This window comes from Anomaloglossus baeobatrachus, chromosome 12 (assembly GCF_048569485.1).
Source record: "Anomaloglossus baeobatrachus isolate aAnoBae1 chromosome 12, aAnoBae1.hap1, whole genome shotgun sequence".
Lineage (NCBI taxonomy): Eukaryota > Metazoa > Chordata > Amphibia > Anura > Aromobatidae > Anomaloglossus > Anomaloglossus baeobatrachus.
The window spans coordinates 3,218,096-3,287,870 of NC_134364.1; the positions used below are offsets into that span (position 1 = coordinate 3,218,096).

Genomic DNA, 69,775 nt, shown 5'->3' on the forward strand with positions numbered 1-69,775 from the left:
AGAGAAGCACGAGACGAGGAAAAGAAAAGAGAAGCATGAGACGAGGAAAAGAAAAGAGAAGCATGAGACGAGGAAAAGAAAAGAGAAGCATGAGACAAGGAAAAGAGAAGCATGAGACAAGGAAAAGAGAAGCATGAGACAAGGAAAAGAGAAGCACGAGACAAGGAAAAGAGAAGCATGAGACAAGGAAAAGAGAAGCATGAGACGAGGAAAAGAGAAGCATGAGACGAGGAAAAGAGAAGCATGAGACGAGGAAAAGAGAAGCATGAGACGAGGAAAAGAGAAGCATGAGACGAGGAAAAGAAAACAAAAGCATGAGACGAGGACGAGGAAAAGAAAAGAGAAGCATGAGACGAGGAAAAGAAAAGAGAAGCATGAGACGAGGAAAAGAAAAGAGAAGCATGAGACGAGGAAGAGGAAAAGAAAAGAGAAGCATGAGACGAGGAAAAGAAAAGAAGCATGAAACGAGGAAAAGAAAACAGAAGCATGAGACGAGGACGAGGAAAAGAAAAGAGAAGCATGAGACGAGGAAAAGAAAAGAGAAGCATGAGACGAGGAAGAGGAAAAGAAAAGAGAAGCATGAGACGAGGAAAAGAAAAGAAGCATGAGACTAGGAAAAGAAAAGAAGCATGAGACGAGGACGAGGAAAAGAAGCATGAGACGAGGAAAAGAAAAGAGAAGCACGAGACGAGGAAAAGAAAAGAGAAGCATGAGACGACAAAAAGAAAAGAGAAGCATGAGACGAGGAAAAGAAAAGAAGCACGAGACGAGGAATGGAAAAGAAAAGAGAAGCACGAGACGAGGAAAAAAGAAAAGAGAAGCACAAGACGAGGAAAAGAAAAGAGAAGCACGAGACGAGGAAAAGAAAAGAGAAGCACGAGACGAGGAAAAGAAAAGAGAAGCACGAGACGAGAAAAAGAAAAGAGAAGCACGAGACGAGGAAAAGAAAAGAGAAGCATGAGACGAGGAAAAGAAAAGAGAAGCATGAGACGAGGACGAGGAAAAGAAAAGAGAAGCATGAGACGAGGAAAAGAAAAGAGAAGCATGAGACGAGGAAGAGGAAAAGAAAAGAGAAGCATGAGACGAGGAAAAGAAAAGAAGCATGAGACGAGGAAAAGAAAAGAAGCATGAGACGAGGACGAGGAAAAGAAGCATGAGACGAGGAAAAGAAAAGAGAAGCACGAGACGAGGAAAAGAAAAGAGAAGCATGAAACGACAAAAAGAAAAGAGAAGCATGAGACGAGGAAAAGAAAAGAAGCACGAGACGAGGAATGGAAAAGAAAAGAGAAGCACAAGACGAGGAAAAGAAAAGAGAAGCACGAGACGAGGAAAAGAAAAGAGAAGCACGAGACGAGGAAAAGAAAAGAGAAGCACGAGACGAGGAAAAGAAAAGAGAAGCACGAGACGAGGAAAAGAAAAGAGAAGCACGAGATGAGGAAAAGAGAAGCACGAGACGAGGAAAAGAAAAGAGAAGCATAAGACGAGGAAAAGAAAAGCATGAGACGAGGAAAAGAAAAGAGAAGCACGAGACGAGGAAAAGAAAAGAGAAGCACGAGACGAGGAAAAGAAAAGAGAAGCACGAGACGAGGAAAAGAAAAGAGAAGCACGAGACGAGGAAAAGAAAAGAGAAGCACGAGATGAGGAAAAGAGAAGCATGAGACGAGGAAAAGAAAAGAGAAGCACGAGACGAGGAAAAGAAAAGAGAAGCACGAGACGAGGAAAAGAAAAGAGAAGCACGAGACGAGGAAAAGAAAAGAGAAGCACGAGACGAGGAAAAGAAAAGAGAAGCACGAGACGAGGAAAAGAAAAGAAGCATGAGACGAGGAAAAGAAAAGAGAAGCACGAGACGAGGAAAAGAAAAGAGAAGCATGAGACGAGGACGAGGAAAAGAAAAGAGAAGCATGAGACGAGGAAAAGAAAAGAGAAGCATGAGACGAGGAAGAGGAAAAGAAAAGAGAAGCATGAGACGAGGAAAAGAAAAGAAGCATGAGACGAGGAAAAGAAAAGAAGCATGAGACGAGGGAAAAGAAAAGAGAAGCACGAGACGAGGAAAAGAAAAGAGAAGCATGAAACGAAAAAAAGAAAAGAGAAGCATGAGACGAGGAAAAGAAAAGAAGCACGAGACGAGGAATGGAAAAGAAAAGAGAAGCACAAGACGAGGAAAAGAAAAGAGAAGCACGAGACGAGGAAAAGAAAAGAGAAGCACGAGACGAGGAAAAGAAAAGAGAAGCACGAGACGAGGAAAAGAAAAGAGAAGCACGAGACGAGGAAAAGAAAAGAGAAGCACGAGATGAGGAAAAGAGAAGCACGAGACGAGGAAAAGAAAAGAGAAGCACGAGATGAGGAAAAGAAAAGAGAAGCATAAGACGAGGAAAAGAAAAGCATGAGACGAGGAAAAGAAAAGCATGAGACGAGGAAAAGAAAAGCATGAGACGAGGAAAAGAAAAGCATGAGACGAGGAAAAGAAAAGCATGAGACGAGGAAAAGAGAAGCATGAGACGAGGAAAAGAGAAGCATGAGACGAGGAAGAGGACAGGTGAGGAATGGACAGAAAAGAAAAAGTAGGAGGAGTGGCAGAGGAAAATAAAAGAGGAGAAGCATAAGATGAGAAAAAGAAAAGCATGAGATGATGAGGAGGACAAGAAAAAGATATAGATATGTCGACGCAGAGGACAAACAGATGAGGAAGAGAAAAGCATGAGATGAGGCAGAAGAGAACAAGAAAAAGAAGGATAAGACGAGGTAAAAAACAAACAGATGACGAAGAAACAAAAGAAGCATGAGATAGGGCAGAGGAGGATAAAAAGAAGCATAAGACCAGGCAGAGGATGAAAAAAGAAAGAATGATAGGATGAGGCAGGGGATGAGAAAGAGAGAGAAGGATAAGACGAGGCAGAAGAAGAGAAGCAGAAGACGAGACAGAAGGAGAAGAGGAGTCAAAGGACGAGAAAGAAAAGGATAAGATGAGGCAAAGGACAAGGAAAAGAGAGAAGGATAAGACGAGGTAGAAGAAGAGACGGGTAAGAAGAAGCAGAAGACAAGACCCAAGAAGATGAGTCAAAGGATAAGATGAGGCAAAGGACAAATATGAGAAAGAAACAAAAGAAGCATGACATAAGGCAGAAGAGGATAATAAGAGGCATAAGACGAGGCAGAGGACAAGAAAAGTACAAAAGGTTTAGGCAAAGGATGACACAGAAAAATAAAAAAAGCATGAGATGTGACAGAGGATGAGAAAAAGAAAGGAAAATAATAGGATGAGGCAGGGGATAAGAAAAAGAGGGAAGGGTAAGAAGAGGCAGAGGACGAGAAAAAGAAAGAAGGATAAGACAAGGCAGAAGAAGAGGAGGGAAAGAAAAGGCAGAGGACGAGAAAGAATGATAAGATGAGTCAGAGAAAGAGAAGGATAAGACGAGGCAGAAGAATAAGACGAGGCAGAGGACGAGAAAAAGAGAGAAGGATAAAATGAGGCAGAGGACGAGAGAAGGGAATAGGATATGACGAGGCAGAGGATGAGAAAAAGGATAAAATGAGGCAGAGGACAATACCAGAGAAGACAGGTAAAATATATACTCCGGCACACTAAAAGAATATTTGAAAAAGTCCAGTATGGTGCTGGAAATTTATTTTTCTATTATTTCATGTGCAGAGGAAGTCCTCGGCACGGGTGGAAACTTTCAAAGGCTGTCCAGGCCGTGGAAGGCTAACAGTAGTTCCATAAGCCTTCCACTTCCGGATGATGCTCCCAACAGTGGAGACAGGTAGGCCCAACTCCTTGGAAAGGGTTTTGTACCCCTTGCCAGCCTTGTGACCCTCCACGATCTTGTCTCTGATGGCCTTGGAATGCTCCTTTGTCTTTCCCATGTTGACCAAGTATGAGTGCTGTTCACAAGTTTGGGGAGGGTCTTAATTAGTCAGAAAAGGCTGGAAAAAGAGATCATTAATCCAAACATGTGAAGCTCATTGTTCTTTGTGCCTGAAATACTTCTTAATACTTTAGGGGAACCAAACAGAATTCTGGTGGTTTGAGGGGTTGAATAATAAATGACCCTCTGAATAAACTTTTCACCATTTAAAAAAAAATAAAAAAAGAAATAACATTCTTTTTTGCTGCATTTCACACTTCCAGGCTGATCTACAGTCCAAATGTCACAATGCCAAGGTAATTCCGAATGTGTAAACCTGCTAAATCTGCAGGGGGTTAAATACTACTTGTAGGCACTGTAGGTAGGTGACATTGTATTAGTCTCTCAGCCGTTACTAACATCACTATCCATATTTCAACAGATCTAATATGTCTAGCCGGAGATTTTATGAATACGATTGATCAGATTGGAGGCTGCACCTTCAGCTTGATTTGTGTATGACCGTTCCTTTGTTCCCCCAACATTTTGTCATGTTTATTGCATACGATCAAGATTCCTTTTTTCTTTTGCCAATTTGGAATTGTACAATGTATACGTGTGTATTCTGTACCTCGATTGTGAGGATCTCTAATTTTATTATATTTTCTATATTATGTTGATTAGATTGTTGTCCTTGAAGAAGAACCAAACGGTTCGAAACGTTGGACTATTTCTATGAACTTCCTCTGCACATGAAATAATAAAAAAAAAAATTCAGCACCATAGTGGACTTTTTCAAATATTCTTTTAGTGTGCCGGAGTATATATTTTACCTGTTTGACGTGTTTCTCCAGAGCACCTAATCACGATAGTGAGCCAGGTTTATCTTACTTTTGACTACCAGAGAAGAGACAAAACCAGAAAAGAGGAAGAAAATACGGAAGAAGATAAAGGATAAGCACAAAATAATGAGGAAGGTTGTAACATGAAACAGAAAGGACAGGAGAAGCATTAAACAAGGAGGAAGAGGCGAAGCAAAAAATCAAGAGAAGACGAGAACGTGCAACACAAAAAAGGAAGAGAGACGAAAGAAAGGATGAGGAGGGAGAAAGCTGGAGAAGCATGAAGTAAGGAGGAAGAGAACAAATGGAGCAAATCACAAGAGGAAAAGCATAAAACCAGGAGAAGAAAATGTGAGAAGAAAACAAAATGGAGGCTGGTGAGAGGCAAAAGATGAGACGAGAGAAGGAAGAAGATGGAGGCTGGTGAGAAGCAAAAGATGAGAGAAGGAAGAAGATGGAGGCTGGTGAGAAGCAAAAGATGAGACGAGAGAAGGAAGAAGATGGACGCTGGTGAGAAGCAAAAGATGAGACGAGAGAAGGAAGAAGATGGAGGCTGGTGAGAAGCAAAAGATGAGACGAGAGAAGGAAGAAGATGGAGGCTGATGAGAGGCAAAAGATGAGACGAGAGAAGGAAGAAGATGGAAGCTGATGAGAGGAAAAAGATGAGACGAGAGAAGGAAGAAGATGGAGGCTGGTGAGAAGCAAAAGATGAGACGAGAGAAGGAAGAAGATGGACGCTGGTGAGAAGCAAAAGATGAGACGAGAGAAGGAAGAAGATGGAGGCTGGTGAGAAGCAAAAGATGAGACGAGAGAAGGAAGAAGATGGAGGCTGATGAGAGGCAAAAGATGAGACGAGAGAAGGAAGAAGATGGAAGCTGATGAGAGGAAAAAGATGAGACGAGAGAAGGAAGAAGATGGAGGCTGGTGAGAAGCAAAAGATGAGACGAGAGAAGGAAGAAGATGGAGGCTGATGAGAGGCAAAAGATGAGACGAGAGAAGGAAGAAGATGGAAGCTGATGAGAGGAAAAAGATGAGACGAGAGAAGGAAGAAGATGGAGGCTGGTGAGAAGCAAAAGATGAGACGAGAGAAGGAAGAAGATGGAGGCTGGTGAGAGGAAAAAGATAAGAAGATGGAGGCTGATGAGAGGAAAAAGATGAGACGAGAGAAGGAAGAAGATGGAGGCTGGTGAGAAGCAAAAGATGAGACGAGGGAAGGAAGAAGATGAAGGCTGGTGAGAAGCAAAAGATGAGACGAGAGAAGGAAGAAGATGGAAGCTGATGAGAGGAAAAAGATGAGACGAGAGAAGGAAGAAGATGGAGGCTGGTGAGAAGCAAAAGATGAGACGAGAGAAGGAAGAAGATGGAGGCTGGTGAGAAGCAAAAGATGAGACGAGAGAAGGAAGAAGATGGAGGCTGGTGAGAAGCAAAAGATGAGACGAGAGAAGGAAGAAGATGGAGGCTGGTGAGAAGCAAAAGATGAGACGAGGGAAGGAATAAGATGGAGGCTGGTGAGAAGCAAAAGATGAGACGAGAGAAGGAAGAAGATGGAAGCTGATGAGAGGAAAAAGATGAGACGAGAGAAGGAAGAAGATGGAGGCTGGTGAGAAGCAAAAGATGAGACGAGAGAAGGAAGAAGATGAGACGAGAGAAGGAAGAAGATGGAGGCTGGTGAGAAGCAAAAGATGAGACGAGAGAAGGAAGAAGATGGAGGCTGGTGAGAGGCAAAAGATAAGAAGATGGAGGCTGATGAGAGGAAAAAGATGAGACGAGAGAAGGAAGAAGATGGAGGCTGGTGAGAGGAAAAAGATAAGAAGATGGAGGCTGATGAGAGGAAAAAGATGAGACGAGAGAAGGAAGAAGATGGAGGCTGGTGAGAAGCAAAAGATGAGACGAGAGAAGGAAGAAGATGGAGGCTGGTGAGAGGAAAAAGATAAGAAGATGGAGGCTGATGAGAGGAAAAAGATGAGACGAGAGAAGGAAGAAGATGGAGGCTGGTGAGAGGGAAAAAGATGAGACGAGAGAAGGAAGAAGATGGAGGCTGGTGAGAGGAAAAAGATAAGAAGATGGAGGCTGATGAGAGGAAAAAGATGAGACGAGAGAAGGAAGAAGATGGAGGCTGGTGAGAAGCAAAAGATGAGACGAGAGAAGGAAGAAGATGGAGGCTGGTGAGAGGCAAAAGATGAGACGAGAGAAGGAAGAAGATTGAGGCTGGTGAGAAGCAAAAGATGAGACGAGAGAAGGAAGAAGATGGAGGCTGATGAGAAGCAAAAGATGAGACGAGAGAAGGAAGAAGATGGAAGCTGGTGAGAAGCAAAAGATGAGATGAAAGAAGGAACAAGGTGGAGGCTGATGAGAAGCAAAAGATGAGACGAGAGAAGGAAGAAGATGGAGGCTGGTGAGAGGCAAAAGATGAGATGAAAGAAGGAACAAGGTGGAGGCTGATGAGAAGCAAAAGATGAGACGAGAGAAGGAAGAAGATGGAGGCTGGTGAGAGGCAAAAGATGAGATGAAAGAAGGAAGAAGATGGAGGCTGGTGAGAGGTAAAAGATGAGATGAGAGAAGGAAGAAGATGGAGGCTGGTGAGAAGCAAAAGATGAGACGAGAGAAGGAAGAAGATGGAGGCTGATGAGAAGCAAAAGATGAGACGAGAGAAGGAAGAAGATGGAGGCTGATGAGAAGCAAAAGATGAGATGAGAGAAGGAAGAAGATGGAGGCTGGTGAGAGGCAAAAGATGAGATGAAAGAAGGAAGAAGATGGAGGCTGGTGAGAGGCAACAGATGAGACGGAAGAAGATGGAGGCTGGTGAGAGGCAAAAGATGAGATGAGAAACCACAAAGATAGAAGAAGAGATAAGAAAACAAGATGAATCTGAAGAAGACAAAGGAAGAGAGCAAAAGTATAGGACGAGGAAAACAAACGGTGCAGAAAATTAAAGAGGTAAAAACATAAGTCAAAGAGAAAAGATGAACGAAGGGATGGAGGATGAGGAGGCCAGAGGAAAAGTGATAGAAGAGCACTGGAAAACTTGGAGGAAGATGAAGGTGTGAGGCTGTCCAGAAAGCCTAGAGAATGGGGGATGGAAAGAATTGCTGTCACCTGACTCTGGGCTTGGACCATTACTCTTTGCTGTGGTTGCCCACACAAGTGTTGAGTTCTCCACATCTTCTTCTCCTGGAAGGTGAGAACGGATCAGTATTTACCCCATGAGCTGATGATGGCCTCAACTCTCAGATATTTTGCCGTCTCACCTGGACACGGAGGAAGGTCACACACACGAGACTCTGTGGCCGTACAGGAATATCCGCAGGACCGAGTGCGTTTCTGATTCGGGCGACCGCACGTCGCGCTACAAGGAGACCAGGAACTCCAGTCTTCATCCTCGTAATCTGCAGAATCTCAAATATCTCAGAATTAAAACGGACTCTGAGCCAAGATACTGTAAACTGGAAGCATGAAGAAGGGTGGCCGGCCTCACCATAGAGATACTTGTCATCGGTGATCCAGTTGTCACTGGGTGTGCTGCGTTCATCATGGTCTCCTCCGCTCGGAACGTTGTCCTCCCACTCGTACTGTGACGAGTAGTCACCCACGTTCTCCGCCCGCATACTTCTGCTTGTCGTAGAAATTTCCAAATCGGGAAAGTCGTTATATTCCCAGAAGAGAGGCCAGAAAAGCTCATGCTGAGACCGCCACTCCGGATCCCCCCAGTCTGTGCGCATGTCCGAGAGATCCAGCTCTACCTCCGTCTGAGAATTGGGGTCCACTTCAATGGTCACCTAAAAGACAACGTCCCCCGATCAGACCAGGCCCATTAAGCCTCTGACTCCAACCTCTCAGACAGAGTTTACCTGAATATTGGGGTTCTCCGAGCTCAGGTTGGCCTGGGGTATACCATTCACGTCCAGGTGAAACCGGGAATCTGGTGTAGGAGGAATATCTGTCCCCAGCAAAAGGGACCCATCTAGGGGCCCCCTCCATAGAGCAGTCGCCGAATTATCCTGTCACAGAAACAATCAAGGGTTAAATAAGACAAATAATATCACGATCTAATCCCCAGATCACACGTCTGATCCTCAGAGCTGACAATCTAATCCACAGATCACACGTCTGATCCTCGGAGCTGACGATCTAATCCCCAGATCACACGTCTGATCCTCAGAGCTGACAATCTAATCCACAGATCACACGTCTGATCCTCGGAGCTGACGATCTAATCCCCAGATCACACGTCTGATCCTCGGAGCTGACAATCTAATCCACAGATCACACGTCTGATCCTCGGAGCTGACGATCTAATCCACAGATGACACGTCTGATCCTCGGAGCTGACGATCTAATCCACAGATGACACGTCTGATCCTCAGAGCTGACAATCTAATCCACAGATCACACGTCTGATCCTCGGAGCTGACGATCTAATCCACAGATCACACGTCTGATCCTCGGAGCTGACGATCTAATCCCCAGATCACACGTCTGATCCTCGGAGCTGACGATCTAATCCCCAGATCACACGTCTGATCCTCGGAGCTGACGATCTAATCCACAGATCACACGTCTGATCCTCGGAGCTGACGATCTAATCCACAGATCGCACGTCTGATCCTCGGAGCTGACGATCTAATCCCCAGATCACACGTCTGATCCTCGGAGCTGACGATCTAATCCACAGATCACACGTCTGATCCTCGGAGCTGACGATCTAATCCACAGATCACACGTCTGATCCTCGGAGCTGACGATCTAATCCACAGATCACACGTCTGATCCTCGGAGCTGACGATCTAATCCCCAGATCACACGTCTGATCCTCGGAGCTGACGATCTAATCCACAGATCACACGTCTGATCCTCGGAGCTGACGATCTAATCCCCAGATCACACGTCTGATCCTCGGAGCTGACGATCTAATCCCCAGATCACACGTCTGATCCTCAGAGCTGACGATCTAATCCCCAGATCACACGTCTGATCCTCAGAGCTGACAATCTAATCCACAGATCACACGTCTGATCCTCAGAGCTGACGATCTAATCCCCAGATCACACGTCTGATCCTCGGAGCTGACAATCTAATCCCCAGATCACACATCTGATCCTCGGAGCTGACAATCTAATCCCCAGATCACACGTCTGATCCTCAGAGCTGACGATCTAATCCCCAGATCACACGTCTGATCCTCGGAGCTGACAATCTAATCCCCAGATCACACGTCTGATCCTCAAAGCTGACGATCTAATCCCCAGATCACACGTCTGATCCTCGGAGCTGACGATCTAATCCCCAGATCACACGTCTGATCCTCGGAGCTGACGATCTAATCCCCAGATCACACGTCTGATCCTCAGAGCTGACGATCTAATCCCCAGATCACACGTCTGATCCTCGGAGCTGACGATCTAATCCCCAGATCACACGTCTGATCCTCGGAGCTGACGATCTAATCCACAGATCACACGTCTGATCCTCGGAGCTGACGATCTAATCCCCAGATCACACGTCTGATCCTCGGAGCTGACGATCTAATCCCCAGATCACACGTCTGATCCTCGGAGCTGACGATCTAATCCACAGATCACACGTCTGATCCTCGGAGCTGACGATCTAATCCACAGATCACACGTCTGATCCTCAGAGCTGACGATCTAATCCACAGATCACACGTCTGATCCTCGGAGCTGACGATCTAATCCCCAGATCACACGTCTGATCCTCGGAGCTGACGATCTAATCCCCAGATCACACGTCTGATCCTCAGAGCTGACGATCTAATCCCCAGATCACACGTCTGATCCTCAGAGCTGACGATCTAATCCCCAGATCACACGTCTGATCCTCAGAGCTGACGATCTAATCCCCAGATCACACGTCTGATCCTCGGAGCTGACGATCTAATCCCCAGATCACACGTCTGATCCTCGGAGCTGACGATCTAATCCCCAGATCACACGTCTGATCCTCGGAGCTGACAATCTAATCCCCAGATCACACGTCTGATCCTCGGAGCTGACGATCTAATCCCCAGATCACACGTCTGATCCTCGGAGCTGACAATCTAATCCCCAGATCACACGTCTGATCTTCGGAGCTGACGATCTAATCCCCAGATCACACGTCTGATCCTCGGAGCTGACAATCTAATCCCCAGATCACACGTCTGATCCTCGGAGCTGACAATCTAATCCCCAGATCACACATCTGATCCTCGGAGCTGACAATCTAATCCCCAGATCACACGTCTGATCCTCAAAGCTGACGATCTAATCCCCAGATCACACGTCTGATCCTCGAGCTGACGATCTAATCCACAGATCACACGTCTGATCCTCAGAGCTGACGATCTAATCCCCAGATCACACGTCTGATCCTCGGAGCTGACGATCTAATCCCCAGATCACACGTCTGATCCTCGGAGCTGACGATCTAATCCCCAGATCACACGTCTGATCCTCGGAGCTGACGATCTAATCCCCAGATCACACGTCTGATCCTCGGAGCTGACGATCTAATCCACAGATCACACGTCTGATCCTCGGAGCTGACGATCTAATCCCCAGATCACACGTCTGATCCTCGGAGCTGACGATCTAATCCACAGATCACACGTCTGATCCTCGGAGCTGACGATCTAATCCACAGATCACACGTCTGATCCTCGGAGCTGACGATCTAATCCACAGATCACACGTCTGATCCTCGGAGCTGACGATCTAATCCACAGATCACACGTCTGATCCTCGGAGCTGACGATCTAATCCCCAGATCACACGTCTGATCCTCGGAGCTGACGATCTAATCCCCAGATCACACGTCTGATCCTCGGAGCTGACGATCTAATCCACAGATCACACGTCTGATCCTCGGAGCTGACGATCTAATCCCCAGATCACACGTCTGATCCTCGGAGCTGACGATCTAATCCACAGATCACACGTCTGATCCTCGGAGCTGACGATCTAATCCCCAGATCACACGTCTGATCCTCGGAGCTGACGATCTAATCCACAGATCACACGTCTGATCCTCGGAGCTGACGATCTAATCCACAGATCACACGTCTGATCCTCGGAGCTGACAATCTAATCCCCAGATCACACGTCTGATCCTCGGAGCTGACGATCTAATCCCCAGATCACACGTCTGATCCTCGGAGCTGACGATCTAATCCCCAGATCACACGTCTGATCCTCTGAGCTGACGATCTAATCCCCAGATCACATGTCTCGTCCTCAGAGCTGACGATCTAATCCCCAGATCACACGTCTGATCCTCAGAGCTGACAATCTAATCCACAGATCACACGTCTGATCCTCAGAGCTGACAATCTAATCCCCAGATCACACGTCTGATCCTCGGAGCTGACGATCTAATCCCCAGATCACACGTCTGATCCTCGGAGCTGACGATCTAATCCACAGATCACACGTCTGATCCTCGGAGCTGACGATCTAATCCCCAGATCACACGTCTGATCCTCGGAGCTGACGATCTAATCCCCAGATCACACGTCTGATCCTCGGAGCTGACGATCTAATCCCCAGATCACACGTCTGATCCTCGGAGCTGACGATCTAATCCCCAGATCACACGTCTGATCCTCAGAGCTGACGATCTAATCCCCAGATCACACGTCTGATCCTCGGAGCTGACGATCTAATCCCCAGATCACACGTCTGATCCTCGGAGTTGACGATCTAATCCCCAGATCACACGTCTGATCCTCGAGCTGACGATCTAATCCACAGATCACACGTCTGATCCTCGAGCTGACGATCTAATCCACAGATCACACGTCTGATCCTCGGAGCTGACGATCTAATCCCCAGATCACACGTCTGATCCTCGGAGCTGACGATCTAATCCACAGATCACACGTCTGATCCTCGAGCTGACGATCTAATCCACAGATCACACGTCTGATCCTCGGAGCTGACGATCTAATCCACAGATCACACGTCTGATCCTCGGAGCTGACGATCTAATCCCCAGATCACACGTCTGATCCTCAGAGCTGACGATCTAATCCCCAGATCACACGTCTGATCCTCGGAGCTGACCATCTAATCCCCAGATCACACGTCTGATCCTCGGAGCTGACCATCTAATCCCCAGATCACACGTCTGATTCTCGGAGCTGACGATCTAATCCCCAGATCACACGTCTGATCCTCGGAGCTGACGATCTAATCCCCAGATCACACGTCTGATCCTCGGAGCTGACGATCTAATCCCCAGATCACACGTCTGATCCTCAGAGCTGACGATCTAATCCCCAGATCACACGTCTGATCCTCAGAGCTGACGATCTAATCCACAGATCACACGTCTGATCCTCAGAGCTGACGATCTAATCCCCAGATCACACGTCTAATCCTCGGAGCTGACGATCTAATCCCCAGATCACACGTCTGATCCTCGGAGCTGACGATCTAATCCACAGATGACACGTCTGATCCTCGGAGCTGACGATCTAATCCCCAGATCACACGTCTGATCCTCGGAGCTGACGATCTAATCCCAGATCACACGTCTGATCCTCGGAGCTGACGATCTAATCCCCAGATCACACGTCTGATCCTCGGAGCTGACGATCTAATCCCAGATCACACGTCTGATCCTCGGAGCTGACGATCTAATCCCCAGATCACACGTCTGATCCTCGGAGCTGACGATCTAATCCACAGATGACACGTCTGATCCTCGGAGCTGACGATCTAATCCCAGATCACACGTCTGATCCTCGGAGCTGACGATCTAATCCCCAGATCACACGTCTGATCCTCGGAGCTGACGATCTAATCCACAGATCACACGTCTGATCCTCGGAGCTGACGATCTAATCCCCAGATCACACGTCTGATCCTCGGAGCTGACGATCTAATCCCCAGATCACACGTCTGATCCTCGGAGCTGACGATCTAATCCCCAGATCACACGTCTGATCCTCGGAGCTGACGATCTAATCCCCAGATCACACGTCTGATCCTCGGAGCTGACGATCTAATCCCCAGATCACACGTCTGATCCCTCGGAGCTGACGATCTAATCCCCAGATCACACGTCTGATCCTCGGAGCTGACGATCTAATCCCCAGATCACACGTCTGATCCTCGGAGCTGACGATCTAATCCCCAGATCACACGTCTGATCCTCGGAGCTGACGATCTAATCCCCAGATCACACGTCTGATCCTCGGAGCTGACGATCTAATCCCCAGATCACACGTCTGATCCTCGGAGCTGACGATCTAATCCCCAGATCACACGTCTGAGCCTCGGAGCTGACGATCTAATCCCCAGATCACACGTCTGATCCTCGGAGCTGACGATCTAATCCCCAGATCACACGTCTGATCCTCGGAGCTGACGATCTAATCCCCAGATCACACGTCTGATCCTCGGAGCTGACGATCTAATCCCCAGATCACACGTCTGATCCTCGGAGCTGACGATCTAATCCCCAGATCACACCGTCTGATCCTCGGAGCTGACGATCTAATCCCCAGATCACACGTCTGATCCTCGGAGCTGACGATCAATCACGTCTGATCCTCGGAGCTGACGATCTAATCCCCAGATCACACGTCTGATCCTCGGAGCTGACGATCTAATCCCCAGATCACACGTCTGATCCTCGGAGCTGACGATCTAATCCACAGATCACACGTCTGATCCTCGGAGCTGACGATCTAATCCCCAGATCACACGTCTGATCCTCGGAGCTGACGATCTAATCCCCAGATCACACGTCTGATCCTCGGAGCTGACGATCTAATCCACAGATCACACGTCTGATCCTCGGAGCTGACGATCTAATCCACAGATCACACGTCTGATCCTCGGAGCTGACGATTCTAATCCACAGATCACACGTCTGATCCTCGGAGCTGACGATCTAATCCCACAGATCACACGTCTGATCCTCGGAGCTGACGATCTAATCCACAGATCACACGTCTGATCCTCGGAGCTGACGATCTAATCCACAGATCACACGTCTGATTCTCGGAGCTGACGATCTAATCCCCAGATCACACGTCTGATCCTCGGAGCTGACGATCTAATCCCCAGATCACACGTCTGATCCTCGGAGCTGACGATCTAATCCCCAGATCACACGTCTGATCCTCGGAGCTGACGATCTAATCCCCAGATCACACGTCTGATCCTCGGAGCTGACGATCTAATCCCCAGATCACACGTCTGATCCTCGGAGCTGACGATCTAATCCCCAGATCACACGTCTGATCCTCGGAGCTGACGATCTAATCCCCAGATCACACGTCTGATCCTCGGAGCTGACGATCTAATCCCCAGATCACACGTCTGATCCTCGGAGCTGACGATCTAATCCCCAGATCACACGTCTGATCCTCGGAGCTGACGATCTAATCCCCAGATCACACGTCTGATCCTCGGAGCTGACGATCTAATCCACAGATCACACGTCTGATCCTCGGAGCTGACGATCTAATCCCCAGATCACACGTCTGATCCTCGGAGCTGACGATCTAATCCCCAGATCACACGTCTGATCCTCGGAGCTGACGATCTAATCCCCAGATCACACGTCTGATCCTCGGAGCTGACGATCTAATCCACAGATCACACGTCTGATCCTCTTCGGAGCTGACGATCTAATCCACAGATCACACGTCTGATCCTCGGAGCTGACGATCTAATCCACAGATCACACGTCTGATCCTCGGAGCTGACGATCTAATCCACAGATCACACGTCTGATCCTCGGAGCTGACGATCTAATCCACAGATTCACACGTCTGATCCTCGGAGCTGACGATCTAATCCACAGATCACACGTCTGATTCTCGGAGCTGACGATCTAATCCCCAGATCACACGTCTGATCCTCGGAGCTGACGATCTAATCCCCAGATCACACGTCTGATCCTCGGAGCTGACGATCTAATCCCCAGATCACACGTCTGATCCTCGGAGCTGACGATCTAATCCCCAGATCACACGTCTGATCCTCGGAGCTGACGATCTAATCCACAGATCACACGTCTGATCCTCGGAGCTGACGATCTAATCCACAGATCACACGTCTGATCCTCGGAGCTGACGATCTAATCCAACAGATCACACGTCTGATCCTCGGAGCTGACGATCTAATCCACAGATCACACGTCTGATCCTCGGAGCTGACGATCTAATCCACAGATCACACGTCTGATCCTCGGAGCTGACGATCTAATCCCCAGATCACACGTCTGATCCTCGGAGCTGACGATCTTAATCCCCAGATCACACGTCTGATCCTCGGAGCTGACGATCTAATCCACAGATCACACGTCTGATCCTCGGAGCTGACGATCTAATCCCCAGATCACACGTCTGATCCTCGGAGCTGACGATCTAATCCCCAGATCACACGTCTGATCCCTCGGAGCTGACGATCTAATCCCCAGATCACACGTCTGATCCTCGGAGCTGACGATCTAATCCCCAGATCACACGTCTGATCCTCGGAGCTGACGATCTAATCCCAGATCACACGTCTGATCCTCGGAGCTGACGATCTAATCCCCAGATCACACGTCTGATCCTCGGAGCTGACGATCTAATCCCCAGATCACACGTCTGATCCTCGGAGCTGACGATCTAATCCCCAGATCACACGTCTGATCCTCGGAGCTGACGATCTAATCCACAGATCACACGTCTGATCCTCGGAGCTGACGATCTAATCCCCAGATGACACGTCTGATCCTCGGAGCTGACGATCTAATCCCCAGATCACACGTCTGATCCTCGGAGCTGACGATCTAATCCACAGATCACACGTCTGATCCTCGGAGCTGACGATCTAATCCCCAGATCACACGTCTGATCCTCGGAGCTGACGATCTAATCCCCAGATCACACGTCTGATCCTCGGAGCTGACGATCTAATCCCCAGATCACACGTCTGATCCTCGGAGCTGACGATCTAATCCCCAGATCACACGTCTGATCCTCGGAGCTGACGATCTAATCCCCAGATCACACGTCTGATCCTCGGAGCTGACGATCTAATCCCCAGATCACACGTCTGATCCTCGGAGCTGACGATCTAATCCCCAGATCACACGTCTGATCCTCGGAGCTGACGATCTAATCCCCAGATCACACGTCTGATCCTCGGAGCTGACGATCTAATCCCCAGATCACACGTCTGATCCTCGGAGCTGACGATCTAATCCCCAGATCACACGTCTGATCCTCGGAGCTGACGATCTAATCCCCAGATCACACGTCTGATCCTCGGAGCTGACGATCTAATCCCCAGATCACACGTCTGATCCTCGGAGCTGACGATCTAATCCCCAGATCACACGTCTGATCCCTCGGAGCTGACGATCTAATCCCCAGATCACACGTCTGATCCTCGAGCTGACACTCGCCGCGGCGGCCGGTCTCACCTGGGGCGGGCTGTGCAGCGGCTGTGGGCGCCCCCTCGGGCAGCTGCGGGCGGAGGAGCAGGAGCAGCAGCAGCCCGTGCATGGTCCGCACTCCCGGTCACTGGCGCCTCACGTGCTCCCCTGCGCGGATCCGGAGCCCCCATCTCCGCCGTTCTCCGGTCGCCTCCGATGCGGGGGGAGGGGCTATGACGTCACACAAATGTAAAGGGAGGGGCATGGTGGTGAACATGAATGAGAAGCCGGGGGAGTGGGCGGAGCCGGCGACACAGAAGGTATATAAGGAAAATCCTGAGGGGAGAACGGGCAAGAAAAGGCACACCACCGGGGAGCGAGAGACGGCGGACAGACGGGAACCGGACAACACCGGGGAGAGAGAGGACAACAACCGGGGAGAGAGAGGACAACACCGGGGAGAGAGAGGACAACACCGGGGAGAGAGAGGACAACACCGGGGAGAGAGAGGACAGACGGGAACCGGACAACACCGGGGAGAGAGAGGACAGACGGGAAACGTACAACACCGGGGAGAGAGAGGACAACACCGGGGAGAGAGAGGACCAACACCGGGGAGAGAGAGGACAACACCGGGGAGAGAGAGGACAACACCGGGAGAGAGAGGACAACACCGGGGAGAGAGAGGACAACACCGGGGAGAGAGAGGACAACACCGGGGAGAGAGAGGACAGACGGGAAACGTACAACACCGGGGAGAGAGAGGACAACACCGGGGAGAGAGAGGACAACACCGGGGAGAGAGAGGACAGACGGGAAACGTACAACACCGGGGAGAGGACAACACCGGGGAGCGAGAGACGGCGGACAGACGGGAACCGGACAACACCGGGGACAGGACAACACCGGGGAGAGAGAGGACAGACGGGAAACGTACAACACCGGGGAGAGAGAGGACAGACGGGAAACGTACAACACCGGGGAGAGGACAACACCGGGGAGAGGACAACACCGGGGAGCGAGAGACGGCGGACAGACGGGAACCGGACAACACCGGGGACAGGACAACACCGGGGAGAGAGAGGACAGACGGGAAACGTACAACACCGGGGAGAGGACAACACCGGGGAGAGAGAGGACAGACGGGAACCGGACAACACCGGGGAGAGAGAGGACAGACGGGAACCGGACAACACCGGGGAGAGAGAGGACAGACGGGAACCGGACAACACCGGGGAGAGAGAGGACAGACGGGAACCGGACAACACCGGGGAGAGAGAGGACAGACGGGAACCGGACAACACCAGGGAGAGAGAGGACAGACGGGAGACGGCGGACAGACGGGAACCGGACAACACCGGGGACAGGACAACACCGGGGAGAGAGAGGACAGACGGGAAACGGACAACACCGGGGAGAGGACAACACCGGGGAGAGGACAACACCGGGGAGAGAGAGGACAACACCGGGGAGAGAGAGGACAACACCGGGGAGAGAGAGGACAACACCGGGGAGAGAGAGGACAACACCGGGAGAGAGAGGACAACACCGGGGAGAGTACAACACCGGGGAGAGAGAGACGGCGGACAACACCGGGGACCGGACAACACCGGGGAGAGTACAACACCGGGGAGCGAGAGACGGCGGACAACACCGGGGAGAGTACAACACCGGGGAGCGAGAGACGGCGGACAACACCGGGGACAGGACAACACCGGGGAGCGAGAGACGCGGACAACACCGGGGGGACGGGACAACACGAGCGAGACGCGGACAACACCGGGGACAGGACAACACCGGGGAGCGAGAGACGGCGGACAACACCGGGGACAGGACAACACCGGGGAGCGAGAGACGGCGGACAACACCGGGGACAGGACAACACCGGGGAGCGAGAGACGGCGGACAACACCGGGGACAGGACAACACCGGGGAGCGAGAGACGGCGGACAACACCGGGGAACGGACAACACGGGGAGCGAGAGACGGCGGACAACACCGGGGACAGGACAACACCGGGGAGCGAGAGACGGCGGACAACACCGGGGAGCGAGAGACGGCGGACAACACCGGGGACAGGACAACACCGGGGACAGGACAACACCGGGGACAGGACAACACCGGGGACAGGACAACACCGGGGACAGGACAACACCGGGGAGCGAGAGACGGCGGACAACACCGGGGAGAGTACAACACCGGGGAGAGTACAACACCGGGGAGAGTACAACACCGGGGAGCGAGAGGACAGACGGGAACCGGACAACACCGGGGAGAGAGAGGACAGACGGGAACCGGACAACACCGGGGAGAGAGAGGACAGACGGGAACCGGACAACACCGGGGAGAGAGAGGACAGACGGGAACCGGACAACACCGGGGAGAGAGAGGACAGACGGGAACCGGACAACACCGGGGAGAGAGAGAGAGAGAGAGGACAGACGGGAAACGGACAACACCAGGGAGAGAGAGCACAGACGGGGACAACACCGGGGAGAGAGGGGACAGACGGGGACAACACCGGGGGGAGAGAGGGACAGACGGGGACAACACCGGGAGAGAGAGGACAGACGGGAACAACACCGGGGAGAGAGAGGACAGACGGGGACAACACCGGGGAGAGAGAGGACAGACGGGGACAACACCGGGGAGAGAGAGGACAGACGGGGACAACACCGGGGAGAGAGAGGACAGACGGGGACAACGACCGGGGGAGAGAGAGGACAGACGGGGACAACACCGGGGAGAGAGAGGACAGACGGGGACAACACCGGGGAGAGAGAGGACAGACGGGGACAACACCGGGGAGAGAGAGGACAGACGGGGACAACACCGGGGAGAGAGAGGACAGACGGGGACAACACCGGGGAGAGAGAGGACAGACGGGGACAACACCGGGGAGAGAGAGGACAGACGGGGACAACACCGGGGAGAGAGAGGACAGACGGGGACAACACCGGGGAGAGAGAGGACAGACGGGGACAACACCGGGGAGAGAGAGGACAGACGGGGACAACACCGGGGAGAGAGAGGACAGACGGGGACAACACCGGGGAGAGAGAGGACAGACGGGGACAACACCGGGGAGAGACAGGACAGACGGGGACAACACCGGGGAGAGACAGGACAGACTGGGACAACACCGGGGAGAGAGAGGACAACATCGGGGAGAGACAGGGACAGACTGGGACAACACCGGGGAGAGAGAGGACAGACGGGGACAACACCGGGGAGAGACAGGACAGACGGGGACAACACCGGGGAGAGACAGGACAGACGGGGACAACACCGGGGAGAGACAGGACAGACGGGGACAACACCGGGGAGAGAGAGGACAGACGGGAAACTGACAACACCGGGGAGAGAGAGGACAGACGGGAAACTGACAACACCGGGGAGAGAGAGGACAGACGGGAAACTGACAACACCGGGGAGAGAGAGGACAGACGGGAACCGGACAACACCGGGGAGAGAGAGGACAGACGGGGAACGGACAACACGGGGAGAGAGGACAGACGGGAACCGGACAACACCGGGGAGAGAGGACAGACGGGAACCGGACAACACCGGGGAGAGAGGTGACAGACGGGGACAACACCGGGGAGAGAGAGAGAGAGCGGACAGACGGGAAACGTACAACACCGGGGAGAGAGAGAGAGAGAGAGAGGACAGACGGGAAACGGACAACACCAGGGAGAGAGAGGACAGACGGGGACAACACCGGGGACAGACGGGGACAACACCGGGGGGAGAGAGAGAGAGAGCGGGACAGACGGGAAACGTACAACACCGGGGAGAGAGAGGACAGACGGGGGACAACACCGGGGAGAGAGAGGACAGACGGGGACAACACCGGGGAGAGAGGACAGACGGGGACAACACCGGGAAGAGAGAGGACAGACTGGGACAACACCGGGGAGAGGGAGGACAGACGGGGACAACACCGGGGAGAGAGAGGACAGACGGGGACAACACCGGGGAGAGAGGACAGACGGGGACAACACCGGGAAGAGAGAGGACAGACTGGGACAACACCGGGGAGAGGGAGGACAGACGGGGACAACACCGGGGAGAGAGAGGACAGACGGGGACAACACCGGGGAGAGAGAGGACAGACGGAAACTGACAACACCGGGGAGAGAGAGGGACAGACGGGAAACTGACAACACCGGGGAGAGAGAGGACAGACGGGAACAACACCGGGGAGAGAGAGGACAGACGGGGACAACACCGGGGAGAGAGAGGACAGACGGGAACAACACCGGGGAGAGAGAGGACAGACGGGGACAACACCGGGGAGAGAGAGGACAGACGGGGACAACACCGGGGAGAGAGAGGACAGACGGGGACAACACCGGGGAGAGAGAGGACAGACGGGGACAACACCGGGGAGAGAGAGGACAGACGGGGACAACACCGGGGAGAGAGAGGACAGACGGGGACAACACCGGGGAGAGAGAGGACAGACGGGGACAACACCGGGGAGAGAGAGGACAGACTGGGACAACACCGGGGAGAGAGAGGACAGACGGGGACAACACCGGGGAGAGAGAGGACAGACGGGGACAACACCGGGGAGAGAGAGGACAGACGGGGACAACACCGGGGAGAGAGAGGACAGACGGGGACAACACCGGGGAGAGAGAGGACAGACGGGGACAACACCGGGGAGAGAGAGGACAGACGGGAAACTGACAACACCGGGGGAGAGAGAGGACAGACGGGAAACTGACAACACCGGGGAGAGAGAGGACAGACGGGAACAACACCGGGGAGAGAGAGGACAGACGGGGACAACACCGGGGAGAGAGAGGACAGACGGGAACAACACCGGGGAGAGAGAGGACAGACGGGGACAACACCGGGGAGAGAGAGGACAGACGGGGACAACACCGGGGAGAGAGAGGACAGACGGGGACAACACCGGGGAGAGAGAGGACAGACGGGGACAACACCGGGGAGAGAGAGGACAGACGGGGACAACACCGGGGAGAGAGAGGACAGACGGGGACAACACCGGGGAGAGAGAGGACAGACGGGGACAACACCGGGGAGAGAGAGGACAGACTGGGACAACACCGGGGAGAGAGAGGACAGACGGGGACAACACCGGGGAGAGAGAGGACAGACGGGGACAACACCGGGGAGAGAGAGGACAGACGGGGACAACACCGGGGAGAGAGAGGACAGACGGGGACAACACCGGGGAGAGAGAGGACAGACGGGGACAACACCGGGGAGAGAGAGGACAGACGGGGACAACACCGGGGAGAGAGAGGACAGACGGGGACAACACCGGGGAGAGAGAGGACAGACGGGGACAACACCGGGGAGAGAGAGGACAACACCGGGGAGAGAGAGGACAGACGGGGACAACACCGGGGAGAGAGAGGACAGACGGGGACAACACCGGGGAGAGAGAGGACAGACGGGGACAACACCGGGGAGAGAGAGGACAGACGGGGACAACACCGGGGAGAGAGAGGACAACACCGGGGAGAGACAGGACAGACTGGGACAACACCGGGGAGAGAGAGGACAGACGGGGACAACACCGGGGAGAGACAGGACAGACGGGGACAACACCGGGGAGAGAGAGGACAGACGGGAAACTGACAACACCGGGGAGAGAGAGGACAGACGGGAAACGGACAACACCGGGGAGAGAGAGGACAGACGGGAAACGTACAACACCAGGGAAAGAGAGAGAACAGACGAGAAAGGAACAACACCGGGGAGAGAGAACAGACGAGAAAGGAACAACACCGGGGAGAGAGGGGACAGACGGGAAACGTACAACACCGGGGAGAGAGAGGACAGACGAGAAAGGAACAACACCGGGGAGAGAGAACAGACGAGAAAGGAACAACACCGGGGAGAGAGAGGACAGACGGGAAACGTACAACACCGGGGAGAGAGAGGACAGACGGGAAACGTACAACACCGGGGAGAGAGAGGACAGACGGGAAACGGACAACACCGGGGAGAGAGGGGACAGACGGGAAAGGAACAACACCGGGGAGAGAGGGGACAGACGGGAAAGGAACAATGCTTGGGGGAGAGAGGACAGACGAGAAACGTACAACACCGGGGAGAGAGAGAGGACAGACGGGAAACGTACAACACCGGGGAGAGAGAGGACAGACGGGAAACGTACAACACCGGGCAGAGAGAGGACAGACGGGAAACTGACAACACCGGGGAGAGAGGACAGACGGGAAACTGACAACACCGGGGACAGGACACCGGGGAGCGAGAGGACAGACGGGAACCGGACAACACCGGGGAGAGAGAGGACAGACGGGAAACGTACAACACCGGGGAGAGAGAGGACAGACGGGAACCGGACAACACCGGGGAGAGAGGGGACAGACGGGAAAGGAACAATGCTGGTGGGAGAGGAGATATTTGAATATAGCAGAGCTCAGCCGCGTCCCTGGTGATGACATCACAGATGATACTAAACTCTGCAGGGTAATCAATACAGAGGAGGATAATTTTATATTACAGGGAGATTTATGTAAATTGGAGGATTGGGCTGAGAAGTGGCAATTGAAGTGTAATGTAGATAAATGTAAGGTCATGCACTTGGGTAGAGGAAATAACATTTATGATTATGTACTTAATTGTAGAACACTGGGTAAAACAGACACAGAAAAAGGCTTGGGTGTATGGGGGGATGGTAAACTTCACTTTAGCGGCCAGTGTCAGGCAGCTGCTGCCAGGGCTAATAAAATAATGGGATGTATTAAAAGAGGTAGAAGTGTTCATGAAAAAAATATAGTTCTACCTCTGTACAAGTCACTAGTGCGACCGCACTTATATACTGTGTACAATTCTGCTCACCGATATATAAGAAGGACATAGCTGAACTGTGAGAGGGTGCAGAGAAGACCACCAAGATTATTAGAGGAATGGGTGGGCTGCAATACCAAGACAGGAAAAACGAAGGCTTAGGGGGGATCTAATCACAATGTATAAATATATGAGGGGACAGTACAGAGACCTTTCCAAAGATCTTTTTACACCTAGGCCTGCGACTGGAACACGGGGGCATCCGCTACGTCTTGAGGGAAAGAAGGTTTAATCATAATCACAGACGAGGATTCTTTACTGTACGAGCAGTGAGACTATGGAACTCTCTGCCGCATGATGTTGTAATGAGTGATTCACTACTAACATTTAAGCAGAGCCTGGACGCCTTTCCTGAAAAATGTAATATTACCAGTTATGTATATTAGATTTTATGACAGGGTATTGATCCAGGGAACTAGTCTGATTGCCGGATGTGGACGAAGGAAGGAAGTTTTTTCCCCATTGGAGCTTGTTTGCCACATTGGGGGTTTTTTGTTTGCTTTTTTTTTGCCTTCCTCTGGATCAACATGTTAGGCTACGGGTTGAACTAGATGGACTTAGGCGGGCTTTACATGCTACGATATTGCTAGCAATTTCTAGCGATATCGAGCGTGTAAGTACCCGCCCCCGTCGTCCATGTGATATCGTGTGATCGCTGCCGCTGCGAACATTATCGCTACGGCAGCGTCACACGCACTTACCTGGTCAGCGTCGTCGCTGTGACTGCCGAACAATCCCTCCCTCAAGGGGGAGGGACGTTCGGCATCACCGAGACGTCACTAAGCGGCCGGCCAATCAAAGCGGAGGGGCGGAGATGAGCAGGACGTAACATCCCGCCCACCTCCTTCCTTCCGCATTGTGGCCGGCGGCAGGTAAGGAGACGTTCCTCGCTCCTGCGGTGACACACATAGTGATGTGCGCTGCCGCATGAGCAATGAACCACCTGGATAAACAACCCTTACCGATTTTTGGTTTTGGGACGACCTCTCCATGGTGAAAGATTTTCACCATTTTTGAGGTCGCTTAAGGTCGCAGGTCAGTGTCACACGCTGCGATATCGTTAATGACACCGGATGTGCGTCACTAACAACGTGACCCCGACGATAAAACATTAACGATATCGTAGCGTGTAAAGCCCCCTTTACAGTCTCCCTTCAACCTTAAAAACTATGATACCGTGTTTTTCCAAAAATAAGACCTCCCCCAAAAATAAGCCCTAGCAGGGATTTTCAGCATCTTCGGAGAAAGGCTTAAATATTAGCCCTCCCCCGAAAATAAGCCCTAGTCCCGGATCAATAATGAAGTGTCCCTGCAGCTAAAAAAGTTACAGATACTGCAGGACACTTCATTATACACAGCGGCACCCGGCAATCACACTCACCCCACACTGAGCGGCAGGACCTGCAGTGATCACACACCCGCACTCATCAGATCTCACACACACACAATCAGATCACACACACACACACAATCAGATCACACACACACACACAATCAGATCACACACACACACAATCAGATCACACACACACACACACACCAGATCACACACACACAATCAGATCACACACACACACAATCAGATCACTCACACACAAACATCGGATCACACACACACACACACACACACACACACCCAGATCTCACACACACACAATCAGATCACACACACACCAGATCTCACACACAAAAAACATCGGATCGCACACACAGATCGCACACATAATCAGATCGCACACACAAACATCGGATCACACGCAAACATCAAATCACACACACACAAACCGGATCGCACACACATTGGATCGCATACACACACCTCATCCAGTGACACCGATCTCTTCAAGCCGGGAGAATCTTGAGAGGCAGTGCGGTGCAGCGCGATGAACAGGACCTGCGGCCGGACACGTGACTTGCTTCATTCCCTGCTGCCGTAAGTGCTGGATGTGATGTGTGTGTGTGTGTGATCTGCTGTGTGTGTCTGCAATCGGCTGTGTTTTTTCTGCGATCGGCTGTGTGTGTCTGCGTTCGGATGTGTGTATCTGTGATCGGCTGTGTGTGATCTGCTGTGTATATCTGTGATCTGCTGTGTGTGTGTGTGTGTGTGTGTGAGATCTGCTGTGTGTGTCAGCTAGCAGCAGGGTAGGACGGTGTGCAGCACCGACCGGAGATCACAGGAGGACCTGGGAGCCACGCAGACGTCCTGGTCTGGTGAGTATGAGTCTCCTGGGAAGTGGGGGGGGGGGGTTTGTCTGCTTTTTTGGGGGGTAAACTTACCCCCAACCGTGTTTCTCCAAGAATAAGACCTCCTCCAAAAATAAGCCCTAGTGCTTTTTTGGGGGGCAAAAAAAATATAAGACAGTGTCTTATTTTTGGAAAAACACGGTACTATGATATGACTTGTGATCAGCCATGAGACCACACCTCTTATATGCAGCACCAGCTCCTCCTCTATCAGTGCTGACAACCAGCCTGCATACATGCAAGAGGTTGTCAGCCCTCTCTTTTTAGCCTGTGTATCTAGTCTTCTCCCCCATTGAGAGCTGCACTGCCGCTATTGCTCGATGTTGTGATCATACGGTGAGTGTAAGTATTCCAGGTCTGGGGCTTCTTCAGCTGTCTGTGCCCCCGCGGTCCTCGTGCCCCCCCCCCCCCACAGTCCTCATGCCCCCGCGGTCCTCGTGGGACCCCCCCCCCCCCCCCGCAGCGCGCGGTCCTCATGCCCCCTGCCGTCCTCATGCCCCCGCGGTCCTCGTGCCCCCCTCCCCCTGCCGTCCTCATGCCCCCGCGGTCCTCGTGCCCCCCTCCCCCTGCCGTCCTCATGCCCCCGCAGTCCTCATGCCCCCGCGGTCCTCGTGCCCCCCCCCCGCAGTCCTCATGCCCCCGCGGTCTTCGTGCCCCCCCCCGCAGTCCTCATGCCCCCGCGGTCCTCGTGCCCCCCCCGCAGTCCTCATGCCCCCGTGGTCCTCGTACAGGGCTATGCCCCTTGCAGTGATATTGTGGTACCGATATTGGTGGCAGTATCGGCACACAGGGATCAGGTTATGGATATTCCGCGGTGGATACAGACAATAAGACCACGAGGCGATGACCTGAAAATAAATGAGCTTTATTGATTAGCAGTGGCGTCTCTGCTGGTCCAGTGCGGCCCATGTAACATGAATTCTTTCGGCTCAGTACATCAAAACGTCATGCCACAAAGAAAACAACGGGGGCCATTTCATCATCACCACCCGGGGCCGGAGCACAAGAGCCCGACCCTCAGCGAGGATGTAGTCAGAGAAGGAGGAATGTGCATCTTCCAAAGCAGCAAAGAGTAAAAACAGCGGGAATGAGACAGAGCACCTGGTACTGGTCCCTCTATACTGGTCCCCCACAACCACCGGCCTCGTCAGTGCCCCCAATAATGGGGCATCTAAGGATGAGGAGCAGCGGCCAGCATGATCTGACTACTAACGAGCGCTGCTGCTGGTGCACTGGAAAGGAACATTTAACACTAGAGATGCCAGCGACCCCGGCCCAGGGCCGGACTGAGGACGGCCTATGACCCCACTTCAGCCAGTGACCATGCCGCCCCAGGGTGACATACAATCAGATGGGGAGTCACTGGCAGGGTCCGGACGCAGCTTCTCAGGTCAGCACCATAAGTAGCACCTGTGCTGTTCCTCCACCGCAGAGTAACAGACATAGAAATGTGAATCCGCCCCCGCAGAGACAAAACATGGAGTGAAGGCCTCAGACGGAGGAAAGTCGTCACCGGTCCCATCCAGAATAAATAAGTAAAATGGAAAGAAAATGTACAAATATAAACCGGGTGTGGGGGGCTCAGGGCCCGGCCCAGAGGACCCAGCCCGATGATGGCGGTGTGGTGCCAGCTCTGCGTGGTCAATCTTCCGTCTCCTCGTACGTGGTCTCATCAAACGGTCGATCCAGCAGCGGCACAAAGTGGTGTCGGGAATATTTCAGCTGCAAAAGGTCTCCGACCTCGCTGATCTTATTCAGGGCCTGCCAGAGAGAATCGGGGGTCAGTGTAGAAACTGCGGGCCCATAGAATCATACCCCGTGGATGGGGCAGCAGTGATGGCGGAGGATCGGGGGGCAGTGTAGAAACTGCAGGCCCATACAATCATACCCCATGGATGGGGCAGCAGTGATGGCGGAGGATCGGGGGGCAGTGTAGGATCATACCCCATGGATGGGGCAGCAGTGATGGCGGAGGATCGGGGGCAGTGTAGAATCATACCCCATGGATGGGGCAGCAGTGATGGCGGAGGATCGGGGGCAGTGTAGGATCATACCCCATGGATGGGGCAGCAGTGATGGCGGAGGATCGGGGGGCAGTGTAGGATCATACCCCATGGATGGGGCAGCAGTGATGGCGGAGGATCGGAGGGAAGTGTAGGATCATACCCCATGGATGGGGCAGCAGTGATGGCGGAGGATCGGAGGGCAGTGTAGGATCATACCCCATGGATGGGGCAGCAGTGATGGCGGAGGATCGGAGGGCAGTGTAGGATCATACCCCATGGATGGGGGGCAGCAGTGATGGCGGAGGATCGGGGGCAGTGTAGAATCATACCCCATGGATGGGGGGCAGCAGTGATGGCGGAGGATCGGGGGCAGTGTAGAATCATACCCCATGGATGGGGCAGCAGTGATGGCGGAGGATCGGAGGGCAGTGTAGGATCATACCCCATAGATGGGGCAGCAGTGATGGCGGAGGATCGGGGGGCAGTGTAGAATCATACCCCATGGATGGGGCAGCAGTGATGGCGGAGGATCGAGGGGCAGTGTAGAATCATACCCCATGGATGGGGCAGCAATGATGGCGGAGGATCGGGGGCAGTGTAGAATCATACCCCATAGATGGGGCAGCAGTGATGGCGGAGGATCGGGGGGCAGTGTAGAATCATACCCCATGGATGGGGCAGCAGTGATGGCGGAGGATCGAGGGGCAGTGTAGAATCATACCCCATGGATGGGGCAGCAGTGATGGCGGAGCATCGGGGGCAGTGTAGAATCATACCCCATAGATGGGGCAGCAGTGATGGCGGAGGATGGGGGGGTCAGTGTAGAATCATACCCCATGGATGGGGCAGCAGTGATGGCGGAGGATCGAGGGGCAGTGTAGAATCATACCCCATGGATGGGGCAGCAATGATGGCGGAGGATCGGGGGCAGTGTAGAATCATACCCCATGGATGGGGCAGCAGTGATGGCGGAGGATCGGGGGGCAGTGTAGGATCATACCCCATGGATGGGGCAGCAGTGATGGCGGAGGATCGGGGGCAGTGTAGAATCATACCCCATAGATGGGGCAGCAGTGATGGCGGAGGATCGGGGGGCAGTGTAGAATCATACCCCATGGATGGGGCAGCAGTGATGGCGGAGGATCGAGGGGCAGTGTAGAATCATACCCCATGGATGGGGCAGCAGTGATGGCGGAGCATCGGGGGCAGTGTAGAATCATACCCCATGGATGGGGCAGCAGTGATGGCGGAGGATCGGGGGTCAGTGTAGAATCATACCCCATGGATGGGGCAGCAGTGATGGCGGAGGATCGGGGGTCAGTGTAGGATCATACCCCATGGATGGGGCAGCAGTGATGGCGGAGGATCGGGGGTCAGTGTAGAATCCTACCCCGTGGATGGGGCAGCAGTGATGGCGGAGGATCGGGGGGCAGTGTAGGATCATACCCCATGGATGGGGCAGCAGTGATGGCGGAGGGTCGGGGGGCAGTGTAGAATCATACCCCATGGATGGGGCAGCAGTGATGGCGGAGGATCGGGGGCAGTGTAGAATCATACCCCATGGATGGGGCAGCAGTGATGGCGGAGGATCGGGGGGCAGTGTAGAATCATACCCCATGGATGGGGCAGCAGTGATGGCGGAGGATCGGGGGGGCAGTGTAGAATCATACCCCATGGATGGGGCAGCAGTGATGGCGGAGGATCGGGGGGCAGTGTAGAATCATACCCCATGGATGGGGCAGCAGTGATGGCGGAGGATCGGGGGCAGTGTAGAATCATACCCCATGGATGGGGCAGCAGTGATGGCGGAGGATCGGGGGCAGTGTAGAATCATACCCCATGGATGGGGCAGCAGTGATGGCGGAGGATCGGGGGGGCAGCAGTGATGGCGGACCACCTCCCAGCCGCGGACTCTTACCTCATCCAGCATCTCCCTGGTATGAGCGGCTGACACACAGAACCGCGCTCTGGACTCGATGATGGGGGTGGCAGGAAACCCCACAACTACTACTCCAATGTTCCTCTTCAGCATCTCTCGTCCGAACGCCCTGTGGAGAGGAAGAGGAGTCACTGTCTGTGTATGACATTGCGGGCGGCAGAAGACCAAGGACCACACCTGATCCCCTCCCCCCGTAATTACAGGGGCTGCACGGACCCGGGCCAGACTGGGAGAATTCTCCTCTTATCCACAGATGGGCTGGGGGTAGATGGCAGAGACGGTATTATCGGGGAGGCGCAGGATTATGGAGGGTCTCATAGCACCGGTCTGTAGTCAGTGTTATCGGGAGAGGCGCAGGATTATGGAGGGTCTCATAGCACCGGTCTGTAGTCAGTGTTATCGGGAGAGGCGCAGGATTATGGAGGGTCTCATAGTACCGGTCTGTAGTCAGTGTTATCTGGAGAGGCGCAGGATTATGGAGGGTCTCATAGTACCGGTCTGTAGTCAGTGTTATCTGGAGAGGCGCAGGATTATGGAGGGTCTCATAGCACCGGTCTGTAGTCAGTGTTATCGGGAGAGGCGCAGGATTATGGAGGGTCTCATAGTACCGGTCTGTAGTCAGTGTTATCTGGAGAGGCGCAGGATTATGGAGGGTCTCATAGCACCGGTCTGTAGTCAGTGTTATCGGGGAGGCGCAGGATTATGGAGGGTCTCATAGCACCGGTCTGTAGTCAGTGTTATCGGGAGAGGCGCAGGATTATGGAGGGTCTCATAGCACCGGTCTGTAGTCAGTGTTATCGGGAGAGGCGCAGGATTATGGAGGTCTCATAGCACCGGTCTGTAGTCAGTGTTATCGGGAGAGGCGCAGGATTATGGAGGGTCTCATAGCACCGGTCTGTAGTCAGTGTTATAGGGACAGGCGCAGGATTATGGAGGGTCTCATAGCACCGGTCTGTAGTCAGTGTTATCGGGAGAGGCGCAGGATTATGGAGGGTCTCATAGCACCGGTCTGTAGTCACTGTTATCGGGAGAGGCGCAGGATTATGGAGGGTCTCATAGCACCGGTCTGTAGTCAGTGTTATAGGGACAGGCGCAGGATTATGGAGGGTCTCATAGCACCGGTCTGTAGTCAGTGTTATCGGGAGAGGCGCAGGATTATGGAGGTCTCATAGCACCGGTCTGTAGTCAGTGTTATAGGGACAGGCGCAGGATTATGGAGGGTCTCATAGCACCGGTCTGTAGTCAGTGTTATCGAGAGAGGCGCAGGATTATGGAGGGTCTCATAGAACCGGTCTGTAGTCAGCGTTATCGGGGAGGCGCAGGATTATGGAGGGTCTCATAGCACCGGTCTGTAGTCAGTGTTATCGGGAGAGGCGCAGGATTATGGAGGGTCTCATAGCACCGGTCTGTAGTCAGTGTTATCGGTAGAGGTGCAGGATTATGGAGGGTCTCATAGCACCGGTCTGTAGTCAGTGTTATCTGGAGAGGTGCAGGATTATGGAGGGTCTCATAGCACCGGTCTGTAGTCAGCGTTATAGGGAGAGGCGCAGGATTATGGAGGGTCTCATAGCACCGGTCTGTAGTCAGTGTTATCGGGAGAGGCGCAGGATTATGGAGGGTCTCATAGCACCGGTCTGTAGGCAGTGTTATCGGGAGAGGCGCAGGATTATGGAGGGTCTCATAGCACCGGTCTGTAGTCAGTGTTATCGGGAGATGCGCAGGATTATGGAGGGTCTCATAGCATCGGTCTGTAGTCAGTGTTATCGGGAGAGGCGCAGGATTATGGAAGGTCTCATAGCACCGGTCTGTAGTCAGTGTTATCGGGAGAGGCGCAGGATTATGGAGGGTCTCATAGCACCGGTCTGTAGTCAGTGTTATCGGGAGAGGCGCAGGATTATGGAGGGTCTCATAGCACCGGTCTGTAGTCAGTGTTATCGGGAGAGGCGCAGGATTATGGAGGGTCTCATAGCACCGGTCTGTAGTCAGTGTTACCGGGATCGGCGCAGGATTATGGAGGGTCTCATAGCACCGGTCTGTAGTCAGTGTTACCGGGATCGGCGCAGGATTATGGAGGGTCTCATAGCACCGGTCTGTAGTCAGTGTTATCGGGAGAGGTGCAGGATTATGGAGGGTCTCATAGCACCGGTCTGTAGTCAGCGTTATCGGGAGAGGCGCAGGATTATGGAGGGCCTCATAGCACCGGTCTGTAGTCAGTGTTATCGGGAGAGGCGCAGGATTATGGAGGTCTCATAGCACCGGTCTGTAGTCAGTGTTATAGGGACAGGCGCAGGATTATGGAGGGTCTCATAGCACCGGTCTGTAGTCAGTGTTATCGGGAGAGGCGCAGGATTATGGAGGGTCTCATAGAACCGGTCTGTAGTCAGCGTTATCGGGGAGGCGCAGGATTATGGAGGGTCTCATAGCACCGGTCTGTAGTCAGTGTTATCGGGAGAGGCGCAGGATTATGGAGGGTCTCATAGCACCGGTCTGTAGTCAGTGTTATCGGGAGAGGTGCAGGATTATGGAGGGTCTCATAGCACCGGTCTGTAGTCAGTGTTATCTGGAGAGGTGCAGGATTATGGAGGGTCTCATAGCACCGGTCTGTAGTCAGCGTTATAGGGACAGGCGCAGGATTATGGAGGGTCTCATAGCACCGGACTGTAGTCAGCGTTATCGGGAGAGGCGCAGGATTATGGAGGGTCTCATAGCACCGGTCTGTAGTCAGTGTTATCGGGAGAGGCGCAGGATTATGGAGGGTCTCATAGCACCGGTCTGTAGGCAGTGTTATCGGGAGAGGCGCAGGATTATGGAGGGTCTCATAGCACCGGTCTGTAGTCAGTGTTATCGGGAGATGCGCAGGATTATGGAGGGTCTCATAGCATCGGTCTGTAGTCAGTGTTATCGGGAGAGGCGCAGGATTATGGAAGGTCTCATAGCACCGGTCTGTAGTCAGTGTTATCGGGAGAGGCGCAGGATTATGGAGGGTCTCATAGCACCGGTCTGTAGTCAGTGTTATCGGGAGAGGCGCAGGATTATGGAGGGTCTCATAGCACCGGTCTGTAGTCAGTGTTATCGGGAGAGGCGCAGGATTATGGAGGGTCTCATAGCACCGGTCTGTAGTCAGTGTTACCGGGATCGGCGCAGGATTATGGAGGGTCTCATAGCACCGGTCTGTAGTCAGTGTTATCGGGAGAGGTGCAGGATTATGGAGGGTCTCATAGCACCGGTCTGTAGTCAGCGTTATCGGGAGAGGCGCAGGATTATGGAGGGCCTCATAGCACCGGTCTGTAGTCAGTGTTATCGGGAGAGGCGCAGGATTATGGAGGGTCTCATAGCACCGGTCTGTAGTCAGTGTTACCGGGATCGGCGCAGGATTATGGAGGGTCTCATAGCACCGGTCTGTAGTCAGTGTTATCGGGAGAGGTGCAGGATTATGGAGGGTCTCATAGCACCGGTCTGTAGTCAGCGTTATCGGGAGAGGCGCAGGATTATGGAGGGCCTCATAGCACCGGTCTGTAGTCAGTGTTATCGGGAGAGGCGCAGGATTATGGAGGGTCTCATAGCACCGGTCTGTAGTCAGTGTTATCTGGAGAGGCGCAGGATTATGGAGGGTCTCATAGCACCGGTCTGTAGTCAGAGTTATCGGGAGAGGCGCAGGATTATGGAGGGTCTCATAGCACCGGTCTGTAGTCAGTGTTATAGGGAGAGGCGCAGGATTATGGAGGGTCTCATAGCACCGGTCTGTAGTCAGTGTTATAGGGAGAGGCGCAGGATTATGGAGGGTCTCATAGCACCGGTCTGTAGTCAGTGTTATAGGGAGAGGCGCAGGATTATGGAGGGTCTCATAGCACCGGTCTGTAGTCAGTGTTATCGGGAGATGCGCAGGATTATGGAGGGTCTCATAGCACCGGTCTGTAGTCAGCGTTATCTGGAGAGGCGCAGGATTATGGAGGGTCTCATAGCACCGGTCTGTAGTCAGCGTTATCGGGAGAGGCGCAGGATTATGGAGGGTCTCATAGCACCGGTCTGTAGTCAGTGTTATAGGGAGAGGCGCAGGATTATGGAGGGTCTCATAGCACCGGTCTGTAGTCCGTGTTACCTGGAGAGGCGCAGGATTATGGAGGGTCTCATAGCACCGGTCTGTAGTCAGTGTTATCGGGAGAGGCGCAGGATTATGGAGGTCTCATAGCACCGGTCTGTAGTCAGTGTTATCTGGAGAGGCGCAGGATTATGGAGGGTCTCATAGCACCGGTCTGTAGTCAGTGTTATCGGGAGAGGCGCAGGATTATGGAGGGTCTCATAGCACCGGTCTGTAGTCAGTGTTATCGGGAGAGGCGCAGGATTATGGAGGGTCTCATAGCACCGGTCTGTAGTCAGTGTTATCGGGAGAGGCGCAGGATTATGGAGGGTCTCATAGCACCGGTCTGTAGTCAGCGTTATCGGGAGAGGCGCAGGATTATGGAGGGTCTCATAGCACCGGTCTGTAGTCAGTGTTATAGGGAGAGGCGCAGGATTATGGAGGGTCTCATAGCACTGGTCTGTAGTCAGTGTTATCGGGAGAGGCGCAGGATTATGGAGGGTCTCATAGCACCGGTCTGTAGTCAGCGTTATCGGGAGAGGCGCAGGATTATGGAGGGTCTCATAGCACCGGTCTGTAGTCAGTGTTATCGGGAGAGGTGCAGGATTATGGAGGGTCTCATAGCACCGGTCTGTAGTCAGTGTTATCGGGGAGAGGCGCAGGATTATGGAGGGTCTCATAGCACCGGTCTGTAGTCAGTGTTATCGGGGAGAGGCGCAGGATTATGGAGGGTCTCATAGCACCGGTCTGTAGTCAGTGTTCTAGGGAGAGGCGCAGGATTATGGAGGGTCTCATAGCACCGGTCTGTAGTCACTGTTATCGGGAGAGGCGCAGGATTATGGAGGGTCTCATAGCACCGGTCTGTAGTCAGTGTTATAGGGAGAGGCGCAGGATTATGGAGGGTCTCTTAGCACCGGTCTGTAGTCAGTGTTATAGGGAGAGGCGCAGGATTATGGAGGGTCTCATAGCACCGGTCTGTAGTCCGTGTTACCTGGGGAGGCGCAGGATTATGGAGGGTCTCATAGCACCAGTCTGTAGTCAGTTTTATCGGGAGAGGCGCAGGATTATGGAGGGTCTCATAGCACCGGTCTGTAGTCAGTGTTATCGGGAGAGGCGCAAAATTATGGAGGGTCTCATAGCACCGGTCTGTAGTCAGTGTTATCGGGAGAGGCGCAGGATTATGGAGGGTCTCATAGCACCGGTCTGTAGTCAGTGTTATCGGGAGAGGCGCAGGATTATGGAGGGTCTCATAGCACCGGTCTGTAGTCAGCGTTATCGGGAGAGGCGCAGGATTATGGAGGGTCTCATAGCACCGGTCTGTAGTCAGTTATCGGGAGAGGCGCAGGATTATGGAGGGTCTCATAGCACCGGTCTGTAGTCAGTGTTATAGGGACAGGCGCAGGATTATGGAGGGTCTCATAGCACCGGTCTGTAGTCAGCGTTATCGGGAGAGGCGCAGGATTATGGAGGGTCTCATAGCACCGGTCTGTAGTCAGTTATCGGGAGAGGCGCAGGATTATGGAGGGTCTCATAGTACCGGTCTGTAGTCAGTGTTATCGGGAGAGGCGCAGGATTATGGAGGGTCTCATAGCACCAGTCTGTAGTCAGTGTTATAGGGAGAGGCGCAGGATTATGGAGGGTCTCATAGCACCGGTCTGTAGTCAGTTTTATCGGGAGAGGCGCAGGATTATGGAGGGTCTCATAGCACCGGTCTGTAGTCAGTGTTATCTGGAGATGCGCAGGATTATGGAGGGTCTCATAGCACCGGTCTGTAGTCAGTGTTATAGGGAGAGGCGCAGGATTATGGAGGGTCTCATAGCACCAGTCTGTAGTCGCACTGAAAGGATTGGTGGGTGAAGACCCCCGTGTGCCCCGCACTGGACACTCAGGACCTTATATTCACATGGGGCTTAAGGATTTCAGCTGCACTTGTTTGTTAACCCTTCCTGTGCCGCCGCCGCCTCCTCCTTACCCGATCTTTGCCGGCATGTACAGCATTAGTGGAACCACAGGGGAGTCGCTGTTTCCGTAGATGATGAACCCCATCTCTGTGAGGCGGCGTCTGAAGTATCGGGTGTTCTCCGCCAGCTGCTCCACGCGCTCTTGTCCTGGTGGGATAAAGCCCTGGTTACATGGAGGATGAATGAGACTACTGACCCGGACGCTGAGCGGCGGAAGAAAACAGGAGCACCGGCCGCTGCGCAGGCCAATCAGTGCAATTACAGAGGTCAGGGGTCACTGGTATCTGCGTCATCCACACCCTGCAGCCACGACCAATGGCGCCACCTCCCAGCGGGTGCAACGCAGCCATCACACAGACATTTATCATCTGCCAACAGGCAGCTGGATCATTGAGGGGTTTACGTCAGTCAGCGACAGCCCCCATCACTGTGTACTGTGAGAGCGTCACTAATCCCTCCAGGCAGCCTCAGCATCTACAGACAGTGCCCCCCCCGGGTGTATGGTGGCACCTGGTACCGCAGGCACCTGGAGGGGCGCATTGTGACAGTAACACTTCGGTTGCTGCAGGGTTGCCATCGACCAATAGATAGCCCGGGGTCTGCAGCAGTCAGCGCGGCTGTCAGCTGCGGCGGTTCGGTGAAGCAGTCAGCGCGGCTGTCAGCTGCGGCGGTTCGGTGAAGCAGTCAGCGCGGCTGTCAGCTGCGGCGGTTCGGTGAAGCAGTCAGCGCAGCTGTCAGTTGCGGCGGTCCGATGCAGCAGTCAGCACGGCTGTCAGCTGCGGCGGTTCGGTGAAGCAGTCAGCGCAGCTGTCAGGTGCGGCAGTCCGGTGAAGCAGTCAGCGCGGCTGTGAGGTGCAGCGGTCCAATGCAGCAATCAGCACGACTGTCATGTGCAGCGGTCCGGTGCAGCAGTCAGCACGGCTGTCAGGTGCGGCGGTCCGGTGAAGCAGTCAGCGCGGCTGTGAGGTGCAGCGGTCCAATGCAGCAATCAGCACGACTGTCATGTGCAGCGGTCTGGTGCAGCAGTCAGCGCGGCTGTCAGGTGTGGCGGTCCGGTGCAGCAGTCAGCGCAGCTGTCAGGTGCGGCGGTCCGATGCAGCAGTCAGCGCGGCTGTCAGGTGCGGCGGTCCGATGCAGCAGTCAGCGCGGCGGTCATTGTGGTGCTCGCTGTCTCTCTCGACAGCAGGACGAGGTTTTCTTCTTGGAAGAATCTGGAATCAATCTTCCTTGTTTTGCTGTAATTGTATGAAGAGGCCCCATCCGTCTGCCCCGGGGCAATTATCAGAGGATGTGAGGGGCACGGATAATGTCTACCATCAGAGAAGAGAACACATACTAAGGGGCGGGAGATCACAGCGGCTGTAGCACTACAAGTTACAGCAGTGGTGGGAAGGATATACAGTACAGGATACCGGAGGGTGATCACCTGCACAAATGGCGCCAAACACAGTGAGGACGACAAGTCCGTGTAACCACATCACTCAAAAAAAGACAGGGAAGGGTTAAACGCCTGTGTGTGACCCCCACTGTGATGTCAGCCGCCCCCCCAATACACAAACAACTTTATCACAACCAGATGCTGCAGCCCCCTGTCCTCCCTCCACACTGCCTTTGATCCTGGACAATGTTTATAATCCCCGGCTGAGCGGAGTCTTCTCTCCCCAGGGAGGACGAGGACTCCTGGAGTTCATCTACAGACTGTAAATCACTGCGTGCCAATGGAGGAAGAGTGTCGGCAACCGACGCCGGGAAGAGAGACGACAACCGAGGCCAGGAAGAGTGCCGACAACCGAGGCTTCGGCCGGGAAGAGTGCCAGCAACCGATGAAGGGAAGAGAGCTGACAACCAAGGCTCCGGCCGGGAAGAGTGCCGACAACCGAGGCTCCGGCCGGGAAGAGTGCCAACAACCGAGGCTCCGGCCAGGAAGAGTGCCGACAACTGAGGCTCCGGCCGGGAAGAGAGCCATCAACCGAGGCTCCGGCCGGGAAGAGAGCCAGCAACCGACGAAGGGAAGAGAGCCGACAACCGAGGCTCCGGCCGGGAAGAGTGCCGACAAGCAAGGCTCCGGCCGGAAAGAGTGCCGACAACAGAGGCTACGGCCGGGAAGAGAGCCATCAACCGAGGCTGGGAAGAGTGCCGACAACCGAGGCTCCGGCCGGGAAGAGTGCCGTCAACCGAGGCTCCGGCCGGGAAGAGTGCCGACAAGCAAGGCTCCGGCCGGAAAGAGTGCTGACAAGCGAGGCCGGGAAGAGTGCTATCAACCGAGGCCGGGAAGAATGCCGACAACCGAGGCTCCGGCCGGGAAGAGGGCAGACTACCGCGGCCTGTAAAGAGGGCAGACTACCGCGGCCTGTAAAGAGGGCAGACTACCGCGGCCTGTAAAGAGGGCAGACTACCGCGGCCTGTAAAGAGGGCAGACTACCGCGGCCTGTAAAGAGGGCAGACTACCGCGGCCTGTAAAGAGGGCAGACTACCGCGGCCTGTAAAGAGGGCAGACTACCGCGGCCTGTAAAGAGGGCCGACAATTGAGGCCCCAGCCGGGAAGAGAGCAGACAACAGAGGCCGGGTAGAGAACTGACAACTGAGGCAGTTGCCGGGTAGAGACAAGTCAACCAAGGCCCCGGATGGGAAGACAGCTGACAACCGAGGCCCTGGATGGGAAGTGATAAAGGGAAGGATGTGGACCCAGCACGAATCCAGTAAAAATGTAAAAAAATGCTTTATTGGTATGCTTTAAAAATGAGCCAGGAAACACACGGTACGGCAGTGTATCACACACGGTACGGCAGTGTATCACACACGGTACGGCAGTGTATCACACACGGTACGGCAGTGTATCACAGGCAGACTTTACGCGATTTCTACTCAGTAATTAAAAGCAGGAGTCCTTAATCATAAGTTACCTGTGAGAGGCTGCAGACGGGATATATATGTGCTCTAGAGATGGGAACAGAGATACAAAGGGGCGGAGGGGGTTACCAACACCGATGCCCAGAGGTGCAATCAAAATCCTGCATGTGAAGAGAAGGGGGCTGATCTATCTTAAAAAATGGTAACAGATTAAACAAAGAAATCCACAAAATATATATATATATATAGATATTTATAATATAAATAAATGGGTTACATAAATCGGATCCGCAGCACCTATATACGATTGTCTCATTTATGTATTACATAATCGGAATAAGTGTCCATGATATTGATACACATGATCCCAGTATAGAATGAGTAAATAGATATTTATACTGAAAAGAATATATGATTGTATACGTGGGATGCAAAAAGTGTGTATAATAAAAAACTAAAATTATGTAGCGTAGATCCGAATGAAAATTCAGACCAGTCGGCCGTGTGCTATGCAATTTTAGGATCCACTTATCTTCAGCCTGCAATAAAGCAGCAGAACGATGGCCTCCTCTGGGGGTCTGGAGACACGCGCAATGCCTGGTACCGTTAGGAGGAAAAATCGCCTCCATGCGAATCCAGAAAATGACGTGTGAGACCCGATAGTGAGCGTTTCTTCCCAACTTCTGTGGGTGGTGTGAACAGGGTTGAGGGTCCTCGTATGCTCAGAGAAGCGTATTCTAAGTGATCTAGAAGTACACCCTATATAATCCTTATTGCAGGACCAGCGAGATGCTTTATATACAGTGCCTACAAGTAGTATTCAACCCCTGCAGATTTAGCAGGTCTACACATTCGGAATAACTTGGCATTGTGACATTTGGACTGTAGATCAGCCTGGAAGTGTGAAATGCAGCAAAAAAGAATGTTATTTCTTTTTTTTATTTTTTTTTTTAAATTGTGAAAAGTTTATTCAGAGGTCATTTATTATTCAACCCCTCAAACCACCAGAATTCTGTTTGGTTCCCCTAAAGTATTAAGAAGTATTTCAGGCACAAAGAACAATGAGCTTCACATGTTTGGATTAATTATCTCTTTTTCCAGCCTTTTCTGACTAATTAAGACCCTCCCCAAACTTGGGAACAGCACTCATACATGGTCAACATGGGAAAGACAAAGGAGCATTCCAAGGCCATCAGAGACAAGATCGTGGAGGGTCACAAGGCTGGCAAGGGGTACAAAACCCTCTCCAAGGAGTTGGGCCTACCTGTCTCCACTGTTGTGAGCATCATCCGGAAGTGGAAAGCTTATGGAACTACTGTTAGCCTTCCACGGCCTGGACAGCCTTTGAAAGTTTCCACCCGTGCCGAGGCCAGGCTTGTCCGAAGAGTCAAGGCTAACCCAAGGACAACAAGGAAGGAGCTCCGGTAAGATCTCATGGCAGTGGGGACATTGGTTTCAGTCAATACCATAAGTAACATACTCCACCGCAATGGTCTCCGTTCCAGACGAGCCCGTAAGGTACCTTTACTTTCAAAGCGCCATGTCAAGGCTCGTCTACAATTTGCTCATGATCACTTGGAGAACTCTGAGACAGACTGGTTCAAGGTTCTCTGGTCTGATGAGACCAAGATCGAGATCTTTGGTGCCAACCACACACGTGACGTTTGGAGACTGGATGGCACTGCATACGACCCCAAGAATACCATCCCTACAGTCAAGCATGGTGGTGGCAGCATCATGCTGTGAGGCTGTTTCTCAGCCAAGGGGCCTGGCCATCTGGTCCGCATCCATGGGAAGATGGAAAGCAGGGCCTACCTGGAGATTTTCGCCAAGAACCTCCGCTCCTCCATCAAGGATCTTAAGATGGGTCGTCATTTCATCTTCCAACAAGACAACGACCCAAAGCACACAGCCAAGAAGGCCTGGTTCAAGAGGGAAAAAATCAAGGTGTTGCAGTGGCCTAGTCAGTCTCCTGACCTTAACCCAATTGAAAACTTGTGGAAGGAGCTCAAGATTAAAGTCCACATGAGACACCCAAAGAACCTAGATAACTTGGAGAAGATCTGCATGGAGGAGTGGGCCAAGAAAACTCCAGAGACCTGTGCCGGCCTGATCAGGTCTTATAAAAGACGATTATTAGCTGTAATTGCAAACAGGGGTTATTCCACAAAATATTAAACCTAGGGGTTGAATAATAATTGACCCACACTTTTATGTTGAAAATTTATTAAAATTTAACTGAGCAACATAACTTGTTGGTTTGTAAGATTTATGCATCTGTTAATAAATCCTGCTCTTGTTTGAAGTTTGCAGGCTCTAACTTATTTGCATCTTATCAAACCTGCTAAATCTGCAGGGGGTTGAAGACTACTTGTAGGCACTGTACAATCTGCAGTGGGTTGAATACTACTTGTAGGCACTGTATGATATATGTGGAAGAGCAATTGACGAGAGATGCCAGCTTAAAATTATTGCCGTTGGTTCCCTGAAATTGTTGGGTGTTGTTCATATATTTGTGACCCGCATCGGTCCGACCCCGTGGTACTAAGCCGTGTCCGTTTTATATTCTTGGAGATACAGAGGCTGCGAGAAACTACATTGCCAATGGTTCTCGCTCGCTTGGCCACTACATTAATGCCACGGGAAAGGATTGCATCCACATCTGTGTCCTGCTGTAAAAGAGGAATGAATTTCAAAATAATATTTTTAACGGCAGGAAAATCTGAACTATATGGGGTGGAAAAAGTAAGACGCCCTGATCAGACGGTGGCTTGCCATTGGCTACACTGCGTGCTCTCCTTAGGGAGGAATCGGTATACCCTCTCTTCTTGAGTCTATTAGGAAGATCATCAGCTTCCATAGTGAAGGAAGCATCAGAAGAGCAGAGCCTCTCGGCCCGCAGAAATTCAGCAAAAGGTAGGTTCTGTATGGTACGGGTGACGTGGCAGCTGTTGGCATGCAGAATAGTATTGCCACTTCGAGTCTTGCGGTATAGGGCTGTGCCTATCCTGCCCGTATTGGGATTACCCGAAAGCAGGACATCTAGGAAGGGTGCAGAGCTTTGGAAATAACTGGTGGAAAACAATACATTTAGTTGATTTGCATTTAAGTATGTATTTAGGGCAGAAGTCAGATCTTGTGGATCTGTATGGTTCTGGATCTCACAAATAAATATCGTCGATGTACCTTGCGTACCACCGGATAGGTTTGAGAAAGGGGTTGCTATCCTATGGATAAAACGTTCCTCCCAGTTGGACATGTATAAATTGGCCAAAGCGCATGAAAAGCTGGCTCCCATCATCGGGCAACCTGAAATTTGGAGATAAAAAATAACATTAAATGCTTCAACAAAAAAAACGGTTACCATAAGGATAAATTCCTTATGGGTGCAATCCAAGGAGCTATATTTCTCCAAATGGAAAATAATGCCTGTAATGCTAGATCCTGGGGAATAGCGAGAGGACATCACTCATGACCCAGAAGGAACGTTCGGTCCATTTAATGTCATGGGGATTCTGTAGCAAACGTTTCGTGTCCCTAACATATCTGGAGGTACGTTTAACGAGGGGTTGGAGAATATTACCCAGCCAATCAGAGAGAGATGGCTGGATTGGGAGCCTATGCTGGCTACAATGGGACGGAGGGGAGGGGGGAAAAGGTATTTTTATGGACCTTAGGAAGGCCTTGGAATATTGGACATATAGGATCATCGATCATAAGATATTCCTGTACCTTTCTGCTCAAAATCCCCCAGTCAAACCCCTTCTGCAAAATATCCTTTAATTTAATAGAAAAGACACCAGTCGGATCAGCATTGAGTCGTTTGTAGGTGGAACGGTCACTGAGAATGCTCGTAATTTGTCTCTCATATAGGGTATTGTCCAATATAGTCACTGAGCCACCTTTCTCCGCCGCACGGATTGAGAGATATGGATTTTTGGCCAAATCATTCAGGGCACATTTTTCTCGTCTGGATAAATTGTCAGAAGTGGTGGGTTCAGAGGAGATAATTTCACGAAGTTTCCTCTCAATCAGATCTTGGTATTTATCCATAGCCTGTGTCCTTGAAGCCACGGGATAAAAGGTAGGATTCCTCTTTGAAACGGAGGAATTGCAGAAACGGTGTCCTCAAAGTCACAGAGTCACGACCGAGATCTGGTCTCTCAAATCCATAGATAGTGGAATGGGAGCGATGGGGTTTTCTGGAGGGAGATCTGAATTGACCTCATTGTCCTCTGAATTGACCTCATTGTCCTCTGAAGGAGCATGCAGAAAGTCTCTTTTGACCGTAATGTTCCTAATAAATCGGCTCACATCTTTCATGGTCTGGAAAAGATTTGCCCTAGACATAGGGGCAAAATTCAACCCCTTCCTCAAAACTTGGAATTGATCCATATTCAGGGTACCTGCGGAAAGAATGCGGACAGAAAACTCTGGATGTTCCTGGTAACTCAATTCCTCCAGTGCTTGTGGCGCTTGGAGTGGAGCGAGTATCTGCCTCCTGTATTATTGCGTTTCCTTTCTCCCCTGCGTTTTTTGATGCGTTTTTTTGTCAGGAAACGTGTATTTCTCAACCAGACTCATATGAGCTAGTGCTGGATGGCAAGACAGCTGACAACAGAGGCCCCAGCTGGGAAAAGACCTGACAACAGAGGCCCTAGCAGGGAAGATACCTGACAACCATGGCCGGGAAGAGCGCACACAACCGAGACCTGACCCGAAGAGAGCTGTCAACCACAGCCGGAGAGAGAGCCAACAACTGACTCCAGAAAGAGCCAACAACCACGGCTGACAAAGAGCCGACAAACCGTGGCCCCGGACAGGGAGAAAGCAGACAACCATGGCCGGGAAGAGAGCAGACAACCGAGACCTGACCCGAAGAGAGCTGTCAACCACAGCCGGAGAGAGAGCCAACAACTGACTCCAGAAAGAGCCAACAACCACGGCTGACAAAGAGCCGACAAACCGTGGCCCCGGACAGGGAGAAAGCAGACAACCATGGCCGGGAAGAGAGCAGACAACCGAGCCCTGACCCGAAGAGAGCTGTCAACCACAGCCGAAGAGAGAGCCAACAACTGACTCCAGAAAGAGTCAACAACCACGGCTGACAAAGAGCCGACAAACCGTGACCCCGGACAGGGAGAAAGCAGACAACCATGGCCGGGAAGAGAGCAGACAACCGAGCCCTGGCCTGAAGAGAGCTGTCAACCACAGCCGGAGAGAGAGCCAACAACTGACTCCAGAAAGAGCCAACAAACTGCGGCCCCGGCCAGGGAGAAAGCAGACAACCATGGCCGGGAAGAGAGCAGAAAGGCGAGACTCCTTGCCGAAAAGGGAGCTGGCAGCCGATGTGTATTATTCATATTGTTCACCCTATATGTGTGTATTATTCATATTGTTCACCCTATATGTGTGTATTATTCATATTGTTCACCCTATATGTGTGTATTATTCATATTGTTCACCCTATATGTGTGTATTATTCATATTGTTCACCCTATATGTGTGTATTATTCATATTGTTCACCCTATATGTGTGTATTATTTATTTTGTTCACCCTATATGTGTGTATTATTCATATTGTTCACCCTATATGTGTGTATTATTTATTTTGTTCACCCTATATGTGTGTATTATTCATATTGTTCACCCTATATGTGTGTATTATTTATTTTGTTCACCCTATATGTGTGTATTATTCATATTGTTCACCCTATACGTGTGTATTATTCATATTGTTCACCCTATATGTGTGTATTATTCATATTGTTCACCCTATATGTGTGTATTATTCATATTGTTCACCCTATATGTGTGTATTATGTATATTGTTCACCCTATATGTGTGTATTATTCATATTGTTCACCCTATATGTGTGTATTATGTATATTGTTCACCCTATATGTGTGTATTATGTATATTGTTCACCCTATATGTGTGTATTATGTATATTGTTCACCCTATATGTGTGTATTATGTATATTGTTCACCCTATATGTGTGTATTATTTATTTTGTTCACCCTATATGTGTGTATTATATATTTTGGCACCCTCCATACAATATGTCAGTTGCGCGTTCGTTCCTGAAGCGTGGGATACGGAGACTCGCTCCCTGCGGGGCAGCCATTCTCTCTTCTTGGCTCTTGTACACACATTGCATCTTTTTGTACCAGCTCTCCGGGCCCCCGCGTTGTGGCGGTTTGTTTTCTCTCCTCCTCGCTGGTTATAGGTAGACCTTTTGGTTTAATGGATTTTGAATTGCTTTCCATACAGTTTGCTGCGGGGGAGGGGCACGTACAATGCTGTGGAATATAGCAGCCACACAGCTCAGCAGGCAAAGCGGCCCGCAGAGCTTACACTCACTCAGCGCAGGTTCACACGCCCAACTGTACACAGTGGGGCTATATCCAGGGGGTCCTCCATGTATGCCCACCAGTGGATGGCGCCAGCGCTTGCTGTGCGGACTCATGGACACTTTACACATGGCAGCATTGAGATTTACAGGCAGGAGAACTTCAGCGCCCAACCTGACCCCAACCGCAATCATGGCTATACATTCCCAGGCGTCACTCTGCCAGCGAGGCGGCACTACACCCCTCACCGGAGGCACTAACTGAACAATAGGGTGTGCGGTGGGCACATTAAACTAAGTCCCCCCAAACACTCACAAGTGTAAGTGCAGCCCCCCTGCGGGAAATCAGGGGATGTCTCACTAACACCTGATATGAGACCACCACCCTCCTCATTCCAGAGGTCCACGCGAGCACCATGATCTGCGCTGGCGCCACCTTCTGGTTCTACAATAAGCAAAGTAAGAGCGCCCCCCCCCCCCCCCATGACGCCAGCTAGCCCCCCCCCCCGCATGACCCTGGCGAGCCCCCTGCATGACCTCGGCCAGCCCCCCTTACGCCTCAGGCAAGCCTCCGCATGACCCCGGCCAGCGCTCCCTCCCCACATGACCCCGGCCAGCCCTCCCTCCCCACATGACCCCGGCCAGTCCTCCCTCCCCGCATAACCCTGTCCAGGCCCCCCATCCCGCATGACCCCGGACAGCCCCCCCTCGACCCCCAGCATGACCCCAGCCAGCCTCACCCGCATGACCCCGGCCAGCCCCCTCACGCTCTCGGCAAGCCTCCTGCACAGCCCAGGTGAGTCCCCTGCCTCGCATAACTCCGGCCAGCCCCCTACATGTCCCCAGCTCCTGGTGACACATCGCCATCTAGTGTCACCACATCCACATTCACCCCACTCTCTTATGCGGTTGATAATGGCCATTCGGCTACTTACCAAGACTGGTGCCGTCTTCACCCATAATGCACTTCATAGAAGTGATGATCTGCTCCGTCACAGGCGGAGACATGGAGGTGGCGTACGCCGTGCTGTGTGAGTGTTTCCGCAGGTAGTCAATCAGGATCTGGGGGGAGGGGCACAAATATAATCAGTACATCACTATCCGGGAGCCCCCACACACGGCAACCGGGGGGGGGGGGCATATGGGAGAAATAAGCATACAAAAACCTTTACATCAAGAAGGACCACCCCAACCAGGATCTCACCTCAGTGCCCCCAATATAACCCCCAGCTCCGCCAAAACTCTTCGTGAATGTTCCCATCATGATGTCCACATCTCTGGGATTCAAACCAAAGTAGTCGACCACGCCTCGGCCGTGTGGTCCCAGCGCCCCGATACTGTGCGCCTCGTCCAAGTACAGATACGCCTTGTACTTCTTCTTCAGGGCGATGACCTCGGGCAGACGGACGATGGAGCCCTCCATGCTGCAACCCACAGAAACCAGTCAGCCCAGCAAGAAACACGCACTCCAACCGCAGCAGAGTCCGCGTCCCCGCGCCAGAGTCCGCGTCGTCCCCGCGCCAGAGCTCACCTGTAGATTCCCTCCACCAGGATCAGGATCTTCTTCCATGGTCGGTGAGTACGAGGCTGACCCTGGACTATGGCGTCTCTCAGCAGCTTCTCCAAACTCTGCATGTCTGCAAGGAGGAAAAAGATGGTCAAGGCTGAAGGAACCTCTCCCAGAGACGGGTCATGGCTGAGGGAACACTTCCACCCCCCCCCCCCCCCTCCCAGAGACGGGTCATGGCTGAGGGAACCCTTCCACCGCCCCCCTCCTCCCAGAGACGGGTCATGGCTGAGGGAACACTTCCACCCCCCCCCCCCCCCCCTCCCAGAGACGGGTCATGGCTGAGGGAACCCTTCCACCCCCCCCCCTCCTCCCAGAGACGGGTCATGGCTGAGGGAACACTTCCACCCCCCCCCCTCCTCCCAGAGACGGGTCATGGCTGAGGGAACACTTCCACCCCCCCCCCCTCCTCCCAGAGACGGGTCATGGCTGAGGGAACACTTCCACCCCCCCCCCCTCCTCCCAGAGACGGGTCATGGCTGAGGGAACCCTTCCACCCCCCCCCCCCTCCTCCCAGAGACGGGTCATGGCTGAGGGAACCCTTCCACCCCCCCCCCTCCTCCCAGAGACGGGTCATGGCTGAGGGAACCCTTCCACCCCTACCCCCACCCCCTGAGACGGGTCATGGCCAGGGGCCCCAGCGCCCTGCAGGACGATCAGTGGCATCAGAGGTATCATTCTTTGTTACTGAGTTTAGGAGTGTGGCCTTGTTGCTGTGTATTATTCTGTGTAGAGTCCTGATCACATTACAGAAGGTCCATAATCACCATCAGTCGCCGGCATGTGTCGGTGGTTCTGGATGAGCCCCTGCTGACAGCTCCTGACTGACCATTCATGACTCCTCTGGTCTCCTAATGCTGACAATCGTCCCCTGTAGCGCCTCCGTCCCTAGGTCTGGGGCCCTGCAAACCATCCAACCTATCTGCCGACCCCTGGATAGAGGGAGGACAGTAAGATTCATCCTTTGTGGGACGCTGATGCTATGGCCAGTCCCCTAGAGAGATTTGGAGAAACCCTCATTACCCTGGAAATGACAGCTGGAGGATTGTGACTCCTCTCTGGGGCATTTATCCCAAACCATCCCCCCGTGGTGCATGGGAGGTCTCAGAACAGGGCCCTATCTTCGGTGATGGCATGGTAATCCAGGATAGTCCGCTTTACAATGTTGTTGCCTCTGCCAGGCTCCGTTCAGGAGTCCCACTAACAAACGCATCCAGCCAGAGTGGGGACCTCCATCACTGCACACTGCTGCTCAAAGTCCTTGAAGAACCCCTCCACATCTCCGGAAGCCTCATCAAATGGCTTGAAGTCCGCCCGGGTGATCCGCACAGGATCCCGGATCACATTCCTCCCTCTGTCGGACTCCGTTGCTTCTGGTCTCCTCTGTGCCCGGCGAGCAGCCTGCTCCCTATACTCCTGAGATACACCGGGGCCCAGAACAGCCATCTCTTCACACCACACCAACCACCGGCTTTTTGGGGCAGGGATTCCAGTCTCCAGTGCTTGTCCGTCAGACATCTGGGAGGAGGTGGACTGGCTCGCATCCACCAGTAGATCAATTAAGGCCTCTTTACTCAGTCCTGGTAGCTCAGGCCCAGATCTCTGGCTCTCTCCTGTAGACTGGATGTGGTCCAGTCTCTGTACTCACTCTGTGCGTGGATCTCCATTGGGCTTTGCTCTGTTGATCCCACCGCTACCACCAGTTGTGACGGGGTCCTTCTCGCATATCACACAATCAACAGAGTGAGACATGGTGGAACAATCCAAAGAACATTTATCCAAGCAAATAAGAAGATCCATAAAATAATCCACCACACAGAGGGTAAAATAGTCCAGGAACACGGATATAGTCCAGTAATGGGATAAATGCCCCGGAGATGGAAGTCACAATCCTCCAGGGTAATGAGGGATTCCCCAAGTCTCCCTGGGGTGCTGGCTACAGCATCAGCATCCCACAAAGAATCATCTACTGCCCCTGACTTTGTCCTCCTCAGGCCCAATCCTTATATCCAGGGGTGGGCAGACAAGTCGGATGTTTTTCAGAACCCCAGATCTAGGGGTGAAGGCGCTACAGGGGGTGATTTTCAGCATTTGGAGAGCAGAAGAGTCATGATTGGGCGGTCAGAAAGTGTCAGCCCACCATATTCCACCATCACAGGGGGGTATTGCACTCCATATAACAGGTGACATTCTCTTACTGTTGTGCTTGAAGATGCGGATTGTGGCCCCTGAGAGCCGAGCGCCCAGTACGAGGCTGGCATGGTTCAGCTCATCGCTGAGGATCAGGCAGCCCTGCCATAAAAAAATACATGAATGAAGCCTCCGTCCAGAGAGTGAGGAGCAGATGATTGGCAGCGCCACCTCCCTCCTCCTCAGCACCCACCTTCCCCGCCAGTGCCGGGATATTCATGGAGTTTGTAGCAAAGCCCATTCCATAAGTCATGGCTGCCTCCACGCCAAGGAAGCGGGCCACCAGGCACTCCAGCTCTTCATGCTTATCCAGATTACCTGCAGATACAAGCAACTGAAAGCACTGCACGGCCCAGGCGGCAGAGCGCCCCCCAGAGACCACTGCACTCACCCATCTCCTGCCGCGTGCTACACACTCCCCCTCCATACCGCTGCAAGACACCAGCCGAGGCGTCCGCACAGAATCCGCTGTTCTTTGCAAAGCCCAGGTAGTTGTAGGAGCCCATGTTAATGACGCCCTTAATCACCCGACCAGTGAACCTGGAGAACCAAGCAGCAGAGAACAATTATCCGATACCTGCGGGCCGGGGAAGGAAGAAGAAAGAGAGGAGGCCAGGGGGAAAAGAAGAAGAAGGCGGCCAGGGGGAAAAGAAGAAGAAGGCGGCCAGGGGGAAAAGAAGAAGGCGGCGGCCAGGGGGAAAAGAAGAAGGCGGCGGCCAGGGGGAAAAGAAGAAGGCGGCGGCCAGGGGGAAAAGAAGAAGGCGGCGGCCAGGGGGAAAAGAAGAAGGCGGCGGCCAGGGGGAAAAGAAGAAGGCGGCGGCCAGGGGGAAAAGAAGAAGGCGGCGGCCAGGGGGAAAAGAAGAAGGCGGCGGCCAGGGGGAAAAGAAGAAGGCGGCGGCCAGGGGGAAAAGAAGAAGGCGGCGGCCAGGGGGAAAAGAAGAAGGCGGCGGCCAGGGGGAAAAGAAGAAGGCGGCGGCCAGGGGGAAAAGAAGAAGGCGGCGGCCAGGGGGAAAAGAAGAAGGCGGCGGCCAGGGGGAAAAGAAGAAGGCGGCGGCCAGGGGGAAAAGAAGAAGGCGGCGGCCAGGGGGAAAAGAAGAAGGCGGCGGCCAGGGGGAAAAGAAGAAGGCGGCGGCCAGGGGGAAAAGAAGAAGGCGGCGGCCAGGGGGAAAAGAAGAAGGCGGCGGCCAGGGGGAAAAGAAGAAGAAGGAGGCCAGGGGGAAAAGAAGAAGAAGGCGGCCAGGGGGAAAAGAAGAAGGCGGCGGCCAGGGGGAAAAGAAGAAGGCGGCGGCCAGGGGGAAAAGAAGAAGGCGGCGGCCAGGGGGAAAAGAAGAAGGCGGCGGCCAGGGGGAAAAGAAGAAGGCGGCGGCCAGGGGGAAAAGAAGAAGGCGGCGGCCAGGGGGAAAAGAAGAAGGCGGCGGCCAGGGGGAAAAGAAGAAGGCGGCGGCCAGGGGGAAAAGAAGAAGGCGGCGGCCAGGGGGAAAAGAAGAAGGCGGCGGCCAGGGGGAAAAGAAGAAGGCGGCGGCCAGGGGGAAAAGAAGAAGGCGGCGGCCAGGGGGAAAAGAAGAAGGCGGCGGCCAGGGGGAAAAGAAGAAGGCGGCGGCCAGGGGGAAAAGAAGAAGGCGGCGGCCAGGGGGAAAAGAAGAAGGCGGCGGCCAGGGGGAAAAGAAGAAGGCGGCGGCCAGGGGGAAAAGAAGAAGGCGGCGGCCAGGGGGAAAAGAAGAAGGCGGCGGCCAGGGGGAAAAGAAGAAGGCGGCGGCCAGGGGGAAAAGAAGAAGGCGGCGGCCAGGGGGAAAAGAAGAAGGCGGCGGCCAGGGGGAAAAGAAGGCGGCGGCGGCCAGGGGGAAAAGAAGGCGGCGGCGGCCAGGGGGAAAAGAAGAAGGCGGCGGCCAGGGGGAAAAGAAGAAGGCGGCGGCCAGGGGGAAAAGAAGAAGGCGGCGGCCAGGGGGAAAAGAAGAAGGCGGCGGCCAGGGGGAAAAGAAGAAGGCGGCGGCCAGGGGGAAAAGAAGAAGGCGGCGGCCAGGGGGAAAAGAAGAAGGCGGCGGCCAGGGGGAAAAGAAGAAGGCGGCGGCCAGGGGGAAAAGAAGAAGAAGGAGGCCAGGGGGAAAAGAAGAAGAAGGAGGCCAGGGGGAAAAGAAGAAAAAGGAGGCCAGGGGGAAAAGAAGAAGAAGGCGGCCAGGGGGAAAAGAAAAGAAGGCGGCCAGGGGGAAAAGAAGAAGGCGGTGGCCAGGGGGAAAAGAAGAAGAAGAAGAAGAAGGCCAGGGGGGAAAAGAAGAAGAAGAAGGCCAGGGGGGAAAAGAAGAAGAAGAAGGCCAGGGGGGAAAAGAAGAAGAAGAAGGCCAGGGGGAAAAGAAGAAGAAGAAGGCCAGGGGGAAAAGAAGAAGAAGAAGGCCAGGGGGAAAAGAAGAAGAAGAAGGCCAGGGGGAAAAGAAGAAGAAGAAGAAGGCCAGGGGGAAAAGAAGAAGAAGAAGGCCAGGGGGAAAAGAAGAAGAAGAAGAAGGCCAGGGGGAAAAGGAGAAGAAGAAGGCCAGGGGGAAAAGGAGAAGAAGAAGGCCAGGGGGAAAAGAAGAAGAAGAAGGCCAGGGGGAAAAGAAGAAGAAGGAGGCCAGGGGGAAAAGAAGAAGAAGGAGGCCAGGGGGAAAAGAAGAAGAAGGAGGCCAGGGGGAAAAGAAGAAGAAGGAGGCCAGGGGGAAAAGAAGAAGAAGGAGGCCAGGGGGAAAAGAAGAAGAAGGAGGCCAGGGGGAAAAGAAGAAGAAGGAGGCCAGGGGGAAAAGAAGAAGAAGGAGGCCAGGGGGAAAAGAAGAAGAAGGAGGCCAGGGGGAAAAGAAGAAGGCGGCGGCCAGGGGGAAAAGAAGAAGGCGGCGGCCAGGGGGAAAAGAAGAAGGCGGCGGCCAGGGGGAAAAGAAGAAGGCGGCGGCCAGGGGGAAAAGAAGAAGGCGGCGGCCAGGGGGAAAAGAAGAAGGCGGCGGCCAGGGGGAAAAGAAGAAGGCGGCGGCCAGGGGGAAAAGAAGAAGAAGGAGGCCAGGGGGAAAAGAAGAAGGCGGCGGCCAGGGGGAAAAGAAGAAGAAGGAGGCCAGGGGGAAAAGAAGAAGAAGAAGGAGGCCAGGGGGAAAAGAAGAAGAAGGAGGCCAGGGGGAAAAGAAGAAGAAGGAGGCCAGGGGGAAAAGAAGAAGAAGGAGGCCTGGGGGAAAAGAAGAAGAAGGAGGCCTAGGGGAAAAGAAGAAGAAGAAGGAGGCCAGGGGGAAAAGAAGAAGAAGGAGGCCAGGGGGAAAATAAGAAGAAGGAGGCCAGGGGGAAAAGAAGAAGAAGGAGGCCAGGGGGAAAAGAAGAAGAAGGAGGCCAGGGGGAAAAGAAGAAGAAGGCGGCCAGGGGGAAAAGAAGAAGAAGAAGGCCAGGGGGAAAAGAAGAAGAAGAAGAAGGCCAGGGGGAAAAGAAGAAGAAGAAGAAGGCCAGGGGGGAAAAGAAGAAGAAGAAGAAGAAGAAGAAGGCCAGGGGGGAAAAGAAGAAGAAGAAGAAGAAGGCCAGGGGGGAAAAGAAGAAGAAGAAGGCCAGGGAGAAAAGAAAAGAAGGCGGCCAGGGGGAAAAGAAGAAGAAGGCGGCCAGGGGGAAAAGAAGAAGGCGGCGGCCAGGGGGAAAAAAAGAAGAAGAAAAGAAGGCGGCCAGGGGGAAAAGAAAAGAAGGCGGCCAGGGGGAAAAGAAAAGAAGGCGGCCAGGGGGAAAAGAAGAAGGCGGCGGCCAGGGGGAAAAGAAGAAGAAGAAGGCCAGGGGGAAAAGAAGAAGAAGAAGGCCAGGGGGAAAAGAAGAAGAAGAAGGCCAGGGGGAAAAGAAGAAGAAGAAGGCCAGGGGGAAAAGAAGAAGAAGAAGAAGGCCAGGGGGAAAAGAAGAAGAAGAAGAAGGCCAGGGGGAAAAGAAGAAGAAGAAGGCCAGGGGAAAAGAAAAAGGACAGGAAAAAGAACAGGAAAAAGAACACGATGTAACAGCAGAATAGTGACCGCAGCTCTGGAGGTGACTGGAGGATAAGACATGGTGAAAGAGCAGAATAGAGACAGGCAAAAAAAAAGACAGGCAAAAAAAAAGACAGGCAAAAAAAAGACAGGCAAAAAAAAGACAGGCAAAAAAAAAAGACAGGCAAAAAAAAAAGACAGGCAAAAAAAAAAGACAGGCAAAAAAAAAAGACAGGCAAAAAAAAAAGACAGGCAAAAAAAAAAGACAGGCAAAAAAAAAAGACAGGCAAAAAAAAAAGACAGGCAAAAAAAAAAGACAGGCAAAAAAAAAAGACAGGCAAAAAAAAGACAGGCAAAAAAAAGACAGGCAAAAAAAAGACAGGCAAAAAAAAGACAGGCAAAAAAAAGACAGGCAAAAAAAAGACAGGCAAAAAAAAGACAGGCAAAAAAAAGACAGGCAAAAAAAAAGACAGGCAAAAAAAAGACAGGCAAAAAAAAAGACAGGCAAAAAAAAAAAGACAGGCAAAAAAAAAGATAGGCAAAAAAAAGATAGGCAAAAAAAAAGACAGGCAAAAAAAAGACAGGCAAAAAAAAGACAGGCAAAAAAAAGACAGGCAAAAAAAAGACAGGCAAAAAAAAATACAGGAGGAGGAGGGCCGGGATGGAGGCGGCAGGTGAGTGGACCCTCACTTGAAGGTCCAGTTGTAGTCGTCGGTGAACCTCTCCAGCACGTCCACTCGCTCCCCCGGGACGCTGCTCACCGGCCGGTTCCAGTTGTCTCGGATCCTCATATACAGGTTCCTTGTGTAGAAATTCTCAAAGTCCTGATACAGAGGAACGAAATCCTGCAAAACAGAAGAGCGGCCGTCAGGGCAGAGGCGGCCGGCAGGGCAGAGGCGGCCGGCAGGGCAGAGGCGGCCGGCAGGGCAGACAACGCTGTATATCCTCGTCCCCCACATATAAATGTCCTGCAAGCAGAAGCCCCCACTACTAAGGGGCGCACCTCACCCCCGCCATGGGCACTAATGGGTTCCTCTCATTTTGGATCCCTCTGCGGGCCGGAGAGCGGGGTGCCGTCACTGCTGGAGCAGAGGGGTGTCCACCAATGTTCAGCCCCCTCATTCTGTGGGCGCTCACATACGGCCCCTGCTCCTCTGCTCTCGGGCCCCGTGGTGGGATCTTAGTGTTCTGCCATAAATGTCCCAGGTGGGAGTAACCCACTAACCGTACACAAACAAAGAGGTTCTGCAGCAGCTCAGCCTCTCACCTTCTGCTCCTCCCGCTCCGTGGCATTGTGACACTTCTCAATCTTCCAGGCTCGGAGGAAATCCCGCAGGTATCCGAAGAGGGTGAGTATCCCGTAGCCCATGTAGGTGAGGACAGCGACCAACATGGGGGTCTCCTCGAACGCCTCATGGAACGGTCGCTTGTAAAGCCCGCCATGAAGAAGCTGCAAGGGGCGAAACCGCAGAACGTCAGCACACCGCTCCTGAAATACTCTGCGCTGCTGTGTACTCTGCTCCCACTGCATAACTCTCAGTGTGTACCCTCCCTCCTGAAATACTCTGCGCTGCTGGAGATCCTGCTCCTTCCACACTGTGAGACTCCGGCCCACGCAGTAAGGCCGCCATACATGAGGTGACTGCAGCCCGATGCTTCAGCCGCCTGTCCCGTCCTCAGGGGCGCTTCCGGCTGACCATAGGGAGACCATGTGATCGGCATCAGCCCCCATCAGTCGGCGGGCGCCCCCCTCACGGCAGGCCATCGGCGGGTTCAGCCGACATTAGCCTAATGTGCAGGGGGTCTTCACGCCTGACTTCCGGCTCTGAGAAGTCTGCACAGCACCAGCAGGGGGCAGACTCTGCGATGTGGACATGGAGGGCACCGGCATCAGCTGAATACAGCGCCGTGTACAAAGCCACAGAGCAATAGCAGCCAGCGACCACCGGGAGGCGGACATCAGCGTCTCCTGTACACCGAGCACTCCTGACATGTGGACCGCAGCCAAGAACACAGGGAGCGAGGAACCAGATCCCACACCCCGGGGTGTGCCGGCCTCTACACCGGGGGCCCCAACACCAACCCTCCAGAGCTGCACTCACTATTCTGCTGCTGCACCATGTCTCATCCTCCAGTCACCTCCAGAGCTGCACTCACTATTCTGCTGCTGCACCATGTCTCATCCTCCAGTCACCTCCAGAGCTGCACTCACTATTCTGCTGCTACACCATGTCTCATCCTCCAGTCACCTCCAGAGCTGCACTCACTATTCTGCTGCTACACCATGTCTCATCCTCCAGTCACCTCCAGAGCTGCACTCACTATTCTGCTGCTACACCATGTCTCATCCTCCAGTCACCTCCAGAGCTGCACTCACTATTCTGCTGCTACACCATGTCTCATCCTGCAGTCACCTCCAGAGCTGCACTCACTATTCTGCTGCTACACCATGTCTCATCCTCCAGTCACCTCCAGAGCTGCACTCACTATTCTGCTGCTACACCATGTCTCATCCTCCAGTCACCTCCAGAGCTGCACTCACTATTCTGCTGCTACACCATGTCTCATCCTGCAGTCACCTCCAGAGCTGCACTCACTATTCTGCTGCTACACCATGTCTCATCCTCCAGTCACCTCCAGAGCTGCACTCACTATTCTGCTGCTACACCATGTCTCATCCTCCAGTCACCTCCAGAGCTGCACTCACTATTCTGCTGCTACACCATGTCTCATCCTCCAGTCACCTCCAGAGCTGCACTCACTATTCTGCTGCTACACCATGTCTCATCCTGCAGTCACCTCCAGAGCTGCACTCACTATTCCACTGCTACACCATGTCTCATCCTCCAGTCACCTCCAGAGCTGCACTCACTATTCTGCTGCTACACCATGTCTCATCCTTCAGTCACCTCCAGAGCTGCACTCACTATTCCGCTACTACACCATGTCTCATCCTCCAGTCACCTCCAGAGCTGCACTCACTATTCTGCTGCTACACCATGTCTCATCCTCCAGTCACCTCCAGAGCTGCACTCACTATTCTGCTGCTACACCATGTCTCATCCTCCAGTCACCTGTGACCGCAGCTCTGGAGGAGAAGACATGGTGTAACAGCAGAATAGTGACCGCAGCTCTGGAGGTGACTGGAGGATAAGACATGATGTAACAGCAGAATAGTGACTGCAGCTCTGGAGGTGACTGGAGGATAAGACATGGTGAAAGAGCAGAATAGTGACTGGAGCTCTGGAGGTGACTGGAGGATAAGACATGATGTAACAGCAGAATAGTGACTGCAGCTCTGGAGGTGACTGGAGGATAAGACATGTAACAGCAGAATAGTGACTGCAGCTCTGGAGGTGACTGGAGGATAAGACATGATGTAACAGCAGAATAGTGACTGCAGCTCTGGAGGTGACTGGAGGATAAGACATGGTGCAACATCAAAATAGTGACTGCAGCTCTAGAGGTGACTGGAGAATAAGACACAATGTAACAGCAGAATAGTGACTGCCGCTCTGGAGGTAACTGGAGGATAAGACACGATGTAACAGCAGAATAGTGACTGCAGCTCTGGAGGTAACTGGAGGATAAGACACGATGTAACAGCAGAATAGTGACTGCAGCTCTGGAGGTAACTGGAGGATAAGACAATGTAACAGCAGAATAGTGACTGCAGCTCTGGAGGTAACTGGAGAATAAGACAATGTAACAGCAGAATAGTGACTGCAGCTCTGGAGGTAACTGGAGGATAAGACACGATGTAACAGCAGAATAGTGACTGCAGCTCTGGAGGTAACTGGAGAATAAGACACAATGTAACAGCAGAATAGTGACTGCAGCTCTGGAGGTAACTGGGGGATAAGACAATGTAACAGCAGAATAGTGCCCCTCCCGCCTCTGTATAATACAGCGTCCCCCCTCTGTATATTACAGCGTCCCCCCTCTGTATATTACAGCGTCCCCCCTCTGTATATTACAGCGTCCCCCCTCTGTATATTACAGCGTCCCCCCTCTGTATATTACAGCGTCCCCCCTCTGTATATTAGTGTTGTACCTCCTGTATATTAGGATTGTCCCCCCTGTATATTAGGGTTGTCCCCCCCTGTATACTGGTGTTGTCCCCCCCTGTATACTGGTGTTGTACCCCCCTGTATACTGGTGTTGTCCCCCCCTGTATACTGGTGTTGTCCCCCCCTGTATACTGGTGTTGTCCCCCCTGTATACTGGTGTTGTCCCCCCATGTATATTGCTGTTGTCCCCCCATGTATATTGGTGTTGTCCCCCCATGTATATTGGTGTTGTCCCCCCATGTATATTGGTGTTGTCCCCCCTGTATATTAGTGCGGTCCCCCCTGTATATTAGAGCGGTCCCCCTGTATATTAGTGTTGTCCCCCCCTGTATATTAGTGCTGTCCCCCCCTGTATATTAATGTTGCCCCCCTGTATATTAGTGCTGTCCCCTCTGTATATTAGTGTTGTCCCCCCCTGTATATTAGTGCTGTCCCCCCTGTATATTAGTGTTGTCCCTCCCTGTATATTAGTGCTGTCCCCCCTGTATATTAGTGCTGTCCCCCCCGTGTATTAGTATTGTCCCCCCCTGTGTATTAGTATTGTCCCCCCTGAGTATTAGTGTTGTCCCCCTGTATATTAATGCTGTCCCCCCCGTGTATTAGTGTTGTCCCCCTGTACAATAGTGCTGTCCCCGCCTGTATATTAGTGCTGCCCCCCCCTGTATATTAGTGCTGTCCCCCCCTGTATATTAGTGCTGTCCCCCCCTGTATATTAGTGCTGCCCCCCCCTGTATATTAGTGCTGTCCCCCCCTGTATATTAGTGCTGTCCCCCCCTGTATATTAGTGCTGTCACCCCTGTATATTAGTGCTGTCCCCCCCTGTATATTAGTGCTGTCCCCCCCTGTATATTAGTGCTGTCCCCCCCTGTATATTAGTGCTGTCCCCCCCTGTATATTAGTGCTGTCCCCCCCTGTATATTAGTGCTGCCCCCCCTGTATATTAGTGTTGTCCCTCCCTGTATATTAGTGCTGTCCCCCCCTGTGTATTAGTATTGTCCCCCCCCCGAGTATTAGTGTTGTCCCCCTGTATATTAGTGCTGTCCCCCCCATGTATTAGTGTTGTCCCCCTGTATAATAGTGCTGTCCCCCCCCATGTATTAGTGTTGTCCCCGTCTGTATATTAGTGCGGTCCCCCCTGTATATTAGTGTTGTCCCCCCCTGTATATTAGTGTTGTCCCCCCCTGTATATTAGTGTTGTCCCCCCCTGTATATTAGTGTTGTCCCCCCCTGTATATTAGTGTTGTCCCCCCCTGTATATTAGTGTTGTCCCTCCCTGTGTATAGTGCTGTCCCCCCCTGTATATTAGTGCTGTCCCCCCTGTATATTAGTGCTGTCCCCCCTGTATATTAGTGCTGTCCCCCTGTATATTAGTGCTGTCCCCCCCTGTGTATTAGTGCTGCCCCCCCTGTGTATTAGTGCTGTCCCCCCTGTGTATTAGTGCTGTCCCCCCTGTGTATTAGTGCTGTCCCCCCCTGTGTATTAGTGCTGTCCCCCCCTGTGTATTAGTGCTGTCCCCCCCTGTGTATTAGTGCTGTCCCCCCCTGTGTATTAGTGCTGTCCCCCCCTGTGTATTAGTATTGCCCCCCCTGTGTATTAGTGTTGTCCCCCCTGTGTATTAGTGTTGTCCCCCTGCATATTAGTGTTGTCCCCCCCTGTATATTAGTGCTGTCCCCCCCTGTATATTAGTGTCGTCCCTCCCTGTGTATAGTGCTGTCCCTCCCTGTATATTAGTGCTGTCCTCCCCTGTATATTAATTAGTGTTGTCCCCCCCTGTATATTAGTGTTGTCCCCCCTGTATATTAGTGCTGTCCGCCCCTATGTATTAGTGCTGCCCCCCCCTATGTATTAGTGCTGTCCCCCCCTGTGTATTAGTGCTGTCCCCCCCCTGTGTATTAGTGCTGTCCCCCCCCTGTGTATTAGTGCTGTCCCCCTGTATATTAGTGCTGTCCCCCCCGTGTATTAGTATTGTCCCCCCTGTGTATTAGTGCTGTCCCCCTGTATATTAGTGCTGTCCCCCCGTATATTAGTGCTGTCCCCCCCGTGTATTAGTGCTGCCCCCCCGTGTATTAGTGCTGCCCCCCCGTGTATTAGTGCTGCCCCCCCGTGTATTAGTGCTGCCCCCCCGTGTATTAGTGCTGCCCCCCCGTGTATTAGTGTTGTCCCCCCGTGTATTAGTGTTGTCCCCCTGTATATTAGTGCTGTCCCCCCCGTGTATTAGTGTTGTCCCCCTGTATATTAGTGTTGTCCCCCTGTATATTAGTGCTGTCCCCTCTGTATATTAGTGCTGTCCCCCTGTATATTAGTGCTGTCCCCCCGTGTATTAGCGCTGTCCCCCCGTGTATTAGTGCTGTCCCCCCGTGTATTAGTGCTGTCCCCCCGTGTATTAGCGCTGTCCCCCCGTGTATTAGCGCTGTCCCCCCGTGTATTAGCGCTGTCCCCCCGTGTATTAGTGCTGTCCCCCCGTGTATTAGTGCTGTCCCCCCCGTGTATTAGTGTTGTCCCCCTGTATATTAGTGCTGTCCCCCCGTGTATTAGTGTTGTCCCCCTGTATATTAGTGTTGTCCCCCCCGTGTATTAGTGTTGTCCCCCTGTATATTAGTGCTGTCCCCCCGTGTATTAGTGCTGTCCCCCCCTGTATATTAGTGTTGTCCCCCCCTGTATATTAGTGTTGTCCCCCCCTGTATATTAGTGCTGTCCCCCCTGTATATTAGTGCTGTCCCCCCCTGTATATTAGTGTTGTCCCCCTGTATATTAGTGCTGTCCCCCCTGTATATTAGTGCTGTCCCCCCTGTATATTAGTGCTGTCCCCCCCTGTATATTAGTGTTGTCCCCCTGTATATTAGTGCTGTCCCCCCCTGTATATTAGTGTTGTCCCCCCCTGTGTATTAGTGCTGTCCCCCCTGTATATTAGTGCTGTCCCCCCCTGTATATTAGTGCTGTCCCCCCCTGTATATTAGTGCTGTCCCCCCCTGTATATTAGTGCTGTCCCCCCCTGTATATTAGTGTTGTCCCCCCCTGTATATTAGTGTTGTCCCCCCTGTATATTAGTGTTGTCCCCCCTGTATATTAGTGCTGTCCCCCCCTGTATATTAGTGTTGTCCCCCCCTGTATATTAGTGCTGTCCCCCCCTGTATATTAGTGTTGTCCCCCCCTGTGTATTAGTGCTGTCCCCCCCTGTATATTAGTGCTGTCCCCCCCTGTATATTAGTGCTGTCCCCCCCTGTATATTAGTGCTGTCCCCCCCTGTATATTAGTGCTGTCCCCCCTGTATATTAGTGCTGTCCCCCCCTGTATATTAGTGCTGTCCCCCCTGTATATTAGTGCTGTCCCCCCCTGTATATTAGTGCTGTCCCCCCCTGTATATTAGTGCTGTCCCCGCCTCCCCCGCACTGGTACAGCTCGCTCTCCCGCACCTCGGGGCACACTCCGTTCCTCACGTATCCGTTCCTCAGCCCTCCGTTCTCGGTCCCGCAACTGCCGTTCATAGCAGTCCTGGCCATGAAGCTGTGGCCCCCTGGGGCCTCTCCCGTGCTGCACCGCGGCATCTCCGGCCTCAGAGCTGACACCACCGCCACGCCCAACTGCCCGATACCGGAAGTGTCCGACTCGGCTCAGCCAATCAGCTCACGTGACGTAAACTCAGGGCGCGGTGTAAACCTTCACAGCGCGACCAACCAGACGAGAAGAAGGCGGGGCGTAACAGGGAGCGACGGCGTGACGTCAGCCATGCCAACAGCACGAGCCTGAACCATAGTAACCTGTGGGTGGGGCTACGTCAAGGAGCGCATGACGTCACTAACCGAGCAGCTATAAAGCGCCTCACCTGAGGGCCGGCCGCGGGCAGATGAGAGTCCCGGCAGAAGCGCGGGCGGCGGGGTCTGGGCGGGGATAGGTATCAGATGAACGGTTGCTTCCGGCTGGGCTAGGACAGCGGCCTCTGCGTGTGAGGCTGTGTTGGGACGGGAAGACGGCCTCCGGTCAGGACTGCGGTGTCCGGTTGAGGCTTTCACACCTCTGGTTTTTCCTGTGCGGCACAATCCGGTGCTTTGCAGAAAAAACGCTACTTTTTTTTTGTTTTTTTTTGCCGCCGGTTGCGTTTTTTTTGCATAGACTTGCATTAGTGCCGCATGGGCTTGCGTTCCGTCCGGTTTTTGCCGCATGCGGCAGATTTAGCCGATCCGGCGGCCGGATGGAACGTTGCCTGGCACGTCTTTTTGTCCGGCAAAAAAAATGCATCGCGCCTTGCATGCCTATGGACGCTGCATGCGTTTTTTTGCACTGCGCATGCTCAGTAGCCTGCCACAAGCGGCAAAAACCGGACGGAACGCATGTAAAAAACATGCAAAGGATGCGGTTTTGTCCCCGCATCCGTTGCATAGGTTTTAGGCTATGTGCGCACTGGGAAATGGAATTTTCTTGAGAAAATTCCGCATGCTCTCAAAGATTACCGCACCCGCAGTAAAAAAACGCGGGAAACCGCACCCGAAAACCGCATGCGGTTTGCTGCGGTTTTACCGCGGTATTGTTCGCGGTATTGCCGCGGTTTTGCCGCGTGCGGGTTGGGATGTGCTTTATTGCATTCAATGCAATAAAGCACATTGAAGAAAAAAAAAAAAAGTCATTTAATCCTGAGATAGTAGATAGATAGAGGGATAGATAGAGGGATAGAAGGATAGAAAGATAGATAGAGGGATAGATAGAGGGATAGATAGAGGGATAGATAGAGGGATAGATAGAGGGATAGAAGGATAGAAAGATAGATAGAGGGATAGATAGAGGGATAGATAGAGGGATAGATAGAGGGATAGATAGAGGGATAGAGGGATAGAAGGATAGAAAGATAGATAGATAGAGGGATAGATAGAGGGATAGATAGAGGGATAGATAGAGGGATTGATAGAGGGATTGATAGAGGGATTGATAGAGGGATAGATAGAGGGATTGATAGAGGGATTGATAGAGGGATAGATAGAGGGATAGATAGATAGATAGATGGAGGGATAGATAGAGGGATAGATAGAAGGATAGATAGATAGAAGGATAGATAGATAGAAGGATAGATGGATAGATAGATAGATGGATAGATAGATGGATAGATAGATGGATAGATAGTGTGAGGCAAATCCCGGGATATGAAGATGAATTATGACTCCAGTCATAATCCCTCATCACTCCCTGGCAGTGCCCCCTCCCTTCTTGTTCTCAGTGTTCCACTTACACCTCCATGGCCATGTCCTGTGATATGGAAATTAGGTGGCTTGGGGACAATGGACACAGGATGACTCCCTGCCGTGACCCTGTAGTGGGGGCTGCTAGCTAGTTAGCAAGGCTATGGAAATAGCCAGACAGAACGACTCCAGTAAAAAAATGGTTCATATCTCGCAAGCCATATTTCCGATAAATATGGCAACCATAAAAATGGTGTCTCTGCATGCGGACGATGCCGGCACACCCTTTTTATGGGAGCAGGACATTGGGAAATGCCCCAGGCGTGATATCAGCCAATGGGGAACTGGCAGACAGGTCATGAGTCCCCTCGTTCTGTAGCTAAATTCATAACTGTCACAATGAGAGCATTGGCGTCCGCCTACGACGCTCCCAGGCAAAGTTATGGCCCATATTCCATGTTGGGATATTGTCCATAACTCAAGCCAGGGGTGGAGCAGTGCTCCCTCTGAGGTCACTAAGGTAGGAGGGGACCTGGATTTGCCCAGGTTGATAACCCTACTTCGGCCATTTTCCAGTGTTCTTTTCGCTGGGGGCACGTGTAGGAAACATCTGTGGGAAGGATCCTAGAAACCTGGGTACAGCGCCCCCCTGTGGCCAGACGCAACAAGGTAACTGCTGGAACTGTGTATGCCTGTTGGTAACCCATGCTTTGACTGTAACTGTACTCTGACATATGTATATTCTGTAGATTCCCTATTGTATATATTGTAGTTTCTAGTGTGCTTTAGGCTGATTAAATTATATAATTAATCTTGGGCTGTTCTGTTATCTCGATCTTGAATCCCACGTCTGTGTGTTCGGCTAATAGTTACCGTAAATCGGTTGGTGGCAGCGAATTGTGCCAAGGATTATTGTGGGGAGGCCAGTGAGATTCGGGGAGATTTTATATATTCCGCCCGCGGAGGTCGGGGGAATATATACCTTACTCTCACCGGGGACCCTTCAATAATCGGCATAAGTAGTATAGCGGCCTCCTTGCTTATGGTCGGGCAATTCCATAATTGGCCTGACTATAAGAGGGGCGCTAGAGAGCGCGTCACGTGCTCTGTCTGTCGGTCGGGAGGTATAAAGGAGGGGTGACCCCCACTTGTTACCCCCCGATTGTGACGTACTGGTAGCCAGCGCGGGGGATTTCTGAGTGACCCCCCCGGTGGTTTGTGACATATTGGTGGCATAGCGGTGGGATCGAGATAATAGTGTGTGTGAGTGTGAGACCCATACTCCCAGACACTAAAGACTGCCTGCAGCAGCTGTGGCTGCTGGGGTCTTCAGACTAGCTCAACACTAGAGTGTCAGAGTGCAGATACTGTAAGGTGTGTGGAGGCATCAGGTGTCAGTTCTGTGTCAGTGACCAAAAGTCTGCAAGAATGGCTGAGAGCACCAGGAGCAGAGCTATGCAACTGGCCAATGCTAAGGCAGGAGCCGAAGAGAGGGAGGACGGTGCTGTGGACAGCAATGAGGAGGTTGCCCACGAGTCCTCCAGGAGCTCGACGCCAGAAAACCGTTCTGCCGAGGACATTGCGCAACCTGGCACTGCTGGACAAGATGAGGAGGAGCTCACCCAAGGTTCCTCAACGAGCCAGATGCCAGCCCTCCGCTCTGAAAGGGACAGTGAATCGCCTAGCTCTGCAGCGTGCCGCAGATCACCACGTGCCATTCCACCGAGCCTGGGAGGCTCGGATAGCCTTCTTCAAATGGCTATGGCCCTTCTCCAGGCTGGAGACCAGAAGGGCTACAAGGAACTCCTGGCAGAGCGCAGGGCAGAGCGGCAGGCAGCGCGTGACGCTGAGGCTGCGGAGCGGCACGCAGAGCGTGAGGCTGCGGAGCGAGAGCGGCAGGCAGCGCGTGAAGAGCGAGAGCGACAGGCAGACCGTGACTACCAGCTGCAGCTAGCTCAGCTCCGGCCCTCATCAGCCACATGTGACCTTCGAGACACCAAACTTCCAAAGGTCCGTGTTGAGGACTTCCCAGTGCTGGAGAAGGATGGAGACTTGGACTCTTTCTTGACTGCTTTTGAACGGACTTGCTTGCAGCACCATCTGGACAAGGACCAGTGGGCCAAATACCTGACCCCCCGTTTAAGGGGTAAGGCCCTGGATATCCTTGGGGACTTGCCTGCTGAGGCAGATCAGGGCTACGACACCATCAAGCGGGCCCTGATCCAACAGTACAACCTCACTCCAGAGTCCTACCGCAAGAAGTTCCGGAGCCTACAGAAGGGACCAAAGGACTCCTGGGCTGACCACCGGCGGGCACTTGCCCGAGCTGCCGACCACTGGACCCAAGGCCTGCAGCTTTCCACCGGACCGGAGATCCTGGACTTGTTCATCACGGAGCAACTCTTGTGGAACTGCCCTGAGGATCTCCGCCAGTTCATCCGAGACCAGAAGCCAAAGGGGTCCACGGCTACAGCTGCCCTTGCCAATGACTACACCAACAACCGGGCCCCTGAGGCCAGGAGAGCGGCCACCAGCAGCACCTGGAGAGGGGGTAAGATGAATTCTGCGACTGCCCCACCTGCCCCTAGACTGCAGGGGGTGTCCCCCTCAACTCCCCTCTCCAGGCCCGTGGCGGAACCAAGACGGTGCCACCAGTGCAACCTACCTGGACACTTCAAGGCCATGTGCCCTCAGCGTCCCAAGGCCCCGTCCCCGTCCCAAGGGCCGCCCAAGGTGTATTGTGTGGGTGGGGGTGGTGGTAGGTCCCTGGACAGCTTCCAACCTGTCACCGTCGGCCGGTCTGTGACCATAGGACTGCGAGACAGCGCCTCGGAGGTGACTCTGGTGCGGCCTGAGATGGTGTCCCCCCAAGACTTGATCCCTGGAAAAACCCTCGCTGTCTCCGGGATTGGAGGCACTGACCCGGCGCTGCCTGTTGCTGACATTTATGTGGACTGGGGCGCAGGGCGAGGGGTGAGGGAGGTGGGGGTAACTGATCGGATCCCTGCAAACGTGCTACTTGGGACAGATTTGGGGCAGATAACCTCCCAGTTTGGGCCCCAACCAAGGGCTGAACCTTCAGCCAGTACTGACATGCCTCCGGACAATGTTAATGTGTTATCTATGAATGATGTAAGGGAGGAGGGAGTGAACTCTGATATTTCTGCTTGCATAGACACCATAGACACACACTCAGCTGCAGCTGTGACAGGGGAGGGGGTCAGAGAAAGGTGTGACAATGCCTCTACAAGTAACCAGCCTGTGAGCTGGGATCTGTTGCCCTCTGCAGGGATAAGCAGAGAGCAGGGTGCTGCAGGGGGAGGACCAGTGTGTGGGGTGGGGGCTACCACAGCAAATGTGGGGTCCCCAGAGATTTCACAGCGGGGTTCTGTTGCTGCAGGAGGGGAACAGGCAGGTGAGATTGGGGCCGGTCCAGGAGCGGAAGTGCTCCCAGGTAAGATCTCGGTGCATGGTTCCCCCACAACCGGGGTGTCAGGAAGCCAGGTAGGTCTGCCTGAACCGGCGACTTGGTCAGGAACGGAGGAGGAGCAGGCACGACCCACGGTCGCAGCGGCTGTGGCCGCTGTCACCCGCAGTGGGAGTGCTGGAAGCCAAGGAGCCTCCCGGAGGTCCGATAGCTCTTCCCCTTCTGACCAAGTGGCAGCCGAGTCAGGTGGAGGCCAGGACACAGGTCCCGGGGTACTGACTGAAGATGTGACAGTCTCGTCGATTCTGGCCACATCTAGTCAGGGGTTTCAGGCAGCGTTAGAAGCTGACGACAGCCTGAAAGCTCTTAAGGAGCAGGCGGCACAGCCTCCCTCGGACTCGGACCCGGAGCGAGTGGTCTGGGACCAAGGACGGCTGTACCGGGCCACGGTCCAGCAGGGTTCACCGGAGGCGTGGCCCAGGGACCGACAGTTGGTGGTACCCTATCCGTTCCGGACGGAGTTGTTGCGGATCGCACATGAGATTCCGATGGCCGGACACCTAGGGATCGCTAAGACCAAGGACAGGTTAAACCAGCATTTCTACTGGCCAAAAATGGGGGCCGATGTGGCTGCCTACTGCCGTTCGTGTGAAACCTGTCAGAGAGTGGGGAAGGCGGGGCCACGCCCCAAAGCCCCACTAGTATCTCTGCCAATCATCGATGAGCCTTTCAGGAGGGTGGCTGTGGATCTGGTCGGCCCGCTGGCCATCCCCAGCAGCTCCGGGAAACGCTTCCTACTGACGGTAGTGGACTATGCCACCCGGTACCCAGAAGCAGTGGCCTTGTCGTCCATTCGGGCTGACAAGGTGGCCACCGCATTGCTGGAGATTTTCTCCCGAGTGGGTTTTCCCCAGGAAATGCTCACTGACCGGGGGACCCAATTCATGTCCCAGCTGATGGAGGCCCTCTGTAAGCAAGTCCAGGTGCGACATCTGGTGGCCAGCCCGTACCATCCACAGACTAATGGCCTGTGCGAGCGGTTCAATGGCACCTTAAAGCAGATGCTTAAGATGTTGGTCGACTCCCATGGGCGTGACTGGGAGCGGTATCTCCCACACCTGTTATTTGCTTACCGGGAGGTTCCACAGGCCTCAACAGGATTCTCACCGTTTGAGCTCCTGTACGGGCGACGTGTGCGGGGCCCCCTGGCTCTGGTGAAAGAGGCTTGGGAAGGGGATTTGGCCACCCCTGGAGTGTCGGTTATCGAGTATGTCATGCGCTTCCGGGACAAAATGCAGGCCTTGACGCAACTGGTACACGACAATATGGCTCAAGCCCAGGCCGATCAGAAGCGTTGGTACGACCAGAACGCTTGTGAGAGGACCTACCAAGTGGGTCAAAAGGTGTGGGTACTGGTCCCCGTACCACAGGACAAGCTTCAGGCAGCCTGGGAAGGCCCATACCTCGTGTACCAGCAGCTCAACCCTGTGACGTACCTGGTCACCCTGGACCCTGCCCGTGGAAGGCGGAAGCCCTTCCATGTGAACATGATGAAGGCACATCATGAGCGGGAGGCATGTGCGCTCCCCGTGTGCAACCTGCCCGAGGAGGGAGAAGCGGAAACCCTCTTGGATATGCTAGCCCAGGTTAGGGCAGGCGGATCCATTGAGGATGTGGAGGTTGGCCACCAGCTCTTGGAAGACCAACGGTCCCAGCTGTGGGCCACCCTCCTCCCCTTTCGGGGGTTGTTTACCAACCAGCCCGGAAGGACTGACTTGGCTGTCCATCACGTGGACACTGGGGATCATCCCCCGATCCGGCGTTCAGCATATCGGGTCTCCCTGGAGGTGCAGCAACACATGCGCCAGGAGATTGACGAGATGCTGAAGCTGGGGGTGATCCAGGCATCCAACAGCGCTTGGGCCCCGCCTGTAGTCCTCGTCCCTAAGAAGGACCGAACCACTCGGTTCTGCGTGGACTACAGGGGGCTCAATGCGGTCACGGTCGCCGATGCGTACCCAATGCCACGCATCGATGACCTGCTCGATCAGTTGGCCGGGGCTCAGTACCTGACCATCATGGATCTGAGCCGGGGATATTGGCAGATCCCCCTGACTCGCAAGGCCAGGGAACGCTCTGCCTTTATTACCCCATTTGGACTGTACGAGTCCACGGTGATGCCATTCGGGATGAGGAATGCCCCTGCCACTTTCCAGCGGATGGTCAACACCCTGCTCAAGGGACTTGAAGGGTACGCGGCCGCGTACCTGGATGACATTGCCGTCTTCAGTCCCACCTGGGAGGACCACCTAGAGCATCTAGCACAGGTGCTCAGGCGGATCCACCGGGCAGGTTTGACCATCAAGCCGGGAAAGTGTCAGCTGGCCATGAGCGAGGTCCAGTACCTCGGTCACCGGGTAGGTGGGAGAACACTGAAGCCCGAGCCTGAGAAAGTGGAAGCCATCGCATCCTGGCCCACCCCCAGGACCAAGAAGCAGGTGATGTCCTTCTTGGGGACCGCTGGGTACTATAGGAGGTTTGTTCCATGCTATAGTAGCCTGGCAAAGCCCTTGACGGACCTCACCAAGAAGAAGCTGCCCTCTGCAGTCGATTGGACAATGGACTGCGAGACAGCCTTCCGGGCCCTAAACAGCCCGCCCGTGCTACAGGCAGCCGACTTCACGCGGCCGTTTGTAGTACAGACCGACGCCAGTGACTTCGGCCTCGGTGCGGTGCTCAGCCAGGTGGACTCTGCGAGCCAAGAGCACCCAGTCTTGTACCTGAGCAGGAAGCTGTTACCAAGGGAAGTTGCCTATTCCACGATGGAGAAGGAGGGCCTGGCCATAGTGTGGGCCCTGCAGCGTCTGCAACCCTATCTATACGGGCGCCACTTCATCGTGGAGACGGACCACAATCCCCTCAGCTGGTTGCACACCGTCTCTGGGACGAATGGGCGATTGTTGCGATGGAGCCTTGCGCTCCAGCAATACAACTTCACCATTCGCCACAAAAGGGGCCGTGACCACGGTAACGCAGACGGGCTGTCCCGACAAGGAGAGGTCGCGGACGGGCGCACGGGGGAACACCGGAGTGTGCTGCCCCCTAGCGCCCTCAAAAGGGGGGAGGTGTGAGGCAAATCCCGGGATATGAAGATGAATTATGACTCCAGTCATAATCCCTCATCACTCCCTGGCAGTGCCCCCTCCCTTCTTGTTCTCAGTGTTCCACTTACACCTCCATGGCCATGTCCTGTGATATGGAAATTAGGTGGCTTGGGGACAATGGACACAGGATGACTCCCTGCCGTGACCCTGTAGTGGGGGCTGCTAGCTAGTTAGCAAGGCTATGGAAATAGCCAGACAGAACGACTCCAGTAAAAAAATGGTTCATATCTCGCAAGCCATATTTCCGATAAATATGGCAACCATAAAAATGGTGTCTCCGCATGCGGACGATGCTGGCACACCCTTTTTATGGGAGCAGGACATTGGGAAATGCCCCAGGCGTGATATCAGCCAATGGGGAACTGGCAGACAGGTCATGAGTCCCCTCGTTCTGTAGCTAAATTCATAACTGTCACAATGAGAGCATTGGCGTCCGCCTACGACGCTCCCAGGCAAAGTTATGGCCCATATTCCATGTTGTGGATTGTCCATAACTCAAGCCAGGGGTGGAGCAGTGCTCCCTCTGAGGTCACTAAGGTAGGAGGGGACCTGGATTTGCCCAGGTTGATAACCCTACTTCGGCCATTTTCCAGTGTTCTTTTCGCTGGGGGCACGTGTAGGAAACATCTGTGGGAAGGATCCTAGAAACCTGGGTACAGCGCGCCCCTGTGGCCAGACGCAACAAGGTAACTGCTGGAACTGTGTATGCCTGTTTGTAACCCATGCTTTGACTGTAACTGTACTCTGACATATGTATATTCTGTAGATTCCCTATTGTATATATTGTAGTTTCTAGTGTGCTTTAGGCTGATTAAATTATATAATTAATCTTGGGCTGTTCTGTTATCTCGATCTTGAATCCCACGTCTGTGTGTTCGGCTAATAGTTACCGTAAATC

The 69,775-nt window shown here is 53.2% G+C and overlaps 2 protein-coding genes across 2 annotated transcripts in view; both read right to left on the reverse strand.

The window, feature by feature from the left end:
* The window catches only part of ISM2 (isthmin 2), a 24,489-nt gene extending 7,194 nt beyond the window's left edge, over positions 1-17,295 (reverse strand). The window contains exons 1-5 of the mRNA XM_075329569.1: positions 17,114-17,295; positions 8,536-8,687; positions 8,163-8,463; positions 7,936-8,073; positions 7,784-7,858 (exon numbers count right to left, since the gene is read on the reverse strand). Coding sequence (XP_075185684.1) covers positions 7,784-7,858; positions 7,936-8,073; positions 8,163-8,463; positions 8,536-8,687; positions 17,114-17,192 — 745 coding nt within the window. The 5' untranslated portion in view covers positions 17,193-17,295. The remainder of the gene's footprint in view (positions 1-7,783; positions 7,859-7,935; positions 8,074-8,162; positions 8,464-8,535; positions 8,688-17,113) is intronic.
* Positions 17,296-27,005: 9,710 nt separating this feature from the next.
* Positions 27,006-60,724, reverse strand: SPTLC2 (serine palmitoyltransferase long chain base subunit 2). Its single transcript, XM_075331286.1, has 12 exons — positions 60,532-60,724; positions 54,316-54,498; positions 53,739-53,893; positions 49,499-49,647; positions 49,301-49,425; positions 49,116-49,209; positions 46,882-46,987; positions 46,555-46,774; positions 46,286-46,412; positions 36,157-36,292; positions 30,086-30,215; positions 27,006-27,922 (listed from the first exon to the last, which is right to left on the reverse strand). The coding sequence occupies exons 1-12, from the start codon at positions 60,661-60,663 to the stop codon at positions 27,803-27,805; spliced, it is 1,677 nt and encodes a 558-aa protein (XP_075187401.1). The 5' UTR covers positions 60,664-60,724; the 3' UTR covers positions 27,006-27,802.
* Between the last annotated feature and the right edge of the window lie 9,051 nt (positions 60,725-69,775).

Excerpts from the sequence above, each read along its gene's own strand:
- SPTLC2 (XM_075331286.1), bottom strand. The coding sequence starts at position 60,663 with ATGCCGCGGTGCAGCACGGGAGAGGCCCCAGGGGGCCACAGCTTCATG. Across the intron at positions 54,499-60,531 it reads GGAACGGAGTGTGCCCCGAG|CTTCTTCATGGCGGGCTTTA; the intron begins GTGCGGGAGAGC and ends CGCCCCTTGCAG. Across the intron at positions 46,775-46,881 it reads CTGGTGGAGGGAATCTACAG|CATGGAGGGCTCCATCGTCC; the intron begins GTGAGCTCTGGC and ends TGTGGGTTGCAG.